Consider the following 71,754-nt stretch of genomic DNA (forward strand, 5'->3'; position numbering starts at 1 on the left):
GCTATGCACACAAAGAAACCACTGCGCCTGCAAGAGTTTCTCTTTTGCTCATGCGCTTTATCCGTGCACTTAAACTAAGAAACACACATCAGTCCTAAGAATCAGATCAAACTGTTTCTTTGTCTACTGAGTAAACCTCAATATATAATTATATATATTATATTATTGTGTCCAGCCTGTTTAATCATCAAGCACCAATTCTGTTTACATTATACATGCTTCCCTTAGGCAGCATCATTAGAAGAAATAGCATACATATACACTGCTATGCAGATGACACCCAGCTCTATCTGTCCATGAAGCCAGATAACACACACCAATTAGTTAAACTGCAGGAATGTCTTAAAGACATAAAGACCTGGATGGCCGCTAACTTTCTGCTTCTTAATTCAGATCAAACTGAGGTTATTGTACTCGGCCCTGAAAATCTTAGAAATATGGTCTCTAACCAGATTCTTACTCTGGATGGCATTACCTTGGCCTCCAGTAACACTGTGAGGAACCTTGGAGTCATTTTTGCTCATTTTGCTTTGGCTCTTGACAGAGGCGGTCACATCTCTCTCCCTCTCCTCCCTTAGCTTTCCTGCTTGGCTTCTCATGTCCTTGTCTAGACTCGTCTAACTCTAACCTTCAGAGAGTCTCTCAGTTTTGTTCTCGAAGCCTAAAGAATTGCATGTCACGTCCTTTTTACATGGTGGAAGATGTAAAGAGGGAAGGATGTAAAGGGTGCAGGTAACTGTATGTGCAACACGCAACATGTACGTGTAACTTACTAAGATTGATTGATTGATTTTTGACCAGGATATGTCCTTCATTGTGCATATTAAACAAATATTTTCTTCCATTTGTACAATATCTCTAAACTACTAGTACCATATCACCCTATTAGAGCACTTCACTCTCACACTGCAGGCTTACTTGTTGTTCCTAGACCTTCCAAACTACAGACCGATCTCTAACCTCTCATTATTATCCAAGATCCTGGAGAGACTAGTTCTCTCCCAGCTCCAGGCGCACTTGGACACGAACAATATTGCTGAGAAATTTCAATCTGCTTTTAAGCCACTGCATAGCACTGAAACAGCGTTGGTTAGAGTTCTTAATGATATTCTTGTAATTACTGATACTGGACGCTCTATGGTCCTAGTTTTACTGGACCTCTCTTCGGCTTTTGATATGGTGGACCATAACATCTTATTATTAAGACTTGAACACACTGTGGGTATTAGAGGCACTGCCCTCCACTGGTTTAAATCATACCTCGCTGACAGGTCCTTTTCGGTTAACTTGGGCACCTTCTCCTCTTCCTCTGCACCAGTCTGTTGTGGTGCGCCTCAAGGATCATTTTTAGGCCCTATTCTTTTCTCATTGCACCTAGAGGGAGCAAATACAATCTTTGAAAAATACAATATCGCCTTCCACTGTTACGCCGACGACAGATCTATTTTGAACTTACTGATGACCTTACTGTGTCCCTGCACTACTTTCAAGAATGCATGCGTAAGGTCAAAGAATTGTTCCTGAGTAATTCCCTCGACTGAGACTGTGGTGTTCAACAGTAAAATCCCTCGTGCCCAACTCTGTGCTGCCCTGGGTCCCTTTGCTAGCTTTTCTTGTGACTTTGTCAGTAACGTGGGTGCACTGCTGGATAGCTTGTTCAAAGTCGATAAGCAAGTGTCTGCTGTAGTGAGATCTAGCTTCCACCAACTGCGCCTTATCTCTAAGGCTAGGCATTATATTCCGCACGAGGACCTGGAGAAGCTTATTCACGCTTTTGTGACCTCCAGGTTGGATTATTGTAACTCCTTGTACTACAGTCTTCCCTCTTCTCTTCTTCTTAGACTGCAAACAGTCCAAAATGCAGCAGCCCGCCTCTTGACTGGTGCCAGGAAATTTTGCCCTATTACTCCTGTTCTAGCTAGCCTGCATTGGCTGCCCATAAAGTACCGTATTCAATTTAAAATATTACTCCTTACATTCAAAACTATTAATAAATTAGCGCTGAGTTATCTTAGTGAACTTCTCAAACCACATACTCCTGCTAGAACACTCAGATCTGCCACTCAACTACTTCTTACGCAACCCAGATCTCGGCTGAAGTCTCGGGGTGACCGTGCGTTTGCTCTGGCTGCCCCGGGACTGTGGAATAACCTTCCTCTCGACCTCCGCGCATCTGATTCTATTGCACTGTTTAAAACACGACTAAAAACCCACTTATTCAATCTTGCCCTTCCCTCTAGTTAACATTTCTTTTATGATTTTATATCATGCACTTTTATGCTCATTTAATTCCTTGTTTGTTCTGTATCTGTTGCTTTCCTATGTATCAGTGACAGCTACCTGCTTGCATACCTAGTACTTGCTTTGGTCCTATTTCTGTTATCTTCCTTTTATTCTCTATGTTACTTGGCATACCCTTGGTTTTAAGTGTGCTTTATAAATAAAGTTCGTTATTATTATTATTATTATTATTCTCATTATTATTTAAAAGTAGAATGGGAGGCAGAGCCTTCAGTTTTCAGGCCCCTCTTCTGTGGAACCAGCTTCCAGTTTGGATTCAGGAGACAGACACTATCTCTACTTTCAAGATCAGGCTTCAAACTTTCCTTTTTGCTAAAGCATATAGTTAGAGCTGGACCAGGTGACCCTGGATCCTCAATAGGCATATGCTGCTGGGGGATTCCCATGATGCATTGGGTGTTTCTCCTTCACTCAACTTTTTTGTTTGTTTTTACCTCTCTGCATTTATTTGTTAGTTATAATTAACTTCTGTTCCTCCCCTCACCTGAACCCGTCGCAGCAGATGATTTTAGTGATATTTGTAATAATCTGATAAACAATTTTTCTGTGTTTTAATGAATTATCGCTCATCAACAGCTCCTGTTAGAACCAGTGAGGAACAAAAGTTGCTCCATGCAGGAAAGCTGTGTGCAGCAGATCACACATTTTCTAAATGTTCACCATTGGTCAGGCATTGCTATCAGCGTAAGAAGGAGACAGAAGAAAATACAAAGTTTATAAATTCTTCTTTTACTCGAGCAAACCAAGTAGAAACAGAGAGCATGTTTCTCTCATAGTTAGGAGCTTGAAAGAAGTGACTGAATGGGTGGAGAGTCTCAGGTATTTAAACCCTAGTGGGGGTCGTCCCTTAAGAGGTGGTTCTTAACCCACTATTAACCATGTGTGCCGTCACATGAGTCAGGCGTAGGTCATTACCTGTTTCCTGCCTTCTCTGTATAACTGTAGAGCCTACAAAATTAAGCACTTTGAGGCACCTGTTGTTGTGATTTTCTGAAAATGAATAAAGTTGAGTTGAATCCAATTCAATTAAGTACACGTGTGTACTACATGTGATGTTTTATATACTGTACCAGCCATGATAGAAAGAAATAAGATGTTGGTACATATTTAACATAATTGGACTTGATGTGTAAAGCGCTTTCGGTGTTATGTGACGGCTGTGTGCAGGCAGGAAAAGGACCCAAGGTGCAGACTCCGGAGGCAAAACTTGAACTCAAAACAGCTTTAATGCTGAACTCAAACAGGATAACAAAACTGAGACTACAAAAGAACCTTACACAGAACACACACACAGCAAGATAAGGGTAGATCACAACCATGACAAACTGAAACACAGGGCTTAAATACACAGAGGGAGCAATCAGGGAATGGACAACAGGAGGGAAACACAGCTGGGACAAATCAGAACTGACGAGACAAGGAAGCGTAAACTGAACACACTGAGATAAGACAGAGACCTTCAAAGTAAAACAGGAAACACATAACACAGACTGAACAAAGACACAGACTCACATGCAGGCACTACAGAGGGAACAGAGACGTGGGACCAGGGCAGACACAGACACTGACTGGACACGGGGATATAGCAGACAGGGGAGACAGCAACTAAGGATAACACAGAGACAAACCATAAGACATAACTCTAACAAAAACCCAAAGACTAGAATTTATAAATAATATAATAAACTCAAAAACCCTGGGTCAACGACCCAGGCATCCTAACATTTGGGTCCTTAGGGACTAGTAAGGTGCTATACAAATACAGGCCATAATTATCCCTAAAGTTTCCATTTCTTTGTATTTTCTCTCTCGTCTAATTTTTGCCAGTCTCTCTCCATGAATTTGCTTTTATTCGTTCATTTTTATATTTGTGAGTTCCTGTATTGACTGTTGTTATTTTCTGACTGCCAATTTGAAAACTTTGGTGAAAGAAATATGTAGAAATGCAGGAGGAGGAATCAGCAGTGATCTGATCACAATAGTTATTGAATGCATCCACAACACTGTAGTTAGATTTCCAGGGAGATTCAGTTCAATTTTATTTATACAGCACCAACTCACAACAACAGCTGCTGTATATTGTAAGGTAGACGCTACAATAATATGGTGGCATGTCAGGTTACATCGTAGTGTTCAGACGAGTTATTATTATAGGATTATTTATAATGTTTCACTACAACACTATAGTGTTTATAGTGGAAGGTACAGGTTTGCTGCTGAAGCATAAATACACAGTTAGCCTTCAATCTGATGGATGTCATCACATGAGGCCAAAAGCTGAAGTATTAATAAAATTACATTTTTGACTGGTTTGGCCTTTTTGTTTGTTTTCAGGATTCTTCACTCAGTTTTGCACAGGTCTGGATGAAAATGTCATCCATGAGGTTTGGCTCAACTTTGAACTTGGAAGGATTATTTACCAATGTGGGATTCCACATTCTGACTTATATCAGAATCTAGTCAAGAACAGCTCTAGTTCTTAGTTACTTTGAAATTATTTTAAGGTTTGAGAAGACTGAGCAATAAACAATAATTTAGACGTATATTAACTTCACAGTAGTGCTCAGTGGAACTCTGAAAATGATCACTGTGGACATCCTCAGTCCTCTGATGAAGGGGAATGTCCTTCCATGACCAAAGCAGCATCTGAACTCATTATTATTAAATGTATCCAGTCAAAGCTCAAGTGACTAATTCACAACATGATCTGTAAACTCAAACATAACATTATCAACATGAAGCGTGTATGAAATAACCAACAAGAGACTCACTGATTGTTGTATTGTTACTTTAATGCTCCTTCAAACTGCATCTGATTAGATTTAAAGTACAAAGTGACACCTGCAGCAGGAAAAACTGAAACAGCTGCGCCCCCTTCAAAGACGTAGAGTATTTTATATTATCTGACAGAGTTGATAGACTGGGAGTGTGCCACTTCATGTAAATGTGATGAGGTATTCTGGGTAGGCCTGGATATCATTGAAGACCACAAACATGGTTGGATTAGCAGCGTCATCTGTGACGCTGTCATACAGGTCTGAGGCACTCCCAGATTTGGGAGGAGGGGTGATCATGCCTTTTTGTCCTTGGGCGTAGTCTCCAACTAGAACTCTGGCCTGGTACATGCGCTTGTGTCCATTGGTGTCGGGCGTGGCGTAGTTTCCTGCTGAATAGCAAGGGTCCGCAGCAAAGTAAGAGCCGTTGCCGTACATCGCAGCTGTAGACAGAGTGAACAAATTAATTGAATAACTAATTAACAAACTAGTGTTAAAATATTCTACCCTTGTATGTGTGTACTGTGTGTGATGGCTTTACCATTTTTTCCTGCGTAGCTGCGGTTGAAGCCTTGTTTGTTGATCAGATGGATGGAGGTGTGAGTGGTGCCGTGAAACAGAAGCAGTTCATTGTTTGTGTGTTTATTCTTCACCTCCATTTGTTTCTTCATGATCTGGTAGTTCTGCCACAGTGACGGATTTTGGACTCGTTCGATCTGCCGACGTAATCCAAACACATCATGTTGGTGATTTTCGTCAAAGTACAATAACTGTCCTTCTTACCTCTGTGTCTGCTCTCTAATGATTGTTGACAAAGTATTTATAATTTATTCAACATTCAAATTCTGCTGGCTTGAAATGATCCGAGGTGGCAAAGTCAAGGCTTCAAATTGGGAATGGGTGATGTCACATGTTTAGGTCCAACACTACAGTTTATGCCAAACCAACTGAAGTTAAAGCTGAGACTTGGGAACTAATTTACTCTCCTTTTGTTTTCAATTATATAAAAAATATAGAATACTTCTGTGTACATCATACAGCCTGGTCTGTGTATTTATGACTGAACATACACTGATGATGTTGAGGTTGAGTCCGGTCTTCGTCAGTTCTTTCTCCACATCGTTGTATTCATTAGATGCTGGAGCCACAGGAAACAGCTTCAGCAGGTCGTCCTTCATGTCCTCCCAACATGAAGGCAAAGGCAGAGCGCTGGTACCTGCAGAACAAAAAGTAAAAACTCACCAGTGAAACTTTTCAAGCTTTTCTTGGTCCAATGCAAAACGTTGGACACATTGTTCTGTGTTCTTCCAGCAGGTTAAATGAGGACTACGTGCACATTACTGACTCACCTTTCAGGTCTTTTCGATGGAGCTCCACATCATTACGTCCGTTTGCTGAAACTGCTTTTTCACGCGCTGGGTCGGCGGTGTACGCGTCATTGTTGATCTTGATCTTTGCTTTTTGTTTGGTCTTGAAAGCTTCCTCGAGGGTGAGGTTGGTGTTCAAGTCAAAGGCCACCATTGACCCATTATGGTCCTTAAATTGCCATTCCACCTGCTCACTCATCTCCAAGGCCTTTTTCATCAAGGCCTCCGCCCGCTCCACCTTACGGATGATGTCCCTGAAGGTCATCAAATAAAAAGGTAAAGCAATACTTTAACATGTAACATGTTAAACCTAAGAATTAATCAGTGTTGGGACTAACGCGTTATTAAGTAACGCGTTACAGTAACTACGTTATTATTGTGGTAACGAGCACGGTAACTAGTTATTATGCCAAAACCAGGAACGCGTTACTCGTTACTGGGATTTAGATAGGCTCGTTATTCGTTACTTCGTGTGGTGGCTATCGCGGAGCTTCCACAGATTCAATAACATTAGCAAGTGGTGGAGGCAGCAGGTGGATGAAGGAAAAGGAAGGCAAGAGGAGAGACCTGAAGCGGCCGCCCGCCCGAGTGTCAGGTGAACTGAACTTCAAGTAAGAAGTTATAACCTGCAGTCCATCTGGGTCAGATATGAACCAAGTTTAGGTGGAGTTTATTTTCGTTATGCTGACTTTTCCGTACTGCGTGCTAGCTAGCATGACGGAGTTTCTATACAGCTGGGTGGTGCTATGTTACTGATGTTGAACTTTATTTTGTTCATAAGTTATTAGAGTTGCCAACCGTCCCGTCTCGCATTCAGAGAAAATATTACGCGTTTCGTTTTGAGGTGAAAAGGAACAGTTTGTCCCGGACTTCAGCTACAATGGAAAAGACACAAAGCTGGATTTATTCTGTCTTTACGTTGCACAGCTGCCTCTTCTTCTCTCATCCTCTCACCCCCCCCCCCTCTCCTGTTTCTACTTCAATCCTGAAACTGATCAATGATCAGCTGATCGGCTTTTCTCTCTTGTTTATTTATCGCCCACTTTGCGTCAGAAAGAAGAAACCAGCAGATATTGCGCTAAACAACAGCGGCACGTTTGATCAGCTGTTGTTAGAATTTATTTAATATTACTTTCTAGTATCAGCTGATGTTTGCTGGAGCCACAGCTGTAAAGCTGCTGGTCATGATGTGGGTTTGGATATGTGGTGAGAGGGAAACATGAAGATGAAACCAGGAGATGTCCTTACTGGATCATCAGAGCTGTGATGGAGAAACAGGTTTACCTTTTAGGTGACATGAATGAGTTGAAGGGAAGTTATGAACTGTTTCTGAGAGACAAATAACACCAGGATCCTTTTCTATGTAGCTGACAGCTGGTAACTGTGCAGGGGCGGGTCTAGCAAAGTGTTGCCAGGGGGCCAGGTAGGGCATTAACAGGGAGAGGGGGGCACAAAGAAATACTTTCTTATTCTCATTTAAAATGTCTCACTTTTAAAAAAATAATTATCTGCGTCTTACAACAAACGATTGATAGATTGATGCATATATACCATCAGAACAGTGAACATCACTGTCACAGCAGTGTTTATTTTCATTCAAAGGCTTTATGATTTTTCCTATAATGGCGGCCGGTCTCTAGTCAAAATGCCCGGGACGATTTTCTGTCCCAGTCCAGCCCTGTATGCAGCTCATCTGCAGTCTGGTGTTACCTACATCTTCCTATTCAGAAGCAGAATTTCCGAGTTCTGAGTGCAATCAAAGCACCACGACTGCAGTTTTTGTGTTGGATGTAAAAAGCAGGCTAGAATCATGCGGCATTAACAAGAGAATTCTGAGTAAGACCAAAGTTACTTTCCCTAGTAACTCGTTACTCTGAAAGTAACGAGTTACTAGGGAAAGTAACTGAGTTACTTTTGATAAAAGTAGGGAACTAGGGAAAGTAACTGAGTTACTTTTGGTAAAAGTAACTACTAATGTAACTAAGTTACTAATTTAAAGTAACTTACCCAACACTGGAATTAATGCATGTCAATGGTTTATGTGACTTTCCTGTTTTCTGACCTGATTGTAGACTCAGCAGCGTAGACATCCCTGGTCAGACCCTCCAGGTGGATCTCCGGGTCCTGGTCCTCTGCTCCTTTGTCCAGGCGGATGCTGACCGTCAGTTCTCTCTGCAGAGCCTTCAGCTTTTCCATGTCAGCCTGTGACAGCTGACTAATGCAGGGGTCAGAGATGGTTTTCTGTGCCTGCTCAGTCCGAATCTGCTCAATAATCCTCTTCTTGGCTTGACTCGCTGCCTGCAGCATCAGACAAATGTATGTTAATAACAGAGATTTAAAGACAATAATTTTATTTTTATTCTACTGAGTGTACTGGAACTATATCCTCGTGAGCAACACGTATACAGACCAGCAGTTACTTCAACTCAGTGTAGTTTTGGTTGCTCAGTTAGAAGCAGAGATTTTTCCTTTGATCTATATTTACGATGGTAATGAACCTCACTGTGATGAAAGACTTGACGAAGCTGAACTCTGAAGGAACTGTGGATTCATTCTCTAACAATGTTTTCTGAACTTTTGACCAAACAAGGAAATCTGTTTCTCTGCTGCTTTGTTATTTATGCTAAACTAGCCTCGAGCTCTGCATTACACATGTAGGAAGATCTGAGCTCAATATTAATAAAAGAAAGCGACTGTGTGTAATAATATATTTATGCCTGACTATTAAAGTAAAAAGACTATTTAAAGAAAGGGTTCGTCCTAAAATGCACTGACCTCTGTCTAGAAAGCAGACTTCCTGTAAAATAAATAAATAAGAATGGAAACATAACATGAATGAATTTGTACCTTGTGGTCATCGGCACACAGCTGAAACACTGCGGGCTTAAACTCCTCCCTCTCCAGGACTAAGTCAGCAGCGATTGGCTGCTCTGCTGCGAGCCCAAAAAACAAAGTTAGTCTAAAACAGCTCAAAAAAATGTTGTATTATAGCAAAGAGATCTGTGAATGTCACATAGAGTCCAATCTCCATAAAACAATGTGCGAAAAATCCACAAAAACACTATACTGAAAAAAAAACATATAAACCATATTTTAATTGAGAATAGTAAAATATAATATATTTAAGACACTGTAGCAGTTTCTATTCTTAGATCTTCATCACTGACAGAGTGTTGTTCAAAGAAGAGCTGATGTAAAAAAGTGCATCAGCCTGAATGTGATTTATTGTTAACAGATTAAAAAACAATGTAATACCTTCAGTTTTGCTAACGACACTCTTCTCCTGCACCGTCTCTTCCTGTCTCTTCTTCATGCTCATGTGGAAATGTTTCAGCATGGCCGTCTGGAAGATCAGGATCTTCACACTCTGAACAAACCTCGGCTGTTTCCTCTTCACAAACTGCACCACTGCATCCACCATGGCCTCAGCCACCTCTGAAGGGCTGGCCCCTCCCTGACCTGATGGGCAGACAAGGACCAAGCAATGATGATGATGATGATGATGAAAGGACGACAGCTTGTTAGATTCAGAATATGAGTTCCATTTCAATACAGTGCCAAGAAAAAGAGCTGGACAAATGAAACATACTGACTGAAAAACAGAAATAAATCAGTTAGAACACGGAGCACCAACAGTCCACCTCAGAGTCGTTTGCACTGTTGGAAAAAGCACTAATGTGACTGAGATGAGCGAGCATGGAGGAGCAGCAGAGATGGAAACTACCTCGCAGCAGTGAATCCACCGGACAGTTAGCTGCTCTGATCACACATCGCTGTAATCTGACATCACACAGAGCTGTGTTTCAACTTTGTATTAAAGACATTTTAGTGGCACAAACTCAGGTTTGTAAGAGTGGTGTGAAGTAAGGATGCTGCGCATTGCTGCACAGTGAACCGAGTTGAGATGGAGGTGTAGCCTGTGGCTCTGCTGCAGGGGAGGGGTGGTGCAGGGAGGCTGGCAGGGCAACTGAGTCCACTCAACTAGTCGTGCTCTCACTATTTGCTGAGAGGGGAGAGAGCGCAGATGGCAACATCTGGAAAGCTGCTGCAAAGCCCAGCTGTGTGCATCATGTACAGACCTGTTCCCAGGGCTGGGAAGGCGACAGAGCTGAAGTTGTTCTCCTCGCAGACCTTCAGCACCGAGTAAACCGTGTTTTTAATGCTTGCAGGGTCGTTCTGGCCGACGACGTGGACGATGTTCCTGCTGGGCAGCTGCCCGGCTGATGTCAGGATCATTGCACGAGGCTGAGCCGTGGAAGTCACTGCAGGGAGGAAACATCATTATGAGAAGTGTGAAGCATAGTGAGTCTAAAAAGGAAGTGAAAAGGCTGGAGCTTCATGTACACACCGAGCTGAGCGCACTCCTGCTCAACTGTTACTCCAGCACCGTCTAAGATCGCCTTGGACACTCCTGAGCAGCAATAAGAGGAGAGCAGCAGGTGCAGTTAGTCAGATTTTGTTACACAGAAAAAACATGTTTATTTTCACAGAGTTAAATTTCACAGTTACCTCTGTCTCGTTCTCTTTATATGTGCATATTTTAAAAATAATAATTCTCTACCCGCCCTGCAGGCGATTTTTGGTTTGTTCCTAGGACTGCGCTGTTCTGGAATCTGCTGGAGCCTCCAGCCCAGTGTGACGGGCGCTGCCCTGAGTGCTCAAAGCACCAGACAGCAGAGGTGGACAAGCAGACGAAGACAGCTGTAGGAATGTAGCTACACCGAGTGACAGCACCATCAGGAAGAATGAGAAGCTGCAGAAGTACCAAGGGCTCAGAGAAGAGCTCGAGAAGATGTGGCGGGTGAAGGTGACGGTGGTCCCAGTGGTAAATCACTCGGTGCGGCGACTATCAAGCTGGGCGAGTGGCTCCAGCAGATCCCAGGAACAACATCTCAGATCAGTCTTAGGAACGGCACAGATACTGCACAGCACCCTGAAGGAAGGTCCTACTCAGTGTCTTAACTGTTGTAGCCACAAATATAAAGTCAACACTCACCTGCTTTAAGGTTAAAGCTCTGATTGGAGGAATTGACAATGACATCACTGGCTTCCTTGGTAATGTCACCTGATGATGCCTCAAAGGTGAGTTGATCGATCTGCATCTGGTACACATCGAGGGAGGTGGACAAGACTGGGACAGAGAAATGTAGACGCACACACACACACACACACACACACACACACACACACACACACACACACACACACGCACACACACACACACACACACACACACACACGCACACACACACACACACACACACACACACAGTTTAAAATCCACAGTTGACCAACTCTTCCATATAATTAAACAGGAACAGACAGAGCTGAAGGTCTGAACCCAGGACCTGTAAAGTTAATGTGCCAATGAGCAAAGCACGACGTCGCCTCTTACAGGTTCATTTCTAAAACTATACTAAAGGCATTAAAACAAGACCTTTTAATAACTGTCCACCCACCAACATTCACACAGAGTGTTTACTCTCTTCTGTCCAATGTGTTTAACATAAAGCTCCACAGCAACACCTGCTGGACAAACTAGGCTCGCATACATCTTTAACGAATATGAATTGTCACTGATGGTCACATCAGGCCACTTAGTGAAACTAAAACATCCTCAGTTTGTCCCGGCCAATCTCTGACCTGCTACATTAAGACTAAATAACCCGTGAACATCAGGTTAAACAGGATTCTGCTCTTTGGAGTTCTGATGGTTCTTACCTGAGGAGTGCTGTGATTGGTCAACAGCCTGTTGAGCTGGTACCTCATGAAAACCACGTGCTTCATGTTGGACGTTCCTCTGAGCGGTGAACTCTCTGGTGAAACACTGATAATATATTTCATGTGTTACGTTCATGCTGGTGATTTTTTGTTTTCACAGCACTGATGAAGCTGCTGTAACTGCAGCTCAGTGCAGAGAAAAAATAATAATGTATTATTATTAATAATAATAATTGTAATAAAATTTAAAATGTAATAATTAATTATTACATTAATGTGATAATGTAGTCTGATTTAATCTTTGTTGTATTTGATTTTTCAGTTTTTATTGTTTTTTGTTGCTAAGTTTACATCATAGGTTTGTTCCTCCTGAAGCAGCATCAAATATATTCTCATACAGCTCTAATGAAATCAGCTGCTTGTATGCTTGACACTGCTGACAAAACATGATTCTGCTAATGTCATTACCTAAGAAATAAAAAGCATTGACTGCTTAATGGTGTACTTAAGAAAGTACAGCTGTCACCGAGCAGAAACGGGAGCTGGAAGCATGTAAACATAATAATAACCACTGCAGCCAAACAGAGAGCCTGACGAGCCCAGCTGTAAGTAAGCTGTTAAGACTCGACTGTACACTGTGTTCGTGTTTTCCTCTGAAACAATAAGTCCTGTTGGAGCCTTTCAACGCCTCTCTCTGTCTCTCGCTAACAAAGTCGACCCAGACAACAAAGTAAAGCTAGTTTTCAGCTACGAGCCGACACGAACCCGACGTATCAGCCAGAGGTCCCTTTGCTACGGTTCAGAGCCGCTGACCTGTTTTATATACGCGAGGAATAGTTTTCTATACGAGATCGCTGCAAAAAGTGCAGCTTTACCTAATGTCCACCTACTGTTACTCATTTATATTAAGATTTAAACATGTAGCTGGTATTGGTGTGGAGAGTAACCTGCAGTAATAGTAATGAATCACACAGCAATAGTTCATTCATGTAGTTGTGATACCATATTAACCCTCCTGTTATGTTGCGGGTCAGATTGACCCAGAACAGTCACATGTCACATGTCATCTGCATCACTACAGAAAACCAAAACAATCTAAATTATAAAAGAAAATTGTAAAATAATCAGTGCCAGTGTGTCTGACACTTTTGGATGAGGAAACACGCCCCGGGTCAAATTAACCCAGGAGCATAATTGGTGTTCCAACATAACCAACACAACAGGAGGGTTAAGTAATCCAAAGTATTCAGAATACATTACTCTCATTGAGTAACGTAACACAATACGTTACAAAATACATTGTTCGGCATGTATTCTGTAATCTGCAGAGGAATACATTTTAAAAGTAACCTTCCCAACACTGAGAGTACAGCACTTCAGAGTCACACTGCTGTAAATTTGACAAGCTGAACACATTCTGTACTGTACAGGAGACACTGCACGGGATTGACTGACAGACAATGGTCTACAGCTGATGAGGATGCAGAACACAATGCGCTGTAAAAAAACACAAAAAACAGGAAACATGCAAAATTGCACACAAAAGAAAATCCACGGGCGGCTTAAGGTGAAGCGCGTTATAGCGAGGGACCACTGTAGTGTGTATCACCACTCAGTGTGGTTTTTGCTACCTGTAGCCACAAGCAGCTTCGCTTGTTCCAGTTTGTGTGCTAAGCTAGGTGACGGTGTGACTGATCAGTGTCTGCCTGCACATTATGTGTCCATGTGTTTGTTGTGGGTTTGCTCGTCTCTAGTGCTCACTGTCAGAACATGATAAGCACTTAAACAGCTCCTATCAGAGTCACAAACTCACATCCACGGTTTGGCTGTCACTGGGGTGAACGACGATGACCACCTCTCTCAGACAGCGAGGATTTCTGCTGCTGCTGTACGAGCGGATCTCCCTCAGCAGGAGTTTGGACACCAGGGCTCTGGGGAAGCTCAGGTGTCCTGTCCCGATGGCTGGGAAGGACAACGATGCCATCTGACGTTTCTCAGCCTCCACCAGACAGTATCTGACGATGGACGTTAACTCCTGACAAACGGAGATAAGACATAAAGTGAAGCTGGACTTCAGTGACTGAGCAAGATACACAGTATGGTATGTGAACGACCAGGAACAAAAGTGGAGTTTTCAGTGGTGGTGAGGGGCACAGAGTTTCTCCTGATGCATCCCTCAGTGGATGAGTGCATGAATGATGGTAACAAAGCGTTTGGGGATAGAAAACAGTGATCGGATGAATGTGCGAGGCTTGTAGAAAGAATCTGGAGTTCTCAGGTAGAGTAGAGAGGTGCTATGTTAGTATCAGAAGTTAGTTAGTATCTCACACATGCTGGGGCTTATAAGAATAACAGAGTTTAAGAAAAGAGAATAGAAAAAAAGCCCCTCTGTTATCACAACATAATTTGTCCCAGGTCCAGCAACGTCAACAGCACCTGCACAACAGAGGGGCTAGACTCATTTTCCCTGGACATAAAGTGCTTGTATTAGTCCCGTCTTCTAGCTCAAAATTACTTGCCAACTGGCACGGAGCCTTTGTGGTCACACGGTAGGTGGGGGACGTAGACTATGAGGTGGTATGGTCAGACAGGGGAGGAACTTGTATATCACCTCAACCTCCTCAAAGCACGGAGAGAGGCTTCTCTGGTGAGCCTGGTGAAGAAGAGAGATGAGTTGGAGGTGCAAAATTCCACCATTCCCACCTCCTGGACTTGTTAGGCACTGCAAGTTTTAAAAAAAACCCAACAAACCCTGGATTTAACCAAGGGCTACTGGCAGATGCCCTTGTCTGCGGAGTCTAAGGAAAAACTGTCCTTCTCCACTCCGTACAGTTTGCACCAATTGGTTACACTTCTGTTCGGCTTGTTCGGAGCCCTGGCCTCACGCCTCATGGACCAGGTGCTGCTTATGCCTGCTGCCTACTTGGATGACGCTATCATTCAGCGTGACACCTGGGCAGAGCATGTGCAGCGGGTGGCCACAGTCCTGGAGTCCCTGAGCCAGGTGGGGCTCATGGCCAACCCAAAGAAGTGTGTGGTTTGAGGGAGAGAGGTAGAGCATATCGGGTACCACTTGGGAGGTGGACAGATGCGCCCCTTAGACGGACAAAACATCAGCCATTGCATCCTGCCCATGTCCCAAGACCAAAACAGAGGTTAAGTGGTTCTTGGAACTGGCCGGTTATTAAGACCGGCTTGTTCCAAACTTTGCAAATCTGACCAGCCCCTTGACCAAAATGGTGCCCCAGATCTGGTCCAGTGGATGGAGCTTTTGTGTGGTTTAAAAAGGTTCTTTGTGGGAGCCCCTGTCTCACACATGTAACTTCTACTTCCCTTTCGTTCTGTAGATGGATGTCTCAAACAGAGGGCTGGGGGCAGTTTTGTCACAGCAGGTAAGGCAGGTTGACTGCCCTGTAGTCTACATCAGTCGGAGGCTGTCGGAGAGGGAGGCCAGGTACAGCATGGTGGAGAAAGAGTGTCTGGCAATCCAGTGGGCAGTCAGCTCTCTTTGTTATTGCATCCTGGGACACTTATTCACCCGCTGCTCAGACCACGCCCAGCTGCAATGGCTCCACCGCATGAAAGATGCCAACGCCCAGATAACCCAGTGGTATTTGTCCACAGTCATTTAAGTTCATGGTGGTCCAAAGGGGTGATAGGCTGGGAGAGGGTAGGGTGGTGCAGTGGGCTCAGGGGGCAGTGACCAGCAGGCTGACAGGGCAGCTGAGCCTAATAGACTATTCACGCTCTCCTTATTTCAGTGGCATCAGGACCCAGAGCTGGTGTGTGTGCGACCAGCAGCTGGAAAGCTAAACTGTGTATCCTGGGTCCTTCATGTTTACAGTGTCCAACCTTTATTAGGCCTCACCTCCTCTGCCTGGCCGCCTCCTTTGTCCCAGAAAGGACAAACAGCGTGAAAGACTTTCTGGCACGTGAGGTTGTAGCCGTCAGTGACGACAACATCACCGTATCGCAGCGTGTTCCTTCTGGCTTCAGAGTAGATGGCGTCCTGCAGACTGCTTCCAGCTGCTGACAGGATGGCTTTGGACACAGCGCCCTGGTTCAGTTTCATGTCCTCTGAGATGGTGTTGACGATGACATCAGTCTGTGGAACAAAAGTAAAATCGCAAAAAGCTTGGTAAATGAAAGTCAGTTTTAAGAAAAAAATCAAAAATATCTCATTATTTTTGCATTAAAAATGCCGAGACACTAAATGTCTGCAAACTACAGTATATAAAATACACAAACTGTACAGTCTTCCATAAAAATATTGCAGTATAAATTCTTAATTATGTGATCAGATTTGTATGTGCCCTCGTTGTTCCTGCTGATAAAGGTGTGTAGCTTTGTTCTTAATTAATATGTTATTTCTGTCTGATCGCTTTGCCCACCTGATATAGAAAGACCAGGAAATGTATCCAGGCATTTTGACATGTTAATCAAATTATAGTTAAATGAGCAAAGTTTGAGTCGTGTTTGAAACATGTGACACCTTCACACGAGTCAATTAAGAACATAAAGCAGCTTTCAAATTGGAATCAGTGGATGTTTGAATGTGCTGTATTTATCAATGCACTAATGTACAAAAGTCTTTGATGAGCATTTCTTTGTAAACTCAGCATTCAAATGAATTTATGTAGTAAGCTCATTTGGCCCTGTGGTGAACACTGTTGTGGTGTTCAGCAGAACAGAAACTCCACAAAAACATGAAAAGACAGCGACAGATTGAAAAAATACTGCATAAACCAGAATTTACTTTTAATCCTGGTTTAAAGATGCATGTAAGCCAAATCTATCCCTTCATGTTGTAATTACGTGACCATTTACAGAATCCTCTAAACTATGATCCAAATGATAGCAGAGGTACTCACAGTCTGGTCCTGAATGCTTCCCTTACATAAAATGATCTTCAGCCCCTCAGCTGTGGTCTGCTCCAACCTGCATCCAATCAGATAACAGACTGATGATATCAAAGAGGCCTCATGGACATGAGGTCATCAAGAGTGTGATAAAACCAAAGAAATAGAAGGGGAACCACCTTACCCTCCATGCTCTCTATGGCTGATTTGTTGCTTGGGGCTCAGGCCTCCCCTGTTACCGTGATGATTTCCTCCTCTTCCAGCTCCTCTTCCTTCTTCTCGTTTTTCATTACACCAGCTGGCATCATGTGATTGATTCTGACCTCTGCATGGACCCCGCTTGTGTCCACTAGGAAGTAATGACAATTTTAAATACTTTCCAAATGACTCCAATTTGACTGAATACTTAAGCAGCCATTTAAAGTTAATAATAGCTAATAATAGCTGCTCAGCCATCTTTGTGGCTTAGGAAGCCATAAACCATAAATCTGACCAATAAATTGATATAATCTTTCTCAGCTAGCTCAGCATCAACAAGGTTTACTGTAAAGATTTAAAGAAATAGTTTTATTTTGGGGGATTGTGGATATAGATTACCTCCATGCTGTCAGGTATACAGAAGTGCTTATACAGTTATACAACAGACAAAATCCAAATAAGGACGTTACATGGAGCTGGATATTGTTACCTGCGATCATGAGCTTGATGAGTATCAATGTTAAGATGTTTACAGTAAAAGTTCATTATTAAAAAACTTTAACATTACCCTGAAGCTCCTGTTCGTTTCCCGCCTGCTTGCTGTGGGATGGTCATGGTAGGTCCGAGGTCTGAGAACTCCTTGCTCACAGCTGTAGCCATGACTCTGACGGTCGTATCGTTGTTGTCCACCAGGTGAATCTCAGTTAATGATCTCAGACCTTGTGGGCTGTCACAGTACTCCCGAACTGCCTGGGCTATGGTCTCAGCACAGAGGTCAACAGGGAAACCAAAGATGCCCGAGCTGATCGCTGGCAGTGCAATGCTGGAGCAGTTGGCCATCTCTGCTTGTCTCAGACTTTCTCTAACTGCAGTCTTCAGGCGTGACACTGCTGTCTTCTTGTCAAAGTCAGAGAATCGTGGACCAACTGCATGGACAACATGTTTGCAAGGCAGGTTGTAGGCATCTGTTATGATGGCGTCACCAGGACGTAGACGTCCATTTTTAGCGACGTAGTCGCTGCTTTCTCTCTGCAGCTGTGGTCCTGCAGCCTTTAGCAGTGCCAAAGCCAGGCCACCAATGTGGTCTAAGTCCTCATTAGCTGCATTGACCACAGCGTCAACACCAAAGCTGCAGATGTCCACCTTACTGACAGAAATCAGAACTCCACTGTTGGTCTGCACTTTACAATAACAAAGGGTAGTTTCTTCTTCATAATTCGCAGCTTCTTCTTCTTCTTCAATCTCTGGACGAAGGAAGACCGCACATCTTAACTCATTCATTATTGTAGACAGGAAAATGCTTCCTTGGTTTTGGAAGTATTTCTTTGCTCCTGGCTTGTCCACAGTTAAGGTGTCAGTGAAGAGAGCACTGGCCAGTTCCCTAAAGCAGGATTTGGCTTTCTGGACATGAAGACGAGCACCAAGGATGCTGATGCTCTGCTTCTGTACATAAAACCTTACTGATACATGATTATCTTTAACAATACTGGAACACTCCTTTGATTTTTTCCTTTTAATGAACGAAACAACAGCACAGGATTCAACATGAAGGGTTTCTAGGACTTGTGAATGGCTTGCAATAAACTCCTTCAGACTGTGGCTGACCTCTTTCACTGGATTAACAAAACCCGCCACTGTTATTTTGTTTCTTCTTTCTGGATGCATCTCAATGGCAACCGTTTTTTTCTTGGATAGGTTGTAGGTATCCAGCAGCTTTTGCTTCAGGTGGCCCCAGGTGGGAAGTTTTAGAACTTTTTGGTCTTCCACTTCTACAATCTGATGAGCCAAAGCAGCCTTCATCTTACTTTCTGCATCAACAAGGGCTCTGTCAGAACTCCCCAACAGGAGAAGCCATTTGCTTTCAATGGTGTAGACTGCACTGATGCCTTGAGATGTGAACAGATCCTGGGACAAGTCCATGGGATCTAATGTTCTGAGAAAGTCTAGAAGACATGGGGGGACATTCTGTTGTTTCTTACTCATATTCATTATCTTCTCAGAGATCCATGACTTGGTCTTGTAGAACTCTGCAGTGAGTCCTGTAATGGTTAACTTCTGGGTGCCTTCATCATAAGAGAGTTTCATCTCAGGAGAAATGTCCAGAGCAGCTGTCTGGAGCCCCTCCTGCTTCAGGATGTAGAACATCGCAGGGGACAAAATCACTTCCTCAGAGATGCTGTTTGTCTGTCGTTCAATGTGACTCATGGCTTTCAGAAGAATGTTCTCCACAGGAGCCCTGATTCGTTTTATATCATCAGCTCGGCCAGCAACAGTCAGAACCCCTTGTGATGCATCCAGCACCAGGATGGCATCTTCCTTCACAACTGAACGGACATCTTTCTCTGCAGCTCTCCATCCCAGTGCATTTACGTGACATATGAATGCTGTGTACTGAGACATCAGGCGACAGAAGGCATGTTGGGCCTTACTCATCCAGTTTTCTACATGTTCTGCAGTCAGACCTTGCTGCCTCAAAAACTCTGGCACAGGGCTGAGTTTCACGTCGGGGCCATTCAAATCCACTCTGCAGAAATGTGGATGCATCTGATCATTGATGTGTTCTGAGAGTTTCTTCTCCACAAGGAATTTCCAGATAACGTGGTGAACACGCTCTGTGAAGGGCTCGGGCATCTTCCATGTTGGGCGTTCTTTGGCGTACAAGGCGGTTCCCAGTGACTCATAGTATGGATATACCTTCACTGTGATAGACTTCAACTCAAGGTCTTTTTTAACGCAAATCTTTTCCACAACTACAGCAAACAAGAAGCAGAGAAGCAAAGGTTAGATAAGTGGTTACTCTGCGGTTCTGAACCTTCTTTATCTGACAAATATCATTTTTCTACAACACTTTTCATCTTCAAATTACTTTAGTTAAACACATTTCAGATTGGATCTAGACTTTTTACAGTTTCTCAGTCACTGTTAGCTAACCGTTTCAGTCATTTGTACACTACTTCTAAGTGCAACAGGTATTAATCTAAAGCATTTTTTATTTTATTTTATTAACTTTAGTAATAACTGATTTCTTTGCCTCTAAGTTCAGGTTCACTTTAAAAAACTGGAAAAGCTGACCTAATATTTCCTATGTGAAGCTAGCTGCCTCAGACGTTCCTCATCCTTGGGAATGAAAGCAATATATAACCAAAGTACAGGAGTGATGTGTTCTAACGTTTGGGTTTGTTTTTTGTTGTTTTCATCTCGGCTGCTAGCTCCAGTAAGGACAACTATTAGACGGACAGAATCCATTCTGAAAGCTTAAACACTAAAATGTTTCCAAATTTTGCTGAACCAGTTTCTGTTTAAAGACGTGAAAGAACTTGGTGGGCAAAGCCCTCACATTAATCACCACTACTACAGCAGGCTGGTGCCTGCATACGTTCAGCATAGGTTTACATCAACAAAAAAAAGACCTTTAGGATCACTGAAAATGATGATGGCAGCCTTTTCTTTTGGGATCATGATGATGTTTTTGGGATGAGTCCAAGTCTTCTCAAAATACAACTCCAGTATGTCTAGAAAAAAGCCAGAAATGCACAGCTTTACAGATGCATGATGGTTAAATTACTTTCAAAGTTTGTTATCTGGTTATTTTAGTAGAAATGTTTTTGGCATTAAAAATCTGAGTACTTCTATTTTTTCATTGTCAGTATAATGAAAAATGTCTATAGCCTCTGCATCGGCTTCGGCTTCGCCGGGTCCGGCCTCTGTTTCCGCTTCAGCCTCGCCTGGTCCAGCGTCAGTGTCAGCCTCTGCCAGTCCACCGCCGTCCGACCCAGCTCGGTCTGAACCACCTCACCTTTGCCGGCCACTTTCCAGGCCTTTGGTTGGACGTCTTCGCCATTAGAACGAGGTCTTCGCCGTTAGAACGAGGTCGTCGTCGCTGCCGGCTTCCGGACCTGTTCTGTTGCCGCCAGTGCCTTCTGCGTGGCCGGCCCCCGGACCTGCTTTGTTGCCACCACTGCCTTCTGCGTGGCCGGCCTCCTGATTTGTTTTGCCTGCGTTGCCGCCACTGCCTTCCACGTGGCCGGCTTCCGGACCTGCTTTGTTGCCACCACTGCCTTCCGCGTGGCCGGCCTCCTGATGTGTCTCGTCTGCGTCGCTGCCATTGCGGTCCACACGGCCGGCCCCCTGAACTGATTGGCCCCGTGCTGTCTACCTTCGGGTCGACCCCCTGAACTTTCTCGTGGACTCGTGATGGATCTAGTTTTGTGTTGACCTGTTTTCTTGTTTATGGACTGATCTGGAATCATGCTCCTTGTTTTCTGTTTTGTTTCCGTCCCTCCATCCTGGACCCCCTCCGCCCACTCTGGCCTGGTGCTCTGGTTCGTTATTCTGTTTTTTGTTTAGGGCTGTCAGGAGCCAGCCCTTGGAGGGGGGGTACTGTCACGGTTCTGGGTCAGTTTTGACCCAGTATTTCGAGTTTCTCGTGTCTTGGTTTAATTTTGTATTGTATTTTGATTCTTTTACATCGTTGACCATTATGAGAATTATAGGTTTCTGTTTATTCGTGTTTTAGGATTTGCTCCTTGGTTGTGTCTCATGTTTTGCATAGTTCAAGTTCCATGTATTATATTCTGTCTGCGTCTTTGTTTAGTGGTTTCTTGTTTCCTGTTTTATTGTGAAGGTCTGTGTCTCATGTGAGTGTGTTCTGTTTTACTGCTCCCCTGTCTCGTTAGTCCAATTTCTCCCAGCTGTGTCTCCCTCCTGTTTTCCATTCCCTGATTACGTCCCTGTGTATATTAGCCCTGTGTTTTCCCGTGCTCGGTGTTGCGTCGTACCCTCAGATCCAGCCTTTGTGGTCCTGTTTGGGTTCTTGGTTTGGTTTCTGTTTTTGTGTTGGTGCCAGCAATAAAAGCTGAAGTTTTCAGTTACATTCTCAGAGTCTTACAGTCTCAGAGTCCTGCATCTGGATCCTCATCTCCGCCTGCCCGCACACAGAGCCTTGACATTGTCCTTATTGTTCCGAAAGGTTAGAAAGAAATTTAGGGTTGAATCGATTTAACAGCCATGTGGTAGCAATGGCAAAGCCCAGCTCAGCTCCAGGGAGACCCCTTAAAGCACTCAGCACCATTTGGATTTGGGTCAGCAGGGGGCAAAAAGTGTGGAAGCTACACTGTATACAGCTATAATGATGAATGAGCTCATTCATGCACTGAGTTCATTTCCTGTATTGAGGAGAAGTTAATTATTTTTATATTTAGCTTGTGTATTATCTGTATAAGTAATTATGCCTCTTGTTGCATTGATTAGCTCCTTTCTAGATTTCATGTGTTGATTTCAGGTGAAATTGGAAGCGACAAAGCTCAAACTGTCCCAACAAATAAAGCCACTGTAAAATGCTAACCTAAAATCGAATATAACATAACAGCTATATTGAGCAGTAGGCTCATGTTCTGGTAAACTTTTTTCAACCAGAGGAGTCGACCCCTGCTGTTTATTAAAAATAATGTATTAATTATCCAGAGGCTTTTATATACAGTCTATGGTTTTTAGGAGCACATGTACCTTTCACCACAGTCGGAGGAAGACTCTCCACTCGGATGTTCGTTGCTGCCTCCAGAGGCCGAGCGGTCAGTCCATGCTTCTTCATCTTTGTGCTTGTCTGGCTTACAGAGAGGAATCTCTCCACATCTGCAAAATAATCCAGATTAATCCTTTCAGACTGAAACAGGGTAAGAGAGAAATGCTGGGCTACAACATATTATCTAGAAATGTTCTTATGAATGAATGAAGGCTTCCTCTTTATTTTTAAATGTACAGTCAATAAAGATTTATTTTCTATATTTAACAATCCTGCTTTATTGGAGACAGATCTGCTGTCATTTTATGCTGTTATGTAGACGACATTATGTTGTATGTAAAGCAACAAAGCCGTTGGGATCAGTGGCAGCAAACAGAATGGTGATAAAGGAGAGCAGTGATAGGTTCCTCTGCTCAAAGAGTCTGTAGAGGTATTTGGATCTTTTCATTCTTTTACTTTACTGATACCAATTTATTTATGATTACTGATATCAAAGTAAAAATTGTTTAACATGTGCTTCACTTGTTTGTGTATGATGTAAAGTCAAGCAGGTTATCCTCACTGCAGGGCCGCTGAGCGTGACCGAGATCAGGCCCCGTCTGATCCTAAAGACCTCGTAGTGTCATATGACCCCAATAGATCACCAGTTATCTACTTTTTGTTTCTATTACAAATGTTCTTAAAATAGCACGATTTAAATCCAGCATCAAGCTTTATCTTTCTGAATCCTGAGACAGACACCATCTCTACTTTTAAGATTAGGCTTCAAACTTTCCTTTTTGCTAAAGCATATAGTTAGGGCTGGACCAGGTGACCCTGAATCCTCCCTTAGTTATGCTGCAATAGACGTAGGCTGCCGGGGGATTCCCATGATGCACTGAGTTTTTCCTTTCCAGTCACCTTTCTCACTCACTATGTGTTAACAGACCTCTCTGCACTGAATCATATCTGTTATTAACCTCTGTCTCTCTTCCACAGCATGTCTTTATCCTGTCTTCCTTCTCTCACCCCAACCAATCACAGCAGATGGCCCCGCCCCTCCCTGAGCCTGGTTCTGCCGGAGGTTTCTTCCTGTTAAAAGGGAGTTTTTCCTTCCCACTGTCGCCAAAGTGCTTGCCGATAGGTGGCTATCGGATTCTTGAGTTTCCTCTGCATTATTATTTTACAGTCTTAATGCTATATAAAGTAAATGGAATGCAATGTTTGTGTAGTTTAAAGTAATATTTATATGAAAATGATTCATTATTCAAATCATATCACGTGGTTTGTGCTTCTCTACACTTTTCCAGATCAGATATGTGATTTTTTATAAAGTCAGGTTTAAAATTAGACTCAAAGGTTAATCTAAAGGGGATTTTGGATGTTTGTCCTTGTACTGGCTCGTTGTGTTTATGTATGTGGAAATGTCCAGCTGTTTGCTTCCTACCTGCAGGGCTGCTGAAGGTGACCACAGCTTTGTTGGATTCCAGGATCCTCTCCATGCTGTAGCCGTTCTCATCCAACCCAGAGATGTTCTCCACCAGCATGGAGAGCAGATCTGTGGACATGTTGTCTGTGACGTTTTCCAAAACCACCGCACAGCTCTGAGACGACTCTGAGTCTGAGAGAAACACACAAACCTGATCAAAGAAAGTGTCTGTGAGCAGTGAGGGAAGGAGGCTTTTGTTCACCTGTTGTTCCTGAAACTTTACTGTCAGCAGCATTTCTTTTCTGTAAAGTGCAGGGCCTCCTCCAGGGTGAGGGCGGCAGATTCTGGGCTGTTTGCTTGAACTAGCAGCAGAGTTTTAGTGCTATTTGATTAAGTAACAGTGAACATCAGTCAGCACACACCCACGTTTGAGTTATTTGTTTCTCAACACAGTAGGAAGTTTATTCAGGTATAACTGAGAAAAAGTGATCAAATGACAGAATTATGACACTTATTGTTTTGTTTTTGCAGCTGCTTTTATAAGTGTTATAATTCTATTTTGCAGCTATTCATCCAGCGCTGGGCCCTGACCCGCCGTCCGACTCGGCCTCGGAGGTAAGTGTACGAGGGCGTTTGGATCGAAGAGTCTAAACACAGTTTGTTATCAGGGGAGAGATTATTTGTTATGTTCAGCTCCACCCTTGAGACCGCAGCTGGCGCCGAAATAGTAGCCGCATGAAATAACGGTGGTGTTCTTTCTTTAGTGCGAACCGCTGCATGTCAATTTTACAGTCATCTAATGTCCATCACTGGTGTCTCACCGTTCCCGCTGGAGAGCCGTGAGCCTCTCCACGATGTTATCCAGCTACACCGAGAAGTTATCCAGTTTGCTCACAGAGCACGAGTGTTCACGACAGCCGTCAGCCTCTCCAAGATGTTGTCAGATGTTGTCAGAGTCTCAGTACTCACAGCAGCCGCAAGCTTCTCCAAGATGTCCTCCGTGCTGCGTCTAATGAGCCCATTCTGAGAAGCCACAGCTCGCTCCATCGTTCCAATCAACACAGCGGGCAGCCTTGTGGGGATCTGAACAGCCGTTTCTGCTTACTTTATTCTTCGATAAGCCAGGGCCAAGCCAGCGCTGATCAGTTATCATGGTTCCGAAAAGATAGACGTCTTCAATCGGCTCTCCTGAACCCAGGCTTCTTGTCGAGAAGAGGGTGTCAAATCCATAATTCCTCTTTTAGGTTTTAGAGAACAGACTGTGAGACTCTTCCAGGGCAAAGGGAGAGAAGTAGACAAGACTAGACAGAGACATGAGAAAGCCAAGCAGGAAAGATAAGGGAGGGGAGGGGGAGAAAGTGCGACCGCCTTCGTCAAGAGCCAAAAGAGAATAAGTGCAGCATGTACTGCTTTCTGTGTGTACCTTTGACCACAGGCGGAGGAAGACTCTCCACTCGGATGTTTGTTGCTACCTTTCGGGGCCGAGCGGTCAGTCCATGCTTCTTCATCTTTGTGCTGGTCTGACTTACAGACAGGAATCTCTCCACATCTGCAAAATAATCCAGATTAATCCTTTCACACTGAAATGGGTGAGAGGGTGAGAGAGAAGAGCTGGATTACACAGTGTTATCTATATAATGATGTCAGGCTTTGTCCTTGTTTCAAATATAAAGGCAATCTTTGTTGGATCTACTTTATATATTTAATAATCCTCGTTTATTGCAGACAGATGTGTTAATATTTTGTGCTGTTAGTGTGTCGACTGTTGCAGGACCCACATGTGTACTCAGGCTGTCAGAGGTGAGCTTAAAGCGAGTCATTTATCGAAGGTTAAAAAGCTGTGGATGAACCGAACGAGCCTTTATCCTGGTTTCAATAGCTATGCTAACCTAAGCTGCTGGCTGCACTTAATTAATGGGCGCCTGGCCTTTAAAGTGGCGAGTGACCCAGCTGTCCTAGCTAATTACAGGCCAATCTCCAACTTCCTTTTCTCAAAAAAGTTCTTGAACCAGTGGAGTTTAAATCCAGAACCAAGTTTAAAATCCTTCATTATTTTAAATAAATAATATATTTTTAATTATTATTTTATTTTGAATGTAAATTCTTCCTGTTAAAAGGGAGTTGTTCCTTCCCACTGTCACCTAATCAGGTGGTAGCTGTCTGCTTCCTACCTGCAGGGCTGCTGAAGGTGACCACAGCTTTGTTGGATTCCAGGATCCTCTCCATGCTGTAGCCGTTCTCATCCAACCTGCAGATGTTCTCCACCAGCATGGAGAGCAGATCTGTGGACATGTTGTCTGTGACGTTTTCCAAAACCACCGCACAGCTCTGAGACGACTCTGAGTCTGAGAGAAACACACAAACCTGATCAAAGAAAGTGTCTGTGAGCAGCGAGGGAAGGAGGCTTTTGTTCACCTGTTGTTCCTGAAACTTTACTTTACTGACATTTCTCTTTCTTTACTTGAAGCACCGTCAAGGGGCAAAATCAAAATACTTTATCCAAAATAAAACCAGTGAAGAAAAATGGCTCCAAAAACACTGGACTAAGAAGAAGAACCACATATGTTTTGATTTATTTGTTTAGTTGAGACGAACGCTGGTGTGTGCCCTTAACACTAGTAAGTATTTATTTATAATAGTTTATGAAGGAAAAACTCTTGTCCTTGAATTTCACCTCACAGAATGAAGCTCTTCTCACACATGCACTGCAGGCGTGAACTTTCATGATGTGAATATATGATCAAATAAATCTGAAAGGTTTCCCGTGTGTGATGACGAGCTGTCACAGTCCAGTGTGGATCAGGGTGGATGTTGTGGATGCAGAAAACACACAGCATCATTATTTAAAGAAAGCTTCTCCCATTGTGTCGAATGAACTCAGTTTTCCTCTCTGACAGGAGGATGGAGGTCCCGTCCATCTGCAGCTCGTCTGATCACTGAGGTCTAAGACCTGACGGACAGCAGTGTTACGCGCCTCTCTGTCTCTGTGCGTTACATGAACAGATGTTTTCCTCTGGCTGTTTCATCCACACAAAACCCCTTTAATTAGTACAGCGAACACTGGAACACTCCACAGTTATATTTTGTCCGTCCACTCACAGCAGTGCAAAGAAAATCAACGATGAGACCATTTAATGTCAGACACTGTGTGACTCTGTAAGTTCATGTCAAAGTTCACTGCTGTGGAAATGTGAAAGAAGCATGACTGCAGAGTAACTCAGTGGAATTCATTTTAAGTTTCACATTTTAAGATATTTTTCATATTTCTCATTAACAAAAAATAGCTGGACTATGATAAATATATATATATATAAAATATATATAAGCGTCAATTTTCATCAAGAAAAACAAAACAGTGCGATTTTAAACTGGTTACATTTTCCCACAAATTCTTTTGAAATTGTTTGTGTCAAAAAATGTAATGTCGATGTATCAAATGCCAAGTTAATGCAACTTTGTATAAAGTATAAATACAAACTTCCTGTAGTTTTGTTCTCTGTTCTCTTTATTCTTCATCACTTTGTTTTTACCGTCTTTGCTGGCAGCAGCAGCTCCAGGTTCAGCCTGAGGCGTCTCTGAGTCTGACGATGAGTCTGACATGAACACAGTGAAACACAGAGAGGTCAGAGCACTAAGATCTGAAATATGATTATTAAAAATAAGCCCACGTGGAACTTCTTATATTTTACTGGTTTAAATTGATTTGAGTCTTTTACTCCAGACGAGCGGGAATCATCATTTAACCAGGAACATATTTGGATTCATCTGAGATTAAAATCACCAGAGAGCAATCTGACCTGAATGTGCTTCAGCTTGAATAAAGTCTGGTAAAATATTCCTTCATTGCCACAAACACACACTTATTTCACATGAAGAAGATGCTGAAACAAATGAACAGAATTCAGTGATGATAGAAACCGAGGAGGAGGATTTACCTGAGACACGGTCGCTGCTTGTTGGGCTCTGAGAACAAAAACAAAGGTTTAAAGCAACAGAAGAAAAAAAAGAGGAAAATATGTCGACAGTTACGTTTAAAAGAACATTCAAACTGACTGGGTTTTTCAGTTTTGCACTTTGGAAAAATATTTATAGCAAAAGCAACTTCATTACAAGGTTAATATGTATAAATACATGAATATGATACAAATATGTAATATTATATATCTGCAAATATTACAAAAATATCTTTCTTATACTTTAACTTTCAAATAAATTTGAGTTTTATACCAATGTTATTACACTTTTTCTGTTGCTGCAAACAAACTGAACTTCGGTTCAGTTCAGTGTTATAACATTAATATGGCATCAGTGCTCTTCATAGTACGGCAAAGACCTACAGACACAACTGACTCAATCATATGAACCCCTCTGAGGAGGCCTGGTTATTACAGAGCTTGTATGTGAGGAGCAGGTGTTTCAATTCTGAATCTAACAGGGAGCCGATATTCATGAACGGCCAGCAGAGTTCAGCCTCACTGAACTGAAGCACTTTTCTTTCTGTGTTTGGAGAACAAAAGACGAGTAAAGGAAGTTTATGACAAATGTCTGCAAACTTGGATAACGGGTAAGACACTGGAAACTGGATTTGAACAGGCACTGGCGTCTTAGCGCTGCCAGCAGGGTGAGGGGAGCAGAAAACTAACAGGCAGGAAGAAGTACTAAGAACAGGGCGGAGTCACCAGCACCACGCCAAGTCTGTGTCAGGAACGTAAAATCCAGTTCGTTGAAAGCAAAGAGTTCCTTCAGCAGAAAAGTCTTGTTTGTTAGTGATGCAGCATTACTGAGAGCCAAACAATCACCCTCCTTGTCCTCCTTTGTCAGAGCATCTGTCTTCCCACTCCGTCTCCCAGTTTAGGTCTTCTGGAACTTGATATTTCCCTGTTATCATTCTGCGCTCCTTGTTTAGCCTTTTGGAGTATCAACGATCAGCCTAAAGGATCACTTCCTTTTTCTCAATTCATTCCTACCTGCCTGTGTCATCCTGTATTTGGGTCCTCGTCTCCACTACTCTACACAGCACTGATGAGTTAGGTAGGCCTGGACGAACAGACAGGCTGGTTCCACACAAGCTCCAGCAATCGCACCGCCATAAAATATACCCAAATCATCAGGAAAGGTAGAAGGCTTGAGGTTATCCAGATCGCGCTCTAAGTTTTGTGGGTGATCAGATATCAAAGAGAGCATAGATATCATACACCAGAAGAGCAGAAACACCGTGGCAACAAACACTGAATAAACATTGATCCAAGCAGGCCTGGCAGACGGCGAGCTGCACTCGCCGCCGCCATCACGACCTGCAACGACCTGTTCAGCCTCAGTGGTTCTCACCTCCTTCGTTTAGAGACTGCATGTTGTGTTTACTTGTGTCGTCTTTGTTACATTTGTTTGCTGATCTGAAACATTTAAGTGTGACAAAAGTGTGAAATCAGGAAGCGGGTGAACACTTTCTGTCCTCATGGGTGATTTCACTGCCTGACAAACCTGAAGACCATGTGACATCAGGTTGGTTATTGTTGGCACGATCACAGTGCACGGGCAAACATATGAAAATATCAGCTCAAAGTCCAACCTGCTTCTGCTGCTTCACACACCCAGGGACTGATTTATAACCACGAGGAAAACCTGCCACGCAGGCTGGAGTCACCCTGGTCATAACAGCATGTTTATGATTCAAACACTGAGGAGACACGTCAGACTGTTGGTTCATACGTCACAGTTATTCAGTTTTCTGTTTTTAAAGAACTAACTGTGATATTTGTATAAAGGGAGGCGCTCAGTGATTAGTCATAAAAACCTAAAGGTGCTTGGTCCAAAGAGCTGAACCCAGAGCAGTGACAGTGAGCAGCAAACAGGAAGCTCTGAGTGATGAAAAACATCCACATGAAACATCTAAAACTGGACTTACTGCTTCTGAGCTCAGCCGCAACTGGATGGTTTTACTGTCCAGGATGATCTCATGATTCTTCCTCGCGAGGACTCGCTCTCTCACTGACATCACAGCACACACACACACACACACACACACACACACACACACACACGCACAGTTTTATGATCAGCTGTTTGAATTACGTGTTTCATTCTGTGTCACAGTGAGACTCTCAGACCTGTTTGTTCCATCATTACACTCGCAGGTCTCCGTCTGTCGGTGTTTTTAATTATTAAATGATTTATTTTACTATCTGAACCACGATGAAGCGCACTCACCCTCCGGTGAGATGAAGTAAACGGCCGCCCTCGGGGCTCCTTCCTCCGCCTCCACCCGGCAGTCTCCTCCGCTCGACTTCTTCTTGCTCTGGAAGTAAATGTGCAGTTTGTTCTTCAGGGCTTTGGTCTGAGCCGGAGTCCAGTCCCCCTCCACGGTCACAGGCGGACACTCGGATCCCTCCATCTTGCTTCACACACACACACTGTTACACACTGTTACACACTGGACACACACAGACACTGACCGCCGAACGAGACTTCAGGCTAAACTTTACTTTCACTTTCGTTTCGTCACAAACGTCCAGAAAACTGAAACCGCGCCTCACAGGTTACTCACAGGTCACCAGGTCTGGTTACGTGTTACTTGTATCTAAAGACACTTTTACTGGTTTATTGGTTTGCGATATTTTCTGGCACTCGACTGATTTGAGTTAAAGAAGTTCGTGTTTTTAATGCTGCTGCCTTGATTTGTTACAGGCAGGCACACATTTTAAATAAATAAATAAACGATGGATGCATCGTTTTTATTTTGCCGGGTACTGTGTAGATCAGGTGGGTGTTTTCACATCTATAGCCGGTTTCCTCTGGACCGAATCAGCTGCTGCGTTTCTAAACTTAGTTTTTGGTTTATGTGCGTCACAACAAACCACGTCATTCATTGGCCAAGTATGTGGGGGGCGGGCGCAACAAAAGTAAACACAGGAAGAAGGAGCAGACTGGACAGTTTGGTTCATTTCATGGCGAGCTGCTAGTTCACCTGTGCACGTGTATAGTACCGTCATGCTTTACGAACACAAAGCACACCTGGCCATTTACGTCACCAACACCTGGTAGTCGGTTCGGATCGCGTTCACGTCATAAACGAGCCGCTCCAAGGATTTGGGATTTTATTGTTTTTGACAATGAAGCCTTAATTTGATGAGTTGATGTTCGAGCTCACAAAGTCCCAGGGTGAACAAAAGAGAACCACCTGAGAGGAAGCTGACCCACAACAAAGTCTGAGTAGATGTGGGACATCTACACGTGAGTATGCACAGAAAAATGTTGGATCACAGCCCCAACAACTTAAAAGGGCTCCACCCAGTCCAGAGTCAGTGACGCTGTCATAAAGCAGGACGCGTCACTGCATCTCTGACGCGTAAACAAAGTTCAAGGTGTTGACGGGATTAGAAGAGTGAGTCATGCTGAGCCCGAGTGCTTTAAACCGCTCATGTTTGATGGAATTATGTCAATGACAGGACTCACTGACGATCACAGAGCAGTGAGAAGACTGAGACACTGAGAAGCAGTTAGGTCAGTGATTGAGCAGCACCCATACAGCTTACAGTAGAAGCGTCCTGGGTTTGAGTCTCCGGGCCAGACTGCTGCTCTCTACATATGCATATGTGTGTGTGTGTATATATATATATATATATATATATATATATATATATATATATATATATATATATATATATATATATATATATGTGTGTGTGTGTGTGCTGCTCAATCACTGACCTAACATAATTTATTATTGATGCTCACAGGGAGACACGAAGACTTTAGACTCTCCTGCTGAGGTCTGATTGGTCAGTAGGCAGTGATGTCATACCTGCTGATCTCTAACCTGACCTGTTAATCAGTGTGTAATCTGAACCGTAGGTGTTGATCATAACTAACTTTATAAATGGGGTCTGGTTCCTGCTACCTGAAGATTAATCCTGAGAAAATGCTTCGCTGCTGTGACCTCCACAGCGAGTTTACTGCGGCGGATCTCGAACAACCCAAATAGAAAAGCCAAAGATCTCCACTTTCCACAGAAGATGGAATCAACACTGAAACATTCAGGAGGCTAAAAGTGTTTCTGTTTCTATTAAAAATATGTGTCTCGGATTATTTGCAGAAGCTTGATGATTAAATCAGAGAATGGAGTCAGAACTAATATGGTTTGTCTATAAGAGCACTATTAAACACAATTATACATTTCACGTGAGAATTAAAGCTTTTAGAGCTGTATGTAATTAACAGATAATAAAGGTTTTCCAAAGTGACCAGATTAAAACATCTCCAGCTAATGTTGAAGGTATGAATTCTAAATGTGCTGTAAGAAAGAAGCTTACATGTGTTTAAAATGTACATTTTGTTCTTTATAAATAAACCGTGATAACGAATCGTAGAGAGACAAACATCGCCCCCTGGTGGAGTTTCTGCATACTGTGGTGTGGTTGAGTTTCCAGAAAGCGAAAAGTGACACTTTGTCTTCAGATAACAGATCGTGTTCTTTACTTCTGTGGAAACAAAACTGGTTAAACAAAAGCACATTTTAAAATGTGTTTATTTTAATTCTACAACTGTTTATAACCTGCCTAGTTCACTTTTCTGTATAGCTGCATATCTCATATTTCAGTATAGTTTTTCATATTTATATCCTGTTCATAGCCTGTACATACTTACAGTTATAGCATATTCATAACATACGTGTACATTATACCATAATAGACCCATTTCTGTAATATACTTACTTATCTATATTATTGCTAATATATGGTAAATGGCCTGTATTTATATAGCGCTTTACTAGTCCCTAAGGACCCCAAAGCGCTTTACATATCCAGTCATCCACCCATTCACACACATTCACACACTGGTGATGGCAGCTACATTGTAGCCACGGCCACCCTGGGGCGCACTGACAGAGGCGAGGCTGCCGGACACTGGCGCCACCGGGCCCTCTGACCACCACCAGTAGGCAACGGGTGAAGTTGCCTACTGGACACAACGACGGAGACTGTCCAAGCCGGGGCTCGAACCAGCTACAAGGCGAACTCCCAAATCTTGAGCCACGATCGCCCCATATATATTTGCACTATATCTATATCATGGCTAAAGCACTTCTGGATGGATGCAAACTGCATTTTGTTGCCTTGTACTTTTGACATGTGCAATGAAAATAAAGTTCAATTCTATTCTATTCTATTCTAAAAAAAACTCCCCTAAAAGGTAAAGCTAAAACATTTATTACAATTTTTACTAAAATATGACGACGTCAGCCTGTTCTTGTTAAACATGTGTTGTGCAGCTGTCTCCATGACATTTCATATCATTTATTATACTTGTTCCGGTTTCTTGAAGAGGTCAGCTTGGTACTCGTGTCCCCTGATGTCTGTTATACTGTTGTGAATTTGAAGATACAAGACTCTTTGGGGGAGAGTAACAGAACAATATGAACCTGCATAAAAGTTCAAGCTAGGTCATGTGACATGAGAGAAACTGCTTTGGAGTGAACTCGAGCTGCTACAGTCCAACCTGATGAATCTACAGCAGGTTTTAGAGGAACACTTCCTGTTTCATGTTCATTACATCAGACAGATGGTTTTTAAAGAGAACAGGGTGCACAGATCAGAACTTCAGGTTTTTGTATTCAAAGACAGATAATTTGCTGCCACACAGTTCTTTATGAAATGAATACAGGATAGATCGCGTGGCCACATTCTGGGGTTTGAAGGACATATGCAGCTGAATAGCGTCTGCATAACAATGGTACGAGATGTACTCAAAGCTATTCAGGATATGCCCGAGTGGGAGCATATATAGAACACTTTTGAAATAAAAGGCAGCTTGTTTAAAATATGTAGGGACACAGACGGAGGTCAAAGAATTATTAATTACCTTAAGAACAAACGGTCCAATGGTGTTGAAGACCCTTTTGAAGAGTGTGGTGGTTTCATTTTGTCAACCAAACTGATGACAGCGTTCAGAGAGCTTGGTCCAAAACTCTTTAAGAGTGGCGGCCTGTTAAAGCGTGGAGTCAGAGAGAAAGGAGGAGGACTGATGTTTGCTCCGGAAATATTAGACTTATTAATAAAGAAAGAAAGTTTTCACACTCTTCATTTGAGTGACCAGTTAGAGCAGGAGGTGCAATGTTTCTGAACTTTCGAAAAGTTCCTTTTATATGTTTAATAAAATTTGTTTCATCTGCTAAAAAGACAAAATCTGTTAAATTGTTTCTATATCATTAACATAAACATGTAATAAAAATGACTTCATCACTGTCAGAGATGATTCAGTGATAATGAATAATCACTAAAAATGATCAAAGTCTTTGTGTTCAACGAAAACTAATCAACAGCTTTGATTACACTCTGGTTTGTTCCTGAATGGCTTCAGGGCCCTGTGGTGAGGTGGGGGGGGGGGGGTTCACTTGAACAATGGAGACCTGGACCTGTAGGTCCTGTTCTGTCTCATCCAATCAGCACGCAGCTCTCACGATATAAAGCAGCCTAAAGGGCAGAGTCCCACAGTTCACACTGAGAACATCACCCAGACCACGATGGATGGAAGCAGGACCACAGAGCACAGATCCAGCAGCCAGACTCCATCCAGTCCCAACAACAAGACTCCGACCTCCAGGACACCTCCTGTCCTCTCCTCATGTACCGTCAGCCAGACACGCTTCTACTTCGCTCCGATGGACATCTCTGACTGCAGGGACAAACTGGAGACGCTGAGCCGTGGTCAGGACTTCCAGGAGTTGGCTCGGGAGCTGGCTCTGCACTTTGACCAGCATGTGTGCGCTCACTGCCTGGCTGTGGACGGTCTGCAGGAGGCCAGCGATGTCGAGGAAACAGACCTGTGAAAGTCTTCCACCACGTCCACAGCAGCTCCACGCCAGCTGGATGTTCACCCCACAAACCAAACGGTCCTTTTAAAGACCAAACACCCACAACTAAGAGCTCTCCAACAACAGCACTCTCATTTCTATCACTGCTGTCTGGACACGTCTGATCTTCATGTTCCTTTAGGCTTCAGATGTAATCAATACCAGTTATTGATTATGTTAGAGTTTGTATTGTTGATTGTCATTTATGCTTAGAAATATTTAACCATAGATGCTTAGAGGTGTATAATCAATCAAGGCTACAGAGGCTTGGTGTGCATTCCACACTAGAATGCACACCAACATCCTGGGAGCACGGGAAGAGGTCGCATCTTGTTTTAATTGTTTTATGGTAGGATTAACGTAGCTACGTCTGTTCTAGTCTAAGTGCTTTTCTGTTTAGATGAACTGCTGGACTTCCTCACCGGGGGGGGGTCTAGTCTACCCTCTTCCTGACCAAGGATGTTTGACCCTTTGATCAGCAACACACACACACACACACACACACACACACACACACAGGCAAGGTACTCTTTGTTTGTATGTAGACGTCGGTATGTTAATGAACCTATGCATATTCATGTAACCTCAATAAAAGGACAGTGTATGGGAGGACGGACGAGACCAACTGGAGTCAAGCGGTTGTCCGGTTCTCTCCCGTGCACGAGTACCATGAAGAAGTTTGCCTACTTGTGTCTTGCTTGCAGTGTAATTATATTGTCTTCAACGTTCCAGCGAATAGGTTCAAGCTACAAACCTATCAGATTACATCATTAACTGGCTGTTTAACAAGTTTCATGCAGAAGAATAAATTTGAGCCATTCAGCAAAACAAAGATGATTAAATCAACCTTGTTGGATTCATATTCAGAGCGATCAGTCAGATCATCTTTACTTTGCATAACCCTTACCCTGCATTTTTGTTTTTTATTCATCTCAAACCAAATGATATTTCTACAAAGTGTGAGCAACGACAGAAAGCACCATAAAACATCCTCATCGCTCACACGAAGAGTCATTTTCCAGGCTGTTTAAACCTCCAAATAGGATCAGATATGAAATGTGTTCATTTAGTTCTGTTTTTAAAAAGATTCATTTGTTGTAGTTAATAGAAAATGTTTGAAAAGTCCTGATCAGCATTTTCTAAATGACAGAGTGAAACCAAGCTTCTCTCCACACTTCAGCTCAGAAAGGGAGCAGATGGGATAACTCTGCCTGAGTTTGCAGCAGATCCATTCAGACAGATCAGCGTCACATGTTTGTCCCCACAGTGAGAGACGTCCATCAGAGGCAGAGTGAAGCAGAGGCGTGTCTGGCTGACGGTGGACGAGGAGAGAACATAACTGCTGTGATTATATTGCATTCTCTGACATACTGAAAATCTGCAGCATCAGCAGGAACTGAATCTGCATCAACATTTAGTTCAGATTGTTTTTTGTGCTCATTTGAATAATCCTATAGATGCTTGTGAAGAAAATGCACAGTGTTAGATGATGCATATGATGCAGGTTAATTAACTACTATTTAACTGGTACATGAGCAATGATGCCGAAATCCAAAAACATTTTTATGTTTTTATTAATTAAAGCTGATTAAAAATAGGTAAGAAAGTAACCAATGGGATATTTTTGAGTCCATCTCTCACACTCCGCTGTTGGTCTTTAAAAGGACTTGTGTCTCCTTTCATTGCTCATTGGCCAAAAAACATCTGGATGATCCCCGAGACGTCTGGGAAAACTTTCTGTGGGCTGACGAGACAAAAGCTGAACTGTGATTCTCGTTACATCTGGATCAAACTAACAGCAGCTCATAAAAAGATCACAACAACAGTCAGACATGGTGATGGTAGTGTGATGGGCTGGGCTGCTGCTGAATTCTGCTCCTGAATGTCTCCACCAGAAAAACCTGAAGGAGCTTCGACCATCACTTCCTGCTCTGCAGCTAAAGAGCACTTGGGTAATGCAGCAGGACGATGATCCAAAACCAGCAAATTCTCCTTAAAAAAGTTTTTGAGTGTCTGAGTCCAGACTTAAATCAGATTAAGAAAAAAACCAAATGTTTTTTGACCACTCAGGGATCCTGCATTTACCTGCAACGATGCTGAGAATGAAAAGGCACCAAAAACACAAACCCACTCATGCTGCCACAGTATGACTCAAGAAACAAGTTCAAACTTTGCTTAAAATTCCAACCTTTGTTTTTATTAGCAACAGTTTCTTTAGCAGGACTTTGTTGTGCACATTACAATCACTAATTACCATAATACAGGTTATACACATTTTACCTTATAGACAAAAACTTATGCAAATCAAATATGTCAGCATAGGTGGAGCAGTTCATGTAATTTTGCAAGTTCAGTAATTTAAAAACACATAAATTCAGAGCTGAATGAAGATGTTTGACTTCATCATTTAACAACGATCAGAGCTGATTACAGAGAAAAACTGTTTACATTAATAATTAAAGAAAACACGGATACGATCTTAGTTCTGCCATAAAACTGGTGTAAATGATATGCAGATATGTTTTTATAATGAATAACTGCTGTGATATTTGGAGAGAACAGGTTAAATTATAACAAAATTAAAAAAATTATTTATTCATCATAAGTGAAAGAAAAATAATCATTAAGTTTTCTTTCACTTGTTTATTTATTCATCTTGTGTTTATTATTAATGACACATTTATGCAAAATAAACAAAAACAAAAAACAATCATAATCAAACCACAAATATTGACAACAGAACAATATATGAAAGAACATCAAGATTCCTTTTAACAACAATCTAATATTAAAAAAGCAAAAAAACATTTTGGTCAAATGGTGATTTTGACCAAACCAAAGAAAATCATCCACATGAGTAATTTTACTTACATAGTGCAGGTTAACGTGTAAATCAAAATGATTATTATTGGTTATGAGTGGAGTTAGTGGGCGGATGGCCACGCCCCTCCCTGAACCTGGTTCTGCTGGAAGTTTCTTCCTGTGAAAGGGAGTTTTTCCTTCCCACTGTCACCAAAGTGTTTGATCATCTGATCGTAGGGTTTCTCTGTATTGTTGTAGCGTCTTTTCGTTACCATATAAAGCCCCTTGAGGCGACTGTTGTTGTGATTTGGTGCTATATAAATAAAACTGAACTGAACTATTTGAGATGATATCCAATCAGCAGCTTTTTCTGTGGTCGTGATGAACAATCATGTGTAAAACATGCAGAACAACAAGTCTGCACATGTTGTTTGTTTCTGTCCTCTAACAGTTAAAGAACAGCTGTAAAAGTGGATTTCTCTTTATAAAATGCTGCAGGTCGACGCGTCCTTGATCTCTTCATTCAAAATTTCTTGCATTAACTTATTTAGTTGTTCTTCGTGTTCTTCCTGGAGGTTTTCGATCCCCTCTTCATTTGTCACAGATCTCATTTCTTTTTCATGTTTTTGCATTAAATTCTTGATCCTATTCGAATAGTCAGTCTTTTTGGTCACACGTCTCACTAAGTCGTAAATTTCCTTCTTATGTTCTTCCTTCTGAGCTGCTAAATCATCCACGTGTTTCTTCTGGGCTTGGTTGAACTCTTCAGCTTTCTTTCTGGCTTCCTGTTCATGTTTCTTCTTTAGATCATCCAGAGTTTTCTTATGAATTTCCTCCAATTCTTTTATTTCCTCTTCTCTTCTTCTTTGATCGTCTTCTTTATTGATTTTTTCACATTCCAGCTTTTCGTTATAATCGTGCTGGAGTTTTTCCATTTTTTCTTTCTCTTCCTCTCGTCTTTTGTCTTCGTCTTGTCGTTGTTTGTCCCACCATTCCTTCTGTTCTTTCTCCCACTCCTCTTGTTTTCTTCTCATCTCTTCTCTGGCTTCTTCCAGTTTTCTGTCCACATTTTCTTTTGCCTCTTTTTCTGACTGAATTTGTTTGTCCAGCTTTTCAAGTTCTGTTTCAAACTCTTGTCGGCGTCTTTCTTCTTCAGCTTCCTTTTCCCTTTTCTCCTTTTCCCTGATTTCCTGTTCCTGCTTTCTCTTCTCTTCTTCTTCTCTAATTTTATTTCTCATTTTTTCGAGTTCTTTTCCTCTCTGTATTCTCTCCTTTTCTCTTTCTTCATCCATTCTTTTCTTCATAGCCTCCATTTCTTCCTTATGTTTTCTTTCAAATTCTGCCTTTTGCTCCTGAATCTCTTCTTCCTTCTTCTTTAAAATCCTCAGCATCTCCTTCCTTATCGCAGTTTCAGCCTCTTGCAGCATCTCGTTGGTGTAGAAGCTTCCTCCATTGTCCTTCACCATGGTGTCAATCTTTGTTATCAGCTCACTGACTTGTGTGCGGTTTTGTTTGTCAGAGTTATTGAACACATGGTATCTTCCTCCACAGTCAGAGATCAGCTTCTTAAAGGAACTGTGACATTTCTTCTTGATGTAATCATCAACAGACTCTCCCTGACGCTCCAGTTCATCACCTCTGGTTAAAAGAACGATGGTGAACTTTTCAGAATTCTTCCCAAAAAATTTCTTGATGAGTTTCAGTGTCTCCTTCTCTTCTGCTGTGAATCTGCCGATCTCTACCACCAGCAGGAAGACATGTGGTCCTGGAGCCAGGAGACTGACACATTTCACCAGCTCCTCTTGAATTTCTTCATTGGACAAACTTGTGTCAAACAGACCGGGAGTGTCGACCACAACAACAGGACGACCGTCCACCTCACCGTGTACTTTCTGACAGCATTGTGTGACCGACATTTGACTTGATGCAGCTTCAAACTCGTCTCTTCCTAAAATGGTGTTTCCTGTAGAGCTCTTTCCACAGCCGGTCTTCCCAATCAGCACAATCCTGAGACAGTCTGAGTCCTGTTCTCCACCTTCACCAACTAAAACATGAAAACAAGAACAAGTTAACACTTGTATACTGGATTAAAACTCTGGGTCATTGGAAATAGAAAATCTAAATTACTTACCAGTGACAAGTTTTAAGACTTTCTCCATTTGTGCGTGTAAAAATGTTGCAGTTGTATAACAGCACAGTTGTCCTGTAGGCTGACTAATTTTGTCCACAATCTCAAACATCTCTGGGATCTGCTGTTTGTTCTTGGTGTTGAGAACAACTGATCTTCCTCCACAGCTCTGGAGGAGCTTCTGGATGTTCTTATTTTCCTTTAAAAAGTTACCAACAGCTGGATCTGTAGGATCTGAGTCCACAGTGAACAGAATCATGGTGAAGTCATTGACTCGAGAGCTGAATGTGTCCTGGATGGTCTCTAACTCTCTCTTGTCTTCATCAGTGAGGGGAGCCACAGGTAGGACCAGGATGAAGGCATGGACACCCTCAGGATCACAGAGGGAGATACACTTGAATGATTCCTCCATCACTGCCTCCTGAGGTTTTCCATACAAGGCAGGCAGCTCCACCAGGGAAACCCAACGTCCACACACCTCTCCCTGATGTTTAACACACTCTGATGAGTTGGAGGCTGAATGAAGCTCAGTCTGACCTAAAATGGCCTTGGCTGCTGACGTCTTCCCTGCTCCTCTCCTCCCACACAGAACCAGGTTCAGACTGGACTTCAGATTGGGTTTAGCCTCTTCTTTTAACGTTAGATATTTTCCCCAGTTTTCACTCACCATCTCATTCATTTCTTCCATCAACTCTGAATAATCTGTAGCAGAACAATTTTTTTCAAACCAGTTCTGCCTTTGGTTGCAGTCTTCAATGAGTTTTTCCACTGAGTTATTGCCTTTCTCCTCTTTCTGTGTTATAATGACCATTGAGTGTTTAAGGGCATCTTGACCAAACAAGCTCAGGACCAAATTCAGAGTTTTTCTGTCCTCTTCGGTGAAATCAGAAGGTTTGACTAACAGCAGCAGAACATTTGGTCCAGGAGGACAGAGACTCACACAGCTCTTCATCACTTCGAACAGAGTTTTCACAGACAGACTGAAGATGTCGGGGGTTTTGACTACTGTTAACGGTTTCCCTTTCCACTCTCCAGAGGCAGCGCGACATTGCCTTCCTCCAAGGACTTTAGGCATATTAAACTCTTTCTTTCTAATGATGATCTTTTCGAGGGATGATTTTTTGTTCTCACTTTTTCCAAAAAGCATTATCCTGAGTTCATGTGCTGAAAAACAAAGATAAAACTTGTAAATTACCTTTAAAATTGTGACACACAGACTTTTGTCACCACAGTTTTACTACATTCTGTTACAGGGTTTGAAACATTAATAAGATCACCTGATTGGTTAAATACCACCACCATTTACTTATTTTTCCTAAAACAGTTAGCTGATGATTGCTCACGATAACAAGAAAACTGCAGATGCACTCTCTACTCACAGCGCACAACCAGTATCACCTTTTAATATCATCTGCCCCTCTGTGAATCGCTGCCTTATCGTGGTGGAGGGGCTTGTGTGTTCCAGGGATCCCAGGTGCTATGCTGTTGGGGGGCTTTTGCCACCTGGTTGTGTGTCCCATTACAAGTTGGCCCTGAGTGAGGGACCAGACACTAAGCCATTTAGAAGACCCTTATAAGACCCTTACCAGACCAAGGGAACAGTTTACCCTGTCAGGCATCCGGTTACCTGGGCACCATTTTGGAGCTAGGACATGGGAGGTGACCCGAGGGAGAGCATCTGGTGACTTGCCTTAGCCCATGGGGCCTGGCCGGGTGCAACCTGAAGAAGGAACATAGGCCCATCCTCCTTTAGGTAACCCATCTTAAGATGCCATAGAGGTCGGGTGCAATGTGTGTACTAAGAACGGAGACACTGGCAGACTGATCCCTGCTACAGAGATTGGTGACTTGGACATGGACTCTCACCTCTCTGGTGGGGAAGGAGCCTGAGCTAGTGCATGAGGCCTGGGAATGCTTTGGTATTCCACCGGATAAGCTAGAGGAGTTGTCGAGAAAGAGCAAGGTGTGAGGTTCTCTGCTTAGGCTGCTGCCTCCAGAAACCAGAGTCTGGGGACAACAGGGACAAAGTCATCCCTCACCGTAGGTGAGGACACAGAGGCAGTTATACAACTCGTTGGTGGCAGAGCCCCTGGGGTGGATGAGGTTTGCCCTGAGTTCCTGAAGGCTCTGGATGTTGTAGGGCTGTCTTGGTTCACACACCTCTACAGGATCTCATTGAGAGCCTTTAGATTGGTAAGCCAGGGTGGGGGTTCTTATCCTCAACAAGGTGGACATAAGGGGGTGCTCCAACTACAGTGGCTTGCAAAAGTATTCGACCCCCTTGAACTTTTCCACATTTTGTCACATTACAGCCACAAACATGAATCAGTTTTATTGGAATTCCAGGTGAAAGACCAACACAAAGTGGTGCACACGTGAGAAGTGGAACGAAAATCAGACATGATTCCAAACATTTTTTACAAATAAATAACTGCAAAGTGGGGTGTGCGTAATTATTCAGCCCCCTTTGGTCTGAGTGCAGTCAGTTGCACATAGACGTTGCCTGATGAGTGCTAATGACTAAACAGAGTGCACTTGTGTGTAATCTAATGTCAGTACAAATACAGCTGCTCTGTGACGGCCTCAGAGGTTGTCTAAGAGAACATTGGGAGCAACAACACCATGAAGTCCAAAGAACACACCAGACAGGTCAGGGATAAAGTTATTGAGAAATTTAAAGCAGGCTTAGGCTACACAAAGGTTTCCCAAGCCTTGAACATCCCACGGAGCACTGTTCAAGCCATCACTCAGAAATGGAAGGAGTATGGCACAACTGTAAACCTACCAAGACAAGGCTGTCCACATAAACTCACAGGCCGAACAAGGAGAGCGCTGATCAGAAATGCAACGTGGAATTCCAATAAAATTGATTCATGTTTGTGGCTGTAATGTGACAAAATGTGGGAAAGTTCAAGGGGGTCGAATACTTTTGCAAGCCACTGTATATGGAGATCACATTCCTCAACCTCTCCAGGAAAGTCTGTTCCAGGATGATGGAAAGGAAAAGTCCATGCTTTAGTCAAAACTCGGACACAGAAGGAACAATGTGGTTGTAGTCCCAATCATGGAACACTGGACCAGCTCTTAACCTCGCAGAGATATCTGAGGGTGCATGGAAGTTTGCCCTACTCGTCTACATGCGTTTAGTGGACTTGGAGAACGCATTTGACCGTGTCCCTCAGAGTATTCTGTGAGAAGTTCTTCAGGGGTATGGAGTGTTTTGCCTGTTGCAGCAAGCCATTTGATTCTTCTACAACCATTGCTAGAGCTGGGTCCACACTGCTGGCAACAAGTCAGACTCCTGGTGGGTGTTGGACTCCAGCAGGACTGCCCTTTGTCACCAATCCAGTTCATTATTTTTATGGACAGAATTTCTAGGTGCAGTCCAGTGGTGGAAGGCACAAATTCGTCTCTGCTTATTTTTTCAGATTATGTGTTTCTCATCAGTTTGGCTCATCAGGTGGTGTCCTCCAGCTCGCATTGCAACAGTTCACAGCCAAGTGTGACGTGGCGAGAATGAGAATCAGCACCTCTAAATCAAAGGCCATGGTCCACAGTTGGAAGAGGGTCTCCACCTTCTATCAAACTGGAATCGTTCAAACCTGAACTGAAGTTGGAAAGTTCACAGCTAGACGCAGATGATCTCACCTCTCCGTAATCCATGACTTTCTAAAATAGTTTCCTAGAACTGTTATCAAGCTAAACACCTTTCTTACCAACAGTACCTTAGGCTACGTCCACACGTACACGGGTGTTTTTGAAAATACGGTATTTTCTATGCATTTGGGCCTTTCATCTACACATTAACAGCATTCTGGGTCACTGACAGCTGAGATTTTAAAAAACTCCTGCCAGGGTGGAGATTTTCAATTTACTCACGCAACATCAAAGGTGTGCGCCGTTTTTGACGTCACGCTGTGCGCCACGTTATTGTTTACATGAGATGAATTTCAACAATGGCGGATAAAGACAAAATACTGTCTATCTGCTGTTAATCTTACTATCTGCAGTTTTCACAGGCTTACACACACACACACAGTTACTGTCCCTCCGTTAAGAAAGACAGAGGCGTCAGAGTGAACTTCGGACGTGGTTTCTACATTCAACACAGACGTTGTCACAACCCAAATCCCGACGTCCGTTTTGAATAAATGTAATATTTTTTCAGTTACATTTCTGTATGCTCTATGCATGTGGTTCATTCCCAACGTGTGAGTCTACACAACAGCCAAAATACTGTCTTTAGTTATTAACATTTGAAATAATGAAAGCACTTGCAAAATAACACAAAATTAGCTGCCTTTCAGAAAAACAAAAACTTTTCAGAAGTACTGAAGGTTTTGTCAGGATACAAAGGCCTGTTTACTCTTTCCGTCCCAGGCTTCTATACTTCCGATTGGCCAACATTTCATTTTTAGCGTTTACATGTGGACGGGATTATATTTAAGAGTTGGATCATTTAAAAAAAAAGTCATCTCCAGGATTTCTTTCAGAAAGGTAGTGAGCCAGCAGTTGTCACGAGTTTCCAGACAGTTTTACAAACCTGACCATCACATTATACTGTACAGAAAACACAGTTTTAGACTCACCGCCCCTAATAAGATCCAAGTTGGCAGAGACTTTTTCTTCCTCATCTTGACTGGGTGAAACCGATGTTTCCTCACTGGAAACTTCCTCCCTCATGCTCTTCTTCACCACTGTATCTATGGCTGCTAACAGCTGCTCTTGTTCCAGGTTCTTCTGCCACAACAATTTTTCTCTACATTTCTTGATAATCTCTCCTAACTGTGGATGCTGCTGATACTTTTCAATGGAACTTGAACTCTTGTCTTTGGGCATTATCAGAGCCAGTGAACGATCAAATGATGGATCACCGAAGAGTTCAAGGACTCTTTGTAGCCTCTGTCTGTGATCCTCAGTGAAGTCTGCAGGCTGGAGGACCAGCAGAAACACATGAGGTCCAGGAGCAGAGAGTCTCGCACAGTCCTCAACTTGTTTCCTCAGATCTTCTGGGGAGATTTTAGCCGACAGCAGATCTGGAGTGTTGATGAGATCGATTTCTTTCCCCTTCAGCTCCCTTTTGACTCTCAGACAGAGGTCTGCTTTATCCTCAGAGCTGAACACAGTCACTCCCAGTATGAAGTTGCCCACTGAGCTCCTCTTAGACCAGCTGTTCCCCAGCAGAACGACCCTCAGCTCAGACACTGAAAAATAAGTTCAGTTTCTGAAACACTGAGTTTATTTTAAACACACATTTTTAAATTATTCATTGATTTTTTTGTAGAAACTATAATATTCATGCCTCATTCTGTGATGTTTTAACCACATTTTCTTCTCCTTTTGTAAAAGAAATGAAACGATTATGCTCTTCAGTCTAAAACAGTTTAAACATGTAGGAGACGAAAGTTAGCCTGTTAATGTCTAATATTTTATCCATGTTGTAAGATGTGCATATTGGTAATAATTTAGATTCCAATGGTTATAGATAAGGAAACACTTAAATAAATGAGGAAATTAATTTTACTTTAAAATCACATTTTAGCATCATTTTCATGGTTATTTAGTGTTTTTCTACTTTTTTAGTTGCTGTTGCTTTAATCCGCTGTAATAACGCCCATGCTGGGCAGTCGCACCTCTGCACTGTAGAGGCTGTAACCAGTGTTGGGGAGTAACGGAACACATGTACCACCGTTACGTATTTAAAATACAAAATATGAGTAACTGTATTCCGTTACAGTTACCGTTTAAAAAGGTGGTATTCAGAATACAGTTACTTTGTTGAAATAAATGGATTACACTGCGGTATTTTCCTGTGTCATGAGACTCTGTCCTCTCTATATTTGGTAATATTTTTGGTGAGTGCGAGGGAGGGAGAAAAAGGAAAAGTACAACTTGTCACGGAGCAGAAACGGGAGCTGGAAGCATGTAAATATAATAACAACCACTGCAGCCTGACGAGCCCAGCTGTGAGTAAGCTATGAAGACTCGACTGTACGCTGTGTTCCTGTTTTCTCTGAAACAATAAGTCCTGTTGCAGCAGCCTTTCAATGCCTCTCTCTGTCTCTGCTAGCAAAGTGACCCAGACAACAAAGTAAAGCTAGTTTTCAGCTACGAGCCCGACACGAACCCGACGTATTAGCCAGAGGTCCCTTTGCTACGGTTCGGAGCCGCAGACCTGTTTTATATACGCGAGGAATAGTTTTCTATACGAGATCACTGCAAAAAGTGCAGCCTTACCTAATGTCCACCTACTGTTACTCATTTACATCAAGATTTAAACATGTAGCTGGTGTTGGTGTGGAGAGTAACCTGCAGTAATAGTAATAAATCACACAGCAATAGTTCATTCACTATCATGCTTTTTACAAAGTAATCCAAAGTATTCAGAATACGTTAGGAAATACATTTTGGGACATGTAATCTGTAATCTGTAGTGGAATACGTTTTAAAAGTAACCTTCCCAACACTGACTGTGACTCGCTGTGGAGTCAAACAGTTTAAATAATTTTGTCGTGCAGCGTACAGCAACATTCATGTGAGTTCAAGTTTGTGGAAATTAATATTTGTGCGTTTGTTTTCAGCTACAAAGCAACTTTTGTGGATTATTTCAACTGCACAAGGACACGTGTACGGCTTCACTACCAGCTGGTGATTTCCACGGTCACTGAGCATTTTTACTCAATTTCTTCAAAAATATTAACAGTATGAACAAAACAGAAATATACTTATACATATTTAATCAATTTAATTTCCCATTCAATGCATTCAAGATTTTGACCTGTAACTACTGGACTCACAAATAAGCAGGAAATCAGGCTGCAGCATTTAATAGATGCTTCGTTCTCTCTTTAAATAAGAAAGCTCCTGGCATAACATTTCATTCCTCTAATCCACCAGCTTCTCTTATTTTATTCATGATATGAAATGTTGTTAGTTTGACTTACAGTCCTCAGACTCTGAGCTGCTGTGTTCTGGTTTGTTAAAATCATCATCTGCAAAAATACAGAAACATGAATCAGTGTGCTCCAATTTACAATTTCAGGCTGAAAACACGAGAATCTACAAATGCTACGGGAATAAAGTTTTTTAAAAAATTTCAGTTTAGCAAAAGTAAGTTTAGTTTGTTAACTGCTCTGGCATCACCTTTACACAGACACTTTCAACACATACAGATCAATATTTAATCCAAGCTGTCAGAGCTCACAGCTCACATCAGTACAAAATGAAAATGATCAAAATTAAATCATCAATCATCATAATTCAATTAGCTCATTAAATGTTATTTCCTCCTAAAATCATTTATGTTCAGCGAAGATAAGTAAATAAACACTCTGTGTGTGTGTGTGTGTGTGTGTGTGTGTGTGTGTGTGTGTGTGTGTGTGTGTGTGTGTGTGTGTGTGTGTGTGTGTGTGTGTGTGTGTACATAATCATATACTGTGCATCCCAAAAGTCCCCGTTCATTTCCTTCTTTCGTTGCTTGGGCATCAGTGAAAGCTCAGACTTTACAGTTCTTGTAAGACGATCACTCGCCTTACAAGTGATCGTCAGGGTTTTTCAGTCCCTGACTGCAATTCAATGTGAGTTTGAGAAACTTTATGGACGTCACATCAGTGCATTAGTGTAACACATAACACAACTTGTGCAATCCATAGCAAGTTTCTTGAAACGCCTCCTTGAGCAGGCGTTCATGCAAAGCCAACGAAGGTTCATCAAAGGGCTGCACTCTAACTCAGCATCACAGCTCGACTCAGCGGCTGCTTCAGAGAGGATAAAGCTCTGCCTGTACCAGCTTCAGGTTATTCAGAAATTTAAAGCAGCAAATTATAATGCTGAGTGTAAATGTGTGAATCACTCCTGCAACCTCCGTCCTGGAAAAGTTCAGTGACGAGTCTCTTCTCTCTGGTTGAAGCTGGTGGTTTAGTGTGCAGAGTCTCAAGTTTCATTTGGAGCTGATTTATGTGCTGAACATAAATGTTTTTATGTTTGTTTTTAAGAGAAAACTAATTCAACAAAAAGTGGAAAAAAAACTCATCATATTTCTTTTTCTGTTTACAAAACAGAGAATTATTATTATTATCATGATGTGGGGTTTTTTTTTTCTTCCAACAGGTGAACAGGTGTGTTGCATGGTCAGAATCACAGTAAGTTACCAAAGGCCAACAGTGCCAACCAGTTTTCACACTCCTGTCAGTATAAAGAATGAATCTGATCTCAGCAGGCTGCAGGTCTCACCTGCAGTCTGTCTGGACTCACCAGGTGCTGCTGCCATCATGTCACTGCTGAAAGTCCACCGACTGACTGACCTGAGAGAGGAAAAGATGATTTTAAGCTCTCTTGTGCTAAACTTGCTTATACAGACACATGCAGTATCATACAGTAAGTCTTTGGATGAGCAGTGAATACTAAATACTTTACACTGTGTCCCCAGAACTCCAGAAAAACAATGGTCTGCACAGCTCAGATGCCAGAAACACAGTAAGCTGTTGTGCATCAACTATTGAATTATTATTTTGTAACTTTGATGTGTTTCTTTGGTCTGTTGTTCAGAATGATGCAGACAGACAGCAGCTACGTCAAATCTCCAAGCAAAGCCTTACAGTCCACATAAAGACCTTGAAAAGCTCATCCATGCTTTCATTACTTCGAGACTAGACTATTGCAATTCTCTGTTCATGGACCTCCAATTCTCTCTCCTCCAGCGTTTAGTTCAAAACACCTCTTAACTGGCACCAGAGGGCATGATGACATCACTACTGTTCTAGCCAAGCTACACTGGCATGTCCGATGTCCGCATGTCAGATTCCAGTCAATCGTTTAAATCACGCTTAAAAACTCACCTGTTCCATTTGAAGCAAATGAGTTTGGACTTCCTCCCGGTCTGCAGTTGTGCTCTGTAACTGTAACTGTAACTGTAACTGGTTTTAATTGTTTTTAACTGTTTTTGTTGCTTTTGTTGTTTCTGTTTTGCTACCTTGTGTGAAGCACTTTGATGCACACTGTCCTTTTTAAATGTGCTATAGAAATAAAATATTGATTGAGTTAGCAAACTAAAGTTTTTCTTCACAAGCACTGAAAACATTCATGCCAAGCTTCTAAGCAGTCATCGTGTATTATACGTTTCCTGTCATTTGTTTCATTCTTGAGTATCTGAACTTTTCTTCTGCTTTTCTTTGTGTGAACATGAACAAGAAATTTGATGTGAGTAGTTTCACAGTCTGTTAAGACGATGAACTAAAACGACCTGGTCCAAAACTTTAGAGGTGGAAAAACTACATATCAGAAATCACTGAAAGTGAAGATAAATGTGGAAGTGCAGCAAGACAGCAAGAGCAAAGTAACTCTGACGTGGACGATCTGATTTTGGACAAACGAGGTTTAAAAGATAAATGTTTGTGTTTTAAGTGGATTCAGAAGGTTAGTAACACCATTTAGAGAGGACTCAGCCTCAGAATTATCACGAAAATTGATTTTATGAGCTAAAAATGAAAAGTCGACTGACTCAAACACTTGTTAAAAACATGTTAATACTAAACAATATTGGCGTTTTCTTAAAAATAAAAAGTGGACAGCATTATTTTAGCTCACTGAAACGCTCTTCTGGACTCAAACTAAGACCCTTGTTAATGTCACAGATTACAGTACCAGCGTACATGTAACATGTAACATGTAACATGTCAATTTAAGGATCTTTTCATAGGAAAGAGATTCTTCATCCACTTCAAAAGTGCACTTCTTAGTTTGTTTTCATGTTGCCACTCATTAAGTCAGTCATTCCATAAAATACACAAAATGTTCAAGGACAGTTTCAGGTTTAATAAACATTTGCAAGCAGAGCTGTTTATCTAAGCAGCAGAGGGAACCAATAAGGACAGCTGCAAAAACATCTGTACACTCAAAAACGGATTAGTATCCCTCACAAACATGAAGCAATAATTCTGAGTAAAATGCAGCTGAAATATGTAAAATCAAAGGTTTATTGATTTAATAAAATTATATTACTAAGGACAATAATCCTGGTATATACTGAATGTATATCAATCAACTACATTTCACCAGATTAAACATTTTATATTGTTCTTATGTAACAAATTTACAATGATTAATTACCCAAAGTCAGAGTTTTGAACATAAATATTATTTTTGAGTCTGTCCACATCTCTCAGCCAGTCAGGAAAAATGCAAATGAGATGGAAAACCTGATTTAATTAAAATGAAGAAATGACCGAAACAAATTTCATGTCAAAAATGTTTTAGTTTAGCCAAAAAGGAGGAAGCGAAAGAGTCACAGCAGAAACACTAAAAAAGGCAAATAACTTAGATTCTATGAGAATAAAGAAGATAAAAATCTGACTGATCTGTTATAGTTTGAGTGATTGATTCCTTTTAACAGCAGGTGTGTGTGTGTGTGTGTGTGTGTGTGTGTGTGTGTGTGTGTGTGTGTGTGTGTGTGTGTGTGTGTGTGTGTGTGTGTGTGTGTGTGTGTGTGTGTTACCTGTTTGCCTCGATCCGACTTCACAGCTGAACACCTCTGCACGCTCTGAGACACAGCAGTGCTTCTTCTTCTGTGTGATTGTGTGTCTGATCACATGGTGTGCGTGCGGTGGGGGGGTAGTGATGGTGATCATGTTTTCTGTACTTTCGCCAAAATAAAAATCTTTTTTGTTTGTATATGTTTGTAATCATTAATCATAAAAATAACTTATTTCAAAGAAGAATGATCCACACTTGAGACCTGATTTTAAAATATATTTGTACATGTACGTATTAAAGCAGGTAGCATTGCGCGAGTGTTTTCCTTTAAGAAATCAAATCATTATTTTTAAAGTGTACTTCGGTTTGACTCTCGTCGTCTTTTTCCAATATTTTATTTGTCCAAGTGTGACAAACGTCACAAATCACGATGTATTAAATGCTTTTCACAGCACATCCATCCTCTGGGTTTCAGGGGCAGCAGCAGTCTGATCACCGCCTCCTCTGAAGAACTCGCCTGACATTTGTGATGGAAAAACTCTGAATGATCATCAGCAAATCAAAGTTGTCCTTTTGTTATTTATTGAAAGCAAACAAATCAAAGTCACTGATATATAAAAGTGCATCATATCAGACTCAACCAAGGCTGAAGCAGAAACAGTGCTACAGTACTTCTGTCACCCCCACATCTGGATACGTCTCACTTCCTCCTGTTGACAGATGACACACCGTATGTGGTGAACAGTCCGCTGACTTTTCACCAAATAATAGAAGTGGTTTCTTTCTTACCGTAATGTTTCCACCTACAACTTCCTGTTTACCACAGAACACAACTACATCAAACCTAATAAAAAAACAACATCACGGAGAAACTTTATTAATCGTGGAGGAAAATGTAGTTGTCATAAAATCATAAATACGACTCACAACAAAGCAAATTTATGAAATGAAGCATAGAAAGAGAAACATGTAGCCTCCACCTTCATCCCCAACACTCAGCAGGCTGAATCGTCTTAAAGGATCTTGACAAGTCAAAGATCAATTTACAAACTGTGGTGTTGGGTCAATGTTCTGAGCTTCTCAACTGTCTTCTCACCTGACTGGCTGTGCTGGCTGGTCTGACTAACTGGGGGCGTGGTGGTATCTGGGGCTGTGATGCAGGGTGGCATGAAGGGGGATGGAGGTCAGAGTGATGGGGGTTTGCTGGAGGTGTCAGAGGAGCACAGGTCGTGTGATGTGATGATGTTTGAGCAGGAGGAGGCGGAGTTAAACCTGTTGTTTTAACTCGTTTGTTCTTTGCACATCAGAGTTTCACCCCCACCTTCAGCGATTTTTCTCTGCCCTCTCCTCACGTCCCTGTAATCTCTGCTCCAGCTTCCTTCAGTAGATCACGATCAAGTATCAAGTCTTTGTAAAACCAGGTTTTCTAAAATCTTAAAAAACTAAGAAAGCAGAGAAACTGCTCTGTAATTGAATACATTTTATTTCCATATTTGTAGATAATTTTTCTGTCTTATTTATATACTGTTATTTACTTATGGTCTATATTATTCTTATAAATATGCCTGTGTTTGAAGAACTGACTGCAGACTCTTATGTTATTTAACCATGTCATGTATTTCATTTTTATCAACTTCCTCTAATTAAAGGGGAACGATGGCCCGTGATTTATACCCTCCTTCCTTGTTCATTGCACCCCCAGCTGGTCGCAGCAGATGCCCGCCCCTCTCACAGCCTGGTTCTGCCAGAGGTTTCCTCCTCCTAAAGGTGAGGTTTTCCTCCCCACTGTCACCAAGTGTTTGCTCAAATGTGATCATCTGATTCTTGGGTTTTCTCTTAGAGTATAAAGCACCGTGGAGTGACTGTTGCTGTGAATTGGAGCTTTATAGATTAAATTAATTGAATTTCTCTTTGGGAGCACAATGATTAAAAACAAAGGAAAAGCAGTGCACGTCCCACTCTAAGTGCATCTTATCAAAGCCAGACTACTTCCTTCACACACCCATCCCACATGTGGCTATGGCTCACGTCCTCGTGATGACAGCGTGCACCTTTTCACCACACAACAGAAGTGGTTTCTTTCCTACAGTAATGTTTTCACCCACAGCTTCCTGTTTACCACAGGTATGAAATGTCACATGTTTTGTGTGCATGTTTAGTCTACAACACAATACAAAAGACATAAAACCTATTGTTTCTACTGTGCAGCAACAGCAGTGCATAAACATCTGTGAGCTGAGGAGAGCAGCAGCTCAACTTCTGGGAGAGGAATGTTTTCCCATCCTTGTCTAATGCAGTTTAGCATCATCCTGCTGAAACATGAAGGCCTTCCCTTAAAAATACTTTTCTAGATGGGAGCATATACTGCTCTGAAAGCTGTAGATACCTTTCAGTATTGACGGTGACTTTCCAGACGTGTACGCTGCCAATCCCATAGATGCTGATGTCCCCTCATACCATCAGAGATGCAGGCTTTGAAATGAGCACTGATAAAACGCTCTGATCCTTGATTCTCTTTAGTCCAGAGGATGCAGTGTTCATGCTTTCCAACAAAAAATTTAAATCTAGATTAGTCTGAGCTCAGAACAGCTTCCACTTTGCCTCAAACCATTTTAAATGAGCTTTGGTCCAGGAAGGATAGTCATGTTCATATGTGGCTTCCTCTTTGCATAATGGAGCTTTAACCTGCATGTTCAATTCACTTCAATTTTATTTATACTGCGCAAAATCACAAAAACAGTCGCCTCAAGGTGCTTTATATTGTAGACCCTACAATAATAAAACAAACACTGACAAAACCCAACAATCATATTACTGCCTATGAGCAGCACTTTGGTGACAGTGGGAAGGAAAAACTCCCTTTTTACAGGAAGAAACCTCCTGCAGAACCAGGCTCAGGGAGGGGCGGGGCATCTGCTGTGATTGGTTGGGGTGAGAGAAGGAAGACAGGATAACAGGCAGTGTTGGGGAGTAATGGAATACATGTAACGTCGTTACGTATTTAAAATACAAAATATAAGTAAGTGTTTTCCGTTACAGTTACCGTTTAAAAAGGTGGTATTTAGATTACAGTTATTCCCCACCCACCTCACCCACCTCACTTCGGAGGTGGGGTGCCCCCGGCCTCTCGGCCTGGGGCTCGGTCACTCAGGCACAGCTGGCTGCCGGCGGAGCTCACGGGCGCGTCACTGCAACTCCCCCTGGCTTCTGCTCCGCGGCTGCTGGGCGAGCCCTCATCTGGGACTCTCCTCAGCTCTTTCTGGGACAGTGGCGCGGCTGCCCCTCTGTTGGTCTTCCTTGGTCTCTTGTGTTCTGGGGGCCTCTGGATGTCTGGAGTTTTGATCTCCTCCATACCTGCTTGATACCATAAAGGACAGGGCTGTGGCCCCCCCACACTCCCTAGCAGATCATTACATGGAGAAACCTTTGGAATGCAAGCATGCTGATCCACACAGGTATGCACACAGGTATTCACAGACGCGGACTAAAGCTTTCTTGGCTGCTGCCTCAAAGCACATTGTGCACTGTCTATCTTGCGTGCTGCACAATATCGTTTATTATTTAGTATCTACTGATATCTACTGCTAGCTAGTTTATTGTGATGGTGCTTTTTTTTTTTATTATGTTGCTCTTTGTTGTTTGCTGTCTCCTCTGTTTTTTTTTCTCCATACAGGTGATCCAGGAGTTGTTTTTTTTTTTTTGTTTGTTTTTTTCTCTCTTCCCCCCCTTTGGTTTTCTTTCATTCTTTCTCCCTGTCCTATCCCACAGTCATGTCTGTCCCGTTTGTAGCAACTGAAAATAAAATAAATTCATAATTATAATAAAGGTCAATCAAATGGACCAATATGGCAAGGCCATGATGATCCACTTGGTAAAATAAATCCGCTTGGCATCTTTCTTGGCCTTAAGACAACAATTCTGATGGTTAAAGATCCAAACGGGACACAGAAAAAAGATTTTAACATCTAGTTGGTATTGGTATGGTGAGTAGCCTTCAGTAATAGTAATAAATCACACAGCAATAGTACAGTAGTTGTAAAAGGCATGGTAATATATTAAGTAATCCAAAGTATTCAGAATACATTACTTTCATTGAGTAATGTAACGAAATACATTACAAAATACATTTTGGGGCATGTAATCTGTAATCTGTAGTGGAATACATTTTAAAAGTAACCTTCCTAACAATGGTTACAGACATGCTGTGGAAGAGAGACAGAGGTTAATAACAGATATGATTCAATGCAGAGAGGTCTGTTAATACATAGTGAGTGAGAAAGGAGACTGGAAAGGAAAAACTCAATGCATCATGGGAATCCCCCGGCAGCCTACATCTATTGCAGCATAACTAAGGGAGGATTCAGGGTCACCTGGTCCAGCCCTAACTATATGCTTTAGCAAAAAGGAAAGTTTCAGGCTGAAGAGGGGCCTGAAAACTGAAGGCTCTGCCTCCCATTCTACTTTTAAATACTCTAGGAACAACAAGTAGGCCTGCAGAGCGAGAGCGAAGTGCTCTAATAGGGTGATATGGTACTACAAGGTCATTAAGATAAGATGGGGCCTGATTATTTAAGACCTTGTATGTGAGGAGCAGGATTTTGAATTCTGGATTTAACAAGAAGCCAGTATTGACTGAAACTCTTCAAATAAACCATTCCTCTGCAGATGATCTGTTAGCTGTTTGACAACTACTCTTTCAAGGATGTTTGATATGAAAGGAAGGTTGGAGATTGGCCTATAATTAGCTAAGACTGCTGGGTCTAGAGATGCTTTTTAAGTAACAGTTTAACTACAGCCAGCTTGAAGGCCTGTGGTACATAGCCGATTATTAGAGATAGGTTGATCATATTTATATTGTTTATATTTAAGCCAGCTAAGTCCATGTGGTGTGACTGAAACACAGCGGAACCACAGATTCTGTGTTAGTGCCATTTTGTTTATTCTGGCTGCAGCTCTTGTCTGTCAGCCTCACGTCACACCACAAAAACTAACTCACAACAACCCCAATTCCTCTTGTGTAGGTCAGCGAAGGTAATTGCAGATGACGCGCAGGTGTGTCCGCCCTCCCTGCAAAGCACCACAGACCACGCCCACCACAGTCCAATAATAAGTTGAATGCTGTGTTGAAGGTGTCATTTTTAGTATTCTACATGGATGTTAAAAGCTGTGTAGAAAACTACGCAACTTTTGTAAATCACCCACAAAACAATGCTAAGTGTTTATTTTATTTATTTATTTATTTATTTATTTATTTATTTATTTATTTTATAAAGCACTTTTCATACAAAAAATGTATCACTCCCCACACTCTCATTAACATAAATGATGTGAATACACACATATCCCCCCCCCCACACACACACACACACACACACACACGCGCACACTTAAAGAGTAAAAATTGGGCTGGGCCAAGTGAGGAAACACTATAACAGGGAGCCGTCTGCACCGGGAGTCGGTCACAGACCGCAGCCTTCAGGCTGGGCACACAGCAGGAGGGAGGCCAAGGAGCCCCCCAGCCAGGCTGAGAGGACCCCAGAGACCCAGCAGCCACGGTCGATCACAGCCCCGGTGCAGAGAGCGCCCTCCGAGGAAACACTGGAGATATGACACAATAGGATATATACAGGGTAAAATGATAAAATAAATAAGAACAGGATACAATATAAATATAAATATAAATAGTCAAGTCAACTTTATTTGTCAATTCTGCCACATGTACAGGACATACAGAGAATAGAAATTATGTTACTCTCAAACCCTAGTGATTAAAAAATGCAAATAAAATAATTAAAAAGTAAAAATTTAAATAAATAAATAAATACAATACAATTTTACGTATAACAAAAAAAGCTATGCAATATACAATATTCAAGTAAGGAGGCAGAGTAGTGCAAATAGGCAAATAGTGCAAATGGAGATTTAGTAATGTACGGTAAGAGATAGTGTAACAACAAAGTCTTATGAGGTGATGGCAGTCCACTGCTCCACAAAGTGACTGGTAACTGGTGCAGGCCAGTGAGTGAGTCAGTGTGTGTGTGTGTGTGTGTGTGTGTGTGTGTGTGTGTGTGTGTGTGTGTGTGACAGAGTTCAGTGAGACTGTGGAGGGGAGAGGGGGCAGAATCGGGAGGGAGTTAAGCTTCCTGACAGCCTGATGGATGAAGCTGTCCTTCAGTCTGCTGGTCCTGGCCTGGAGACTCCGCAGTCTCCTCCCTGATGGCAGCAGCTTGAAGAAGCTTTGCATTGGGTGCGTGGGATCAGCCGCTATGCAAAGGGCTTTTTTAGTGAGACGGGTGCTGTAAATGTCCTGGAGGGAGGGGAGAGAGACACCAATGATCCTCTCTGCAGCCCTCACTATGCGTTGGAGGGTAGAGTAAGAAGATTAAAAAATGAATAAGAATAAAATCAATAAATATTAGGTAAAGCCTAAATTAGTAATAGAACAGGATAGAATAAATAAGCATAAAATAAATAAACGCTAAGTAAAAGCTAAATTAAAAAGGTGGTCTTGAGCCTGTTCTTAAAAACATGTACGTTCTCTGCGGCCCTGAGCTCCTCCGGCAGGCTGTTCCACAGACGAGGACCATACCACTGAAAAGCTGCCTCTCTGTGAGTATGTGTCCTGACTTTAGGGACAATCAAAAGGCCAGTACCAGAGGACCTCAGGGTCCGCGAGGGTTCGTATGGTAAAAGCAGATCTGAGAGATAAGAAGGCCCAAGACCATTAAGACATTTAAAAACCAATAAAAGAACTTTAAAATCGATCCTGAAACACACGGGGAGCCAGTGCAGCGATTCTAAAACCGCTGTGTTAGTCATTGTTAATGTTTAACACTAAGATACAGTTAAAAATATAACACTGTCTAAAGTGTAAATTTAACAGTCAGAAGACTGGACACATATAGACACTTTTCTAGTGTCGATTTAACACTACTGATTTTGTAGTGCAGATTTGATTTTCACCCATACCTGAACCAATGGCTTGGTGGTGTTCCAGGGTAGGATAGCAAAGCCCTCTTTTCCACTTTTTCCACGTACAAGCTGGCCACAGTGGGTGAAACTGGGGAGCCCACGGCACACCCATGTTTCTGCCTGTAGTACTGACCCTTGTATGTGAAATAGGTGGAATTAAGACACAGTTCCAAACGCAAACACACTCGGTCGATGCTGAGAGTGGTCCTGTTGCTGATTTCATTTATTGTGCAAATTTACTGTTTATAAGGTTGGGTTACCAAAAACGCCCAATGTATCAAATGCAATAAATAACATATGTAATAAACAACATGATATCACAAGGAAAATGTGGATTTTGTTAGAAGCGTTAATAAACATAAATCAGCTCCAAAAAACGGAATTTTCTGGCTATTTTTGGTGGGTTGGGTCTTACAGGGTGAGGAAGCAACCTCTTATTAACAAGTATAACAGCATTTACTCAATTTTTATTATTTAAACCGATCACATATTGTAAAAAAAAAATGCTTTAAAGCTTTTATTTACTCTTTGTTCATTAATTGTACAAGAAGAATTTTTGTTTTATAATTAATGACATAACTAAGGTTGATTTTACTTGTAGTGTGGCTGTTGTTAAATGAAATAAACCATGTTAGTCCACATTTGAATTTGTGTGTTTCTTCATGTTACTAGGAGACACTGTCAAAGTGTAGGTTAGAATAATAACTCCATCTACACTGATGTATGTTTTCCTCTCCAGTAACATTACACAAAAACTTCAGTCAAGTTTCACAGAGCCTAGTGAAGAGCTCAGATATTCAAATAAGAAGACTACAGTCCATTATCACAGGTATGTGTAGTCTCTCTGGTCATGCAACACAGAGCACCTGTATAAAAAAGCCCAAAGCCGACTGTACTTCCTCAGGAGGCTGAGGTCTTTTAACATCTGCAGGAAGCTCCTGAGGATGTTTTACCAGTCGGTGGTTGCTGGAGTACTTTTCTATGCTGTGGTGTGCTGGGGGAGCAGCACAGCAAAGAAGGACTCATCCAGGCTGGAGAAACTGATCAGGAGGGCTGGCTCTGTGGTCGGCATGAAGCTGGACACTCTGGTGACAGTGGCAGAGAAAAGGACATTAAAGAAACTGATGGACATTATGGACAATGCCAGACATCCTCTGCACACGGCCATAAACAACCAGAAGAGTCTGTTCAGTGACAGGTTGCTTCTCCCCAAGACAAGAACTAACAGACTTAAAAACTCCTTTGTCCCACACGCCATCAAACTGTTTAACTCCTCTCTGGAGGGGAGAGGGAGGGGAGACAGGAGGACAAAGGAGGGGGGAACAACTAAGCTGTAGTGCCTCTGCACCTCACTGTACAATACCTTGTGCAATACTTTTTGTAAATAGTCAACAGTGCAATAGACTCAATACTTGAAATGTGCAATTCACTTGTATTTTTATTTTTTATTCCTATTTATTCTATTTATCCCCTTCGTATATTTTATTTATATTTGTCTCTGTATTTATATATATGTGTGTGTGTGTGTATGTGTGTGTGTGTGTATAACTCTGTAACTTCTGTCGGTGCTGTGCTTTTTTGGAAATCGAATTTCCCAGAGGAACCCACCCGAGGGATTAATAAAGTTCTATCTAATCTAATCTAATCTCTCTTTAAAATCAGAGCTCAGGTCTTGTTGGAAGATGTGTTCTTTGAGTGCCCTTCTGTTTTAACTAATGCAGCTCAATATATTTTACATTTCAACAAATCTATTTTGTCTGAAAATACTTTAAAAACTTTGTAGCCTGATGCTCTCAGTAATTTCTAATGTAATGGTTCAGGTCAGTACTATAACAGTGAACAGCTTTAGTGAGCATTAATGTGCCACTTTCCTGTACAGAAGCAGAACGACCAGGTTATCTTCCTTACCTGGCTCCACTTACCGTAACATTGGCAGTAGTGCTGGGCAATCACACAAAGGTTATTGCAACATAAAGGCTTTGTGCTGTAAAAGCATGTCACAGGGTGTTTCTAACCACCAGGGGGCGGTGTAGGAATATTGATATATAAACACCGACACTGAGTCCACCATTATCAATATGATATTCTCAAGGTCTAAAGTCCTTCTAGCAGCAAGTCCTGGCAGTCAGGTCCATCCCAAAAACCTCTGAGCACTTATTTTATGTAAATTGTGTTAAATTTCAATGATCATCATCTCCAGTTTCCTCTGTATGTTTAATGGTTATTTCAGCAACCTTAGCTCATTTATTTCAAGTAATTGTTATTTCTGTTAGTATCCAGCAGCAGGATTTTTGGTAAAATGTTCTTCTTTTATCCTCTCTCTTCTTTACTTCTCTGTCCTTCTGAATTATTTTGGTAGCCTTTTGTCTTTTGTGCTTTGTATTATATATTTTGTCTCAACTGCCATCATTAATTTCAGATGTGTCCCCCACCTGTTTCCTGCATTACCGCTTGTATCTATTGTCTCGGTCCCTTCTCGTCCTTCTAGCTCCGAGTTCCCCTGTGTTTGTAGTCCTTGTGTTTATCATTCTAAGCATTTACCTGAATTCCCTGTTTTCTGTCACTGGTTTTATATCACCTGGAAAATCAATATTAAAGCTTGCTTTGCATTCTACTCCTGCGTTTGTGCCCATAGGGCAATAAGACGATCTATACAGCTCACGGTGGTTATCTTGGCTAATGAAGAATTAACAATGGGTAGAGGGCTTTCAATGTCACGGTCCTGGGTCTGTGACCCAGTGTTTTCTGTTTTGTATTGTTAATCTTTGATTTCATGATGTATCTTTGTTTATTCTTACGTTTTGGGCCTGTTATATTGTACCTCTAAGTTCAGTCTATGTATTGGGGTGTCTCGTGATGTCTGATTACTCCCAGCTGTGCTCTCCTTCTGTGTCTCATTTCCTCGTTGTCCCTCTGTGTATTTAAGCCTTGTGTTTTCCTCTGTTAGTTGCTGGTTTGTCTGCGTTATGGCTCTCCGGCATCTGTGGTCATTCCCTGCTTCATTCTGTGTCAACAGCCCACGTCTCCCTGCTTTGCCATTTCAGGTCTGTGTTTTGTTAGCTTTCTCCAGTTTAGGTTTTGATTAGTGTCCGTCTACTCCTTTCCCATTTCCGTTTGTATTCCACTTCATGAATAAACTCACTCGCATCTCAGCTGCCTGCATCTTGGGTCCTAATTCTCCAACCCCACACATCTGCCTCAGCGGACATGACATTGAAAGTGTACAGAGAATTGTTTCGAACTGTTTCAGTAAGACTCACCATTTTAAAAAGTAGATGCTAATTTTGGAGTGTTTTGGAAATATGAAATAAATTGATGTGCGCACAAAAAAGTTGTCTTTGTAGGTTCATTTTCAAAGGGGTCAAACAACAATACAGAGCACAGCAGCAGCCGTTAGGCATTTTACTTAGACAAATAACAAGCATAAAATCATTTATAGAGACAAGTTATCTACCTGCTATGGCCACAAAATGATGGCGCTATTTTTGTGCCACTATTCTGAGCGCACGTAAAAAACATTTGCAGGTGCAAGTGTGAAGAAAGTGAGAATTCAATTCAATTTTATTTATATAGCGCCAAATCACAACAAAAGTCGCCTCAAGGCGCTTCATAGATACAGAGAAAAACCCAACAATCATATGACCCCCTATGAGCAAGCACTTTGGCGACAGTGGGAAGGAAAAACTCCCTTTTAAGAGGAAGAAACCTCCAGCAGAACCAGGCTCAGGGAGGGGCGGGGCCATCTGCTGCGACCGGTTGGGGTGAGAGAAGGAAGACAGGATAAAAGACATGCTGTGGAAGAGAGACAGAGATTAATAACAGATATGATTCAATGCAGAGAGGTCTATTAATACATAGTGAGTGAGAAAGGTGACTGGAAAGGAAAAACTCAATGCATCATGGGAATCCCCCGGCAGCCTACGTCTATTGCAGCATAACTAAGGGAGGATTCAGGGTCACCTGGTCCAGCCCTAACTATATGCTTTAGCAAAAAGGAAAGTTTGAAGCCTAATCTTGAAAGTAGAGATAGTGTCTGTCTCCTGAATCCAAACTGGAAGCTGGTTCCACAGAAGAGGGGCCTGAAAACTGAAGGCTCTGCCTCCCATTCTACTTTTAAATACTCTAGGAACAACAAGTAGGCCTGCAGAGCGAGAGCGAAGTGCTCTAATAGGGTGATATGGTACTACAAGGTCATTAAGATAAGATGGGGCCTGATTATTTAAGACCTTGTATGTGAGGAGCAGGATTTTGAATTCTGGATTTAACAGGAAGCCAAACAGGAGAAATCTGCTCTCTCTTTCTAGTCCCTGTCAGGACTCTTGCTGCAGCATTTTGGAGTAGCTGAAGGCTTTTCAGTGAGTTTTTTGGACATCCTGATAATAATGAATTACAGTCGTCCAGCCTGGAAGTAATAAATGCATGAACTAGTTTTTCAGCGTCACTCTGAGACAGGATATTTCTAATTTTAGAGATGTTGCACAAATGGAAGAAAGCAGTCTTACATATTTGTTTAATATGTGCGTTGAAGGACATGTCCTGGTCAAAAATGACTCCAAGGTTCCTCACAGCGTTACTGGAGGCCAAGGTAATGCCATCCAGAGTAAGAATCTGGTTAGATACCATATTTCTAAGATTTTCAGGACCGAGTACAATAACCTCAGTTTGATCTGAATTAAGAAGCAGAAAGTTAGCGGCCATCCAGGTCTTTATGTCTTTAAGACATTCCTGCAGTTTAACTCATTGGTGTGTGTTATCTGGCTTCATGGACAGATAGAGCTGGGTGTCATCTGCATAGCAGTGTAAATGTATGCTATGTCTTCTAATGATGCTGCCTAAGGGAAGCATGTATAATGTAAACAGAATTGGTCCTAGCACTGAACCCTGTGGAACTCCATAATTAACCTCAGTGTGTGAAGAGGACTCTCCATTTACATGCACAAACTGGAGTCTATTAGATAGATATGATACAAACCACTGCAGCACAGTACCTGTAATACCTACAGCATGTTCTAATCGCTCTAATAGGATATTATGGTCGACAGTATCGAACGCTGCACTGAGGTCTAGCAGGACAAGCACAGAGATGAGTCCACTGTCAGAGGCCATAAGAAGATCATTTGTAACCTTCACTAAAGCTGTTTCTGTGCTGTGATGAGCTCTGAAACCTGACTGAAACTCTTCAAATAAACCTCTGCAGATGATCTGTTAGCTGTTTGACAACTACTCTTTCAAGGATGTTTGATATAAAGGAAGGTTGGAGATTGGCCTATAATTAGCTAAGACTGCTGGGTCTAGAGATGCTTTTTGAGTAAAGGTTTAACTACAGCCAGCTTGAAGGCCTGTGGTACATAGCTGATTATTAGAGATAGGTTGATCATATTTAAGATCGAAGAATTAATTAATGGCAGGACTTCTTTGAGCAGTTTTGTAGGAATGGGGTCTAAAAGACACGTTGATGGTTTGGAGGAAGTAATTATTGAAGTTAACTCAGAAAGATCAATTGGAGAAAAAGAGTCTAACTTAACATCAATGGTACTAAGAGTAGCTGTAGATAATATTACATCTGTGGGATGATTACTGGTAATTTTTTCTCTAATGATAAAAATTTTATTTGTGAAGAAGTTCATGAAGTCATTACTAGTTAACGTTAAAGGGATGGTTGGCTCAACAGAGCTCTGACTGTTTGTCAGCCTGGCTACAGAGCTGAAGAGAAACCTGGGGTTGTTCTTATTTTCTTCAATCAGTGATGAATAGTAAGATGTTCTGGCTTTGTGGAGGGCTTTCTTATAAAGCAGCAAACTATTTCTCCAGGCTAAATGATGATCCTCTAGATTTGTGACACGCCATTTCCTCTCCAGATTACGAGTCATCTGCTTTAGGGTACGTGTTTGAGAATTATACCACGGAGTCAGGTACTTCTGATTAGAGACCTTAGTTTTCACAGGAGCTACAGTATCCAGAGTCGTACGTAGTGAGGAGGTGAAATTATTAACAAGATGATCGACCTCTGTTGGAGCAGCGTTCAGATAGCTGCTCTGCTCTGTGTTGGTACAGGGCATTGAAGATGATAACAGTGGGTGGACTATATTCTTAAACTTAGTTACAGTGCTTTCAGAAAGACATCTACTGTGATAAAGTCTACTCTCCTCTGCTGTGTAATCAATTATTGTAAAAGTAAATGTTATCAGGAAATGATCAGACAGGAGAGGGTTTTCAGGAAACACTGTTAAATGTTCAGTTTCTATGCCATATGTTAAAACAAGATCTAGAGTGTGATTAAAGTGGTGGGTGGGTTCTTTTACATTTTGAGAGAAGCCAATTGAGTCTAATAACAGATTAAATGCCATGTTGAGGCTGTCATTTTTAGCATCTACATGGATGTTAAAATCACCCACAATAATTATTTTATCTGAGCTCAGAACTAAATTAGATATAAAGTCTGAGAAATCAGACAGAAACTCTGTGTAAGGCCCAGGTGGACGATAGATGATAACAAGTAAGACTGGTTTCTGAGTTTCACAGCTGGGGTGGACGAGGCGAAGCATCAGGCTTTCAAATGAATTAAAAGTCTGTCTTGGTCTTTTATTAATTAATAGGCTGGTGTGAAAAATTGCTGCCACACCTCCCCCTCAGCCTGTGCTTCGAGATTTCTGGTAGTTAGAATGACTCGGGGGTGTTGATTCATTTAAACTAACATAATCATCCTGCTGCAACCAGGTTTCTGTAAGGCAGAGTAAATCAATTTGTTGATCAATTATTAAGTCATGTACTAACAGAGACTTGGAGGAGAGAGACCTAATATTTAATAATCCACATTTCACTGTTTTACTCTTTGGTTCAGATGTGGATACTGTATTGTTCTTTCTTTGTAATTGTTTATGTTTAAGTTGTTTGTTGCTGGTTTTTAGTTTGTTTTTTGTCTTTTTGGAAGCTGACACAGTCTCTATGGAGATGGGTTTTTGGGGGGGTAGCAGGAGGAGAGAAGCTGCAGAGAGGTGTGTAAGACTGCAACTCTGCTTCCTGGTCCCAACTCTGGATAGTCATATTTTGGGGGGTTTAATAAATTTGTCCATATTTCTAGAAATGAGAGCTGCTCCATCCAAAGTGGGATGGATGCCGTCTCTCCTAACAAGACCAGGTTTCCTCCAGAAGGTTTGCCAATTATCTATGAAGCCCACAAGTGAAAAGAAATTTATTTTGAGCCAAGAAAAGCTAAATTTGAGTGAACAAAATTCATTGCTGCGTGCAAAAAATGGATTTCAGTGTTTGCTGTTACACACACACACACACACACACACACACACACACAAACACACACACACACACTCGCTCAGTTCTTGCATTTGCGCTCGCTATGTGTTGCTTGCGCTCTCAACATTTCTGCCTCTTTCTGTACACCGTTATATTATATATATCAACTCCCGTCAGAGTGATCGCAGTGTGGTGGATTTACCCGAAACCAGACAAAACGTGTTGGCCTGAAAATGCGCTGCAGATGGGTTCCTTCAAGCATTAAATGATCAGGTTAAAGAACAACTGGCGTCACGGGATGAGCCAGCTTCCTTCGAAGAACTGATCTCCCTCACTTTTCATATACTGACACACAGATGGGAGAGAGGGAGGCAGAGAAAAGTTATAAATATCCCAAACCTTCTGCCAGAACAGATTCTGTCTCCCTGCCAACCCATGCTTCCCCCTCCACTGCCTCTGGCTTTGATGCCTCACACTCAAGGTGATAAAGACATACTCCAGAGCAGAGAGAGAGTGGGGTGTTTTTACAGCGGTCGCTCAGGGCATTTCCTCACTACCTGCCAGGTGTCATTTTCCTGTGTCATTCAGTGGTGCATTTTGGTAATCTCAGTCTCTCACTGAGTGTTTGCCTGTGACTCGCAAGCATGTTATGGAGTAGGTGTGAGCTATTATCCACCATGATTCTTCTCTTCAACCACATTCGCATTTCTGACACCACCTTAAGAGAGTCCAGCTCCATCCCCACAACATCACTAGCCTTCTAGATCAGTTTATTGAGTCTGTTAGCATCTGCGACCCTCAGCCTGCTGCCCCAGCATGCATCAGCATAGAGGATAGCACTGACCACAACAGACTCTTAGATGGATGGATGTCACATCTCCGCATTTCAGCCATCCAATCAAGTCGCTGACATTTAATTATCCCATGTCCACCCGCACCTCATCTCTCCCTATCTGACTTACACTGTAAAAAATGTTTGTGAAATTAACAGTAAAATTTGGTGAAATCTTGTAATCAAAAAAGTGTAAATAGAAAAACAAAGCAATGTCTAATTTACATCAAAATTTTCTAAATAATACATATTCGACTGTAAAGTACTGAACCAAAAAAGATGTTAATTTTACAGGTTTGTATTTGCACGTTTTTTCAGATAGCTTGGTGTTAGGACGTGTTAGGGTGGAACGTTAACTATTAATATTCAGTTATTCACAAATGTTTGAACACATGTAAATCTTCATCTGTAGATAATGCAACTGACATTTATCAAAATTTTACAACTAAAACGAACCTGCCAATACTGACACATGCACACTTAACAGTCACCACCTCCTCTGGAGAGCTCAGCTCACAGTTGTGATGGAAAATCTTTCTGAGTGAGAAGAAATAATAAATATTCATTAAAAGAATGAAAGCTATCTTTGTGTTAGTTACTGAAAGGAAAAGAAAACAGACATCATCTTGAAAAGGCGATGCACATCACACTGCAGGAGCATCAAAGACAGAAAACAGTCTGTCTCGTTTCCTGCCAGGCAGAATACCCTGCAACTGGCACCTTTTCAGCATCTTTCTCACAGTAATCTTTCCACCCACAGTTTCCTGTTTACCACAGGTATGCAGCTTCAGCTGTTCTCTGTTAAATCTGGGTCAGGCCATTCAAGAACAGTATAGAAAAAACATAAAACAAAGAAAACACAACATAAGAAATATTAGAAATTGAATATTGAAAACCAAGTATTCAAAAAACAAATTTGTCACCACAATCACTGTGATTACTGTTACTCCCATCACAGTCTCAGAACAGAAAATAAAGATCTCATGAGCTCAGATTACTCAGTTTTTATTTGGTTTTGTAGTTTGTGTTGTTTTGGAGTCCTTTGGTTTGATTGGTATTTTGTTTTTTCACCAGGTCTCGTGACCATTGATTCATGGTAATGTACACAAACAGAATGTTTTCCAGGTTTCCATAGCAAAACTTTGCATTTGGTGCATTTGTCCTAACTCTATAATTTCCCTCCTGATTAATAGATTAAAAACAGAACCAGTTCAGATCTGTTCTTAGACGGTAGCAGCCTTACTTTTTTTTTTTTTTGTCCCGTTTGGATCTATAGCCATCAGAATTGTTGTCTTAAGGCCAAGAAAGATGCCAAGTGGATTTATTTTACCAAGTGGATCATCATGGCCTTGCCATATTGGTCCATTTGATTGACCTTTATTATAATTATGAATTTATTTTATTTTCAGTTGCTACAAACGGGACAGACATGACTGTGGGATAGGACAGGGAGAAAGAATGAAAGAAAGAGAGGGAGAGAAAGAAAACCAAAGGGGAGAAGAGACGGTGAGAAGGGGGGGAAGAGAGAAAAAACCCAAAAAACACCTGGGTCACCTGTATGGAGAAAAAAAAACAGAAGAGAAAGCAAACAACAGCCTTACTGAGCACGCACCAGCATCAAGCCTCCTTCACTGTTGGCAGGAAGTCAAAACAGGGTTTTGTGGTTTTGAAAGAACGACGTCACAGGTAGAAGAAGCAGAAATGATCTTCCTCTGAGAAGTGTCTGTTCTCCCCAAAGCTTTGAATAAACTTTATTAAGTTGACATGTCTGGTAATTGGTGCCTGTGATGAAGATGATGTCCTTTGATTTATGTTTGTGGAAGCAGAATTTCCTTTCCCCCCCCATAGTTTCTATCATCTTTCTCCACGTCCTCTCATTCAGCTGTCTTGTTCTGTGCGATGTCTTGATGTGCTGTTTGAAACCTCTCCATGTTGGCTTGAAAATTTAAGTTGAAAAATGAATAACTTGTTCACTTGAACAGTTTCAGATTTTGTGAGAAGCTCAGAATGTGACGTCTAAAATATATAACATTGAATGTGCATGTTAGGCAATAGTGTGCAATAAAAGGAAATACCAAGACCTATTCTGCTCTGCAGTGTGACAGCTACAGATAAAGTTTTGATATAATAGGTCTGTTGACTGACTCAGTGGATGTTTTTGTTTCCTGACTTCTTCCTGACTTTGAACAGGCCAAACTCTATTAATATTGTAGCTGTTTTTCAGTGTCACTGCCCATTTAAAGCTTTGAAGCATTTAAAGCTCACACTTTGATATAGTACTTTTAATACTAAACTACTGTACAAAGTAGAGATGGCACGATACCACTTTTTTATGTCCGATACCGATACCATAAATTTGGATATCTGCCGATACCGATATGAATCCGATATAGTGTTTTTTAATCAACAAAACTGTTTTTTAAATATCTTGCTGCATTTTGTATAAGTTCATACTCAAGTTTAAAACAACAACTACACTAAAGCTATTCTGTTATACCTGTATGCAAAAATAAATATTTCATAGTTCAGCAATACTGATCAATCTAATAAACTTAAACCTACACCATCCTCCCTATTCTGGTATTTTAAAGAGTACTTAGCGTAAATATTAAGCAACCTAACTAATAGGGTTCCAACTCCCAGCAACAACAAAAATAAATAAATAAAAAATAGGGAACCACCCCTCACGCTCCACCTCATGATGCTTAATCGACGTAATCAACCTTAATTTGATGCAGTGTGAAAAAAAATGCACAGAAATCAATTATTTTTCAAGAAATATTAAATAGATTCAACATCTTTCTTCAACAAAATTGCAGACTGCACAGATGGTACCTTCCCAAAGGAAAAAGTACTATAGCTTACTAGGGTATATATATTAGACTTAATAGTTACTATATACAGTAATGGACTTCTATTCATTTTACATCAAATTAAAACTTTGGGTGTAAGATTCAGATAATTACTTATTAAAAGCTCGACATTTTAAATGAGAATAAGAAAGAAAAGTATGTCTTTGTGCCCCCTTTTCCCTGTTCATGCCCTATCGGCCCCCCTGGCTAAACTTTGCTAGATCCGCCCCTGCACAGTTACCAGCCGTCAGCTACGTAGAAAAAGATCCTCGAGTAGAAAGTAATATTAAATAAATTCTAACAACAGCTGATCAAGCTTAAACGTGCTGCTGTTGTTCAGCCGCTGGTTTCCTCTTTCTGGTGCAAAGTGGGCCAAAAGCAAACAAGAGTCACGGACTCGCGACAGAAAAGCCGATCAGCTGATCATTGATCAGTTTCATGATTGAAGTAGCAGCAGGAGAGGCAGTCGCTCCATATATCGCTTGTTAAGCTTAATGTGGGAATGCTTTACAAACATTCAGAGATGGACTTACACACTTGCTTTACTTCTCTCGGGGATAACTTTGTCGGAGATGAAATGCCAGGTTGCTAGCGAAGCTCCACATGCTATCCAGACCACCGACAGGTCCCGCATGCCACAGCTGCTCTATCACGTGATGCATACTGCTCCGACTGCTAACGTTCTGAGGTGAGTTACTGCGTGCTGCAAGTTTTGTGAGGTGCTTTCGTGATATTTAATGGATCGGATTACATTTTTTATTTTTCTCCGATATCCGATCCAGTAATTTAGGTCAGTATCGGACCGATACCGATACGTAATATCGGATCGGTCCATCTCTAGTACAAAGCTTTTCCTCTCACACTGCTGATATATCTGCTGGAGCTGTGTTACTTTCATTCTTCATGTATGTGTGTAATCTCCTTATATTTTTCAGGAAAGATGTTGCTTCGTAGTACAAGGTGTCACGGGCTGTGGAGGCAGACTGTGTGTGGTTCAATGAGGACCCAGGTGCAGAAACAGGCGAGTAGACCAAAACTAACTTGAACAAAAAATGAGCCTTTATTAGGTGGCAAAAACAAAGCAGTAAGGACAGAGGCAAAGTTAAACTGGAACCTAAACTGAGAAAACTGAGTCTTAACTATGACAACTAGGAAGACAATGACAAGGAGACTGTGACAACTATGAACAGGACTTTGTGCAAGAACTATGAACCATATACATGATCAAGCAACACGAACTTGACCTGCACAGAGTCCTGAAGTACATAACCTGACGTGACATAAGGGAAGGTACACAGATGATGTGACACTGAACAAAAGAAGACGGAGGTCTTAAATACACATGAGGTGATCAGGGGAAGGGGACACACATGAGGAAACAGCTGACTAGAATGAACCTAATGACGCCACAGAGGAAGTGTAAACTAATCGCATAGATCATGGAAACAAGACTTTGAAAATAAACAGGGAACCTGATGGGGAACAAAAATGACCCGAACTTGACAACATGAACCATACAGAGAAAAAATAGGTAAGAGACACTAACCAACAAGGAAGACTTAACACAGAGGAAAATCGCACAATCAATCTAAATGAACAAAGAACTATAACTAGGAAACCTAGGAGCTAAAGAAGACTAAATGAACCAAAACATAAACAATGAATATCAAAATGCAATGAAACACTAAAACACTGTGTCACACAACAATAATCCTGACACAAGGCCCAGTTCGGTGTATTTATAGTCCCATTTTCTCCTTGTTGAAGCTCCTCTGTATGTTTTCTGGTTTGTTCCCTGGAATTGGTTTGTTGGTTACTTATTTATTGTGAATCACTTGTACTTTTGACCTTTTGCATTCTCTTAAATACATTAAATAAGTATGTTTTCAGTCACGTCTGCGTGACTCCTGCATCTGTGTCCTGCAAAGTATATCAGGTGTTCTCTCTAAAGACTTGTCATATGTGAGTGCACTAACTCGGGTTTGGCTAAAAGAAAATTAGAACTGTTATTAATTCATTTTAAATTATGTATGTAATTATTGTGTTTTTGTTTAAGTTTTAAATCTTTAGTGTTGCGGTTTAGGGATAAACACTTTTCCAACTTGTCACTGAGCCACTAAGCACCGCTGTGTTAGAATGAAAATTGAACTGAACTAAATAAAAAGATATAGAACTGAGCATCCTTGATCAGGTCCTCAGAATATTCCTGCTGAGAGGCAACCACATTCCTGATCATCGACACCAGAATTCATTATACAAATATATATATGCACAGCGAGGCTGCTGGTCAGTACATGAAAGATTGGATGTGTAATTTAAAAGGTTTAATTTGATGGTGTGTTCAGTAATGTCAAGAAGCACATAAACACAGAGGTGAATGAAGATGTTTGACTACATCATAGTAACAGTAGAGAAAACTTTATTCATCATTTACAAAGATAATACAAAAAATTATATCTGAAAAAATGAGGACTCTGAGTTATGTAATTAATAAAAAGAATCATGAGACATTTCATGAAATAAAGAAAAATTTGGACATTACAGAAAAAAATGAATTTCTATTACAACTAATTTTTTACTGATAATTAAACATTTTAAAAATGGCACTTGTTCATTTATACATTTACAGTATAGGTTCAAAATATGCACAAAAATTAGGCTTATAAGAAGAGACAACTAAAAGGAAAATTATGTTAGAACTCAGGAACACAGAAGTGCATGTAACATGTAACAACAGCTAATTACTATACATGAGATGAATTAGTTTTACTAGTCAGAAGCATATTTAATGTTGGTGTAATGACCTGTAGTTTAATGATGACATTGCTGAGACTGATGATCACTAATCAGTTTCTGTGCTACTTTAAAGATTCTCTTATCTAAATGACAGAAAGAGAAGAACATCTGACGTTTCATTTCATAAAATGCTGCAGGCTGATGAGCTGCTGAGCTCTTCTCCCAAAATGTTTTTCATCAACTCATTTAGTTGATCTTTTTGTTTTTCCTGGAGGTCTTCTATGTCCTCCTCGGTCCGATTCTTCATTTGTTTTTCATGTGTTAGCATCAATTTCTTGATCCTATTCAAATTTTCAGTCTTTTTGGTCACACGTCTCACTAAGTCGTACATTTCCTTCTTATGTTCTTCCCTCTGTTTTGCTAAATCATCCTCGTGTTTCTTCTGGGCTTGGTTGAACTCTTCAGCTTTCTTTCTGGCTTCCTCTTCATGTTTCTTCTTTAGATCATCCAGAGTTTTCTTATGAATTTCCTCCAATCCTTTTATTTCCTCTTCTCTTCTTCTTTGATCGTCTTCTTTTTTGATTTTTTCACATTCCAGCTTTTCGTTATAATCTTCCTGGAGTTTTTCCATTTTTTCTTTCTCTTCCTCTCGTCTTTTGTCTTCGTCTTGTCGTTGTTTGTCCCACCATTCTTTCTGTTCTTTCTCCCACTCC

The 71,754-nt window shown here is 41.6% G+C and overlaps 3 protein-coding genes across 6 annotated transcripts in view; all 3 read right to left on the minus strand.

Moving 5' to 3' along the window:
* Positions 1-5,072: 5,072 nt before the first annotated feature.
* On the minus strand, positions 5,073-30,595 carry LOC113034387 (protein mono-ADP-ribosyltransferase PARP14-like). Of its 4 annotated transcripts, none has more exons than XR_013912528.1 (26): positions 30,357-30,595; positions 30,055-30,137; positions 28,085-28,112; positions 27,680-27,742; positions 26,321-26,494; positions 25,573-25,698; positions 24,168-24,341; positions 22,726-22,851; positions 20,631-20,732; positions 17,789-19,970; positions 17,207-17,371; positions 17,035-17,101; positions 16,032-16,268; positions 13,977-14,198; positions 13,514-13,660; positions 12,164-12,269; positions 11,439-11,573; positions 10,791-10,853; positions 10,522-10,704; positions 9,698-9,901; positions 9,218-9,239; positions 8,505-8,740; positions 6,425-6,696; positions 6,146-6,291; positions 5,617-5,791; positions 5,073-5,518 (listed from the first exon to the last, which is right to left on the minus strand). XR_013912528.1 is itself a non-coding variant. In XM_080308949.1 (26 exons), exons 1-26 carry the CDS (start codon positions 30,538-30,540, stop codon positions 5,238-5,240), a joined length of 5,964 nt encoding a protein of 1,987 aa, XP_080165075.1. In that variant the 5' UTR covers positions 30,541-30,591; the 3' UTR covers positions 5,073-5,237. The 4 variants fall into 4 exon arrangements, 3 of the variants coding, with proteins under 3 accessions (XP_080165075.1, XP_080165074.1, XP_080165076.1); XM_080308949.1 differs by lacking the exon at positions 9,218-9,239 and adding an exon at positions 9,290-9,372 and having other exon boundaries at positions 30,357-30,591; XM_080308948.1 differs by lacking the exon at positions 9,218-9,239 and adding an exon at positions 9,290-9,375 and having other exon boundaries at positions 30,357-30,591.
* Positions 30,596-37,173: 6,578 nt separating this feature from the next.
* Positions 37,174-50,439, minus strand: LOC113033266 (uncharacterized). Its single transcript, XM_026186901.2, has 6 exons — positions 50,421-50,439; positions 48,182-48,231; positions 46,873-46,920; positions 44,518-45,132; positions 39,932-41,092; positions 37,174-39,844 (listed from the first exon to the last, which is right to left on the minus strand). The coding sequence occupies exons 2-6, from the start codon at positions 48,198-48,200 to the stop codon at positions 38,283-38,285; spliced, it is 3,405 nt and encodes a 1,134-aa protein (XP_026042686.2). The 5' UTR covers positions 48,201-48,231; positions 50,421-50,439; the 3' UTR covers positions 37,174-38,282.
* Positions 50,440-69,342: 18,903 nt separating this feature from the next.
* Positions 69,343-71,754, minus strand: part of LOC113033265 (GTPase IMAP family member 8-like) — a 19,922-nt gene continuing 17,510 nt past the window's right edge. The window contains exon 6 of the mRNA XM_026186900.2: positions 69,343-71,754. This exon is cut by the window's right edge and continues 1,027 nt beyond it. Within this exon, the coding sequence (XP_026042685.2) occupies positions 71,223-71,754 (532 nt within the window). The 3' untranslated portion in view covers positions 69,343-71,222.

Source organism: Astatotilapia calliptera, chromosome 12 (assembly GCF_964374335.1).
Source record: "Astatotilapia calliptera chromosome 12, fAstCal68.1, whole genome shotgun sequence".
In the NCBI taxonomy this organism is placed as follows: domain Eukaryota; kingdom Metazoa; phylum Chordata; class Actinopteri; order Cichliformes; family Cichlidae; genus Astatotilapia; species Astatotilapia calliptera.

Bases quoted from the DNA above. Each gene is read 5' to 3' on its own strand.
- LOC113034387 (XM_080308948.1), bottom strand. From the start codon at position 30,540: ATGGAGGGATCCGAGTGTCCGCCTGTGACCGTGGAGGGGGACTGGACT. The intron at 19,971-20,630 runs GTCTTTTTTTTG...TGTTTGCTGTAG, and splicing joins CATTTTCAGTGATCCTAAAG to TTGTGGAAAAGATTTGCGTT. The intron at 8,741-9,289 runs GTACAAATTCAT...CTGATGCTGCAG, and splicing joins TGTGTGCCGATGACCACAAG to GCAGCGAGTCAAGCCAAGAA.
- LOC113033266 (XM_026186901.2), bottom strand. The intron at 45,133-46,872 runs GTAAGTCAAACT...CTTATTTTTCAG, and splicing joins CAGCTCAGAGTCTGAGGACT to TGTCTGAGCTGAGGGTCGTT. The intron at 39,845-39,931 runs GTAAGTAATTTA...TTCATGTTTTAG, and splicing joins AGTCTTAAAACTTGTCACTG to TTGGTGAAGGTGGAGAACAG.